This window comes from Pristiophorus japonicus, chromosome 16 (genome assembly GCF_044704955.1).
Source record: "Pristiophorus japonicus isolate sPriJap1 chromosome 16, sPriJap1.hap1, whole genome shotgun sequence".
Taxonomy (NCBI): domain Eukaryota; kingdom Metazoa; phylum Chordata; class Chondrichthyes; family Pristiophoridae; genus Pristiophorus; species Pristiophorus japonicus.
The window spans coordinates 3,681,874-3,742,821 of record NC_091992.1 but is presented as its reverse complement, the minus strand read 5'-3'; the positions used below and the strand labels follow the sequence as shown (position 1 = coordinate 3,742,821).

Sequence of the window (60,948 nt, the reverse complement as noted above, 5' to 3'; positions counted from 1 at the left end):
TGCTGTACCTGCCCGGGGATTGTTTGATGGGACAGCGTAGAGGGAGCTTTACTCTGTATCTAACCCCCTGTACCTGCCCTGGGAGTGTTTGATGGGACAGTGTAGAGGGAGCTTTACTCTGTATCTAACCCCGTGCTGTACCTGCCCTGGGAGTGTTTGATGGGACAGTGTAGAGGGACCTTTACTCTGTATCTAACCCTCTGTACCTGCCCTGGGAGTCTTTGATGGGGTTCGTGTAGAGGGAGCTTTACTCTGTATCTAACCCGTGCTGTACCTGCCCTGGGAGTTTGTGATGGGACAGTGTAGAGGGAGCTTTACTCTGTATCTTACCCTGTGCTGTACCTGCCCTGTGAGTGTTTGATGGGACAGCGTAGAGGGAGCTTTACTCTGTATCTAACCCCCTGTACCTGCCCTGGGAGTGTTTGATGGGGTTCGTGTAGAGGGAGCTTTACTCTGTATCTAACCCGTGCTGTACCTGCCCTGGGAGTGTTTGATGGGACAGTGTAGAGGGACCTTTACTCTGTATCTAACCCTCTGTACCTGCCCTGGGAGTCTTTGATGGGGTTCGTGTAGAGGGAGCTTTACTCTGTATCTAACCCCCTGTACCTGCCCTGGGAGTGTTTGATGGGACAGTGTAGAGGGAGCTTTACTCTGTATCTAACCCATGCTGTACCTGCCCTGGGAGTGTTTGATGGGACAGTGTAGCGGGAGCTTTACTCTGTATCAGTGAATATAAGCCTAATCGATCCAGTCTTTCTTCATATGTCAGTCCTGCTATCCCGGGAATCAGTCTGGTGAACCTTCACTGCACTCTCCCAATAGCAAGAATGTCCTTCCTCAGATTAGGAGACAAAACTGCACACAATACTCAAGGTGAGGCCTCACCAAGGCCCTGTACAACTGCAGTAAGACCTCCCTGCTCCTCTATTCAAATCCCCTCGCTATGAAGACCTGCATGCCATTTGCTTTCTTGACTGCATGCTGTACCTGCACACCTACCTTCAGTGACTGATGTACCATGGCACCCAGGTCTCATTGCACCTCCCGTTTTACTAATCTGTCACCATTCACATCATAATCTGCCTTCCTGTTTTTGCCACCAAAGTCGATATCGAGGGAGCTTTACTCTGTATCTAACTCATGCTGTACCTGCTCTGCAAGTGTTTGATGGGAACCAGTAGAGGGAGCTTTACTCTGTATCTAACCCCCTGTACCTGTCCTGGGAGTGTTAGATGGGACAGTGTAGAGGGCACTTTACTCTGTATCTAACCATTGCTGTACCTGCTCTGGGAGTGTTTGACGGGACAGTGTAGAGGGAGCTTTACTCTGTATCTAACCCCGTGCTGTACCTGCCCTGGGAGTGTTTGATGGGATTGTAGAGGGAGCTTTACTCTGTATTTAACCCCTTGCTGTACCTGCCCTGGGAGTGTTTGATGGGGACTGTTTAGAGGGAGCTTACTCTATATCTAACCCCATGCTGTACCTGCCCTGGGAGTGTTTGATGGGATTGTAGAGGGAGCTTTACTCTGTATTTAACCCCTTGCTGTACCTGCCCTGGGAGTGTTTGACGGGACAGTGTAGAGGGAGCTTTACTCTGTATCTAACCCCGTGCTGTACCTGCCCTGGAAGTGTTTGATGGGACAGTGTAGAGGGAGCTTTCCTCTATATCTAACCCGTGCTGCACCTGCTCTGGGAGTGTTTGATGGGACAGTGTAGAGGGAGCTTTACTCTGTATCTAACCCGTGCTGTACCTGCCCTGGGAGTGTTTGATGGGAGTGTAGAGGGAGCTTTACTCTGTATCTAACCCCCTGTACCTGCCCTGGGAGTGTTTGATGGGACAGTGTAGAGGGAGCTTTACTCTGTATCTAACCCCCTGTACCTGCCCTGGGAATGTTTGATGGGACAGTGTAGAGGGACCTTTACTCTGTATCTAACCCCGTGCTGTACCTGCCCTGGGAGTGTTTGATGGGACAGTGTAGAGGGACCTTTACTCTGTATCTAACCCTCTGTACCTGCCCTGGGAGTCTTTGATGGGGTTCGTGTAGAGGGAGCTTTACTCTGTATCTAACCCCCTGTACCTGCCCTGGGAGTGTTTGATGGGACAGTGTAGAGGGAGCTTTACTCTGTATCTAACCCATGCTGTACCTGCCCTGGGAGTGTTTGATGGGACAGTGTAGCGGGAGCTTTACTCTGTATCAGTGAATATAAGCCTAGTCGATCCAGTCTTTCTTCATATGTCAGTCCTGCTATCCCGGGAATCAGTCTGGTGAACCTTCACTGCACTCTCCCAATAGCAAGAATGTCCTTTCTCAGATTAGGAGACCAAAACTGCACACAATACTCAAGGTGAGGCCTCACCAAGGCCCTGTACAACTGCAGTAAGACCTCCCTGCTCCTCTATTCAAATCCCCTCGCTATGAAGACCTGCATGCCATTTGCTTTCTTGACTGCATGCTGTACCTGCACACCTACCTTCAGTGACTGATGTACCATGGCACCCAGGTCTCATTGCACCTCCCGTTTTACTAATCTGTCACCATTCACATCATAATCTGCCTTCCTGTTTTTGCCACCAAAGTCGATATCGAGGGAGCTTTACTCTGTATCTAACTCATGCTGTACCTGCTCTGCAAGTGTTTGATGGGAACCAGTAGAGGGAGCTTTACTCTGTATCTAACCCCCTGTACCTGTCCTGGGAGTGTTAGATGGGACAGTGTAGAGGGCACTTTACTCTGTATCTAACCATTGCTGTACCTGCCCTGGGAGTGTTTGACGGGACAGTGTAGAGGGAGCTTTACTCTGTATCTAACCCCGTGCTGTACCTGCCCTGGGAGTGTTTGATGGGATTGTAGAGGGAGCTTTACTCTGTATTTAACCCCTTGCTGTACCTGCCCTGGGAGTGTTTGATGGGGACTGTTTAGAGGGAGCTTACTCTATATCTAACCCCATGCTGTACCTGCCCTGGGAGTGTTTGATGGGATTGTAGAGGGAGCTTTACTCTGTATTTAACCCCTTGCTGTACCTGCCCTGGGAGTGTTTGACGGGACAGTGTAGAGGGAGCTTTACTCTGTATCTAACCCTGTGCTGTACCTGCCCTGGAAGTGTTTGATGGGACAGTGTAGAGGGAGCTTTCCTCTATATCTAACCCGTGCTGCACCTGCTCTGGGAGTGTTTGATGGGACAGTGTAGAGGGAGCTTTACTCTGTATCTAACCCGTGCTGTACCTGCCCTGGGAGTGTTTGATGGGACAGTGTAGAGGGACCTTTACTCTGTATCTAACCCTCTGTACCTGCCCTGGGAGTCTTTGATGGGGTTCGTGTAGAGGGAGCTTTACTCTGTATCTAACCCCCTGTACCTGCCCTGGGAGTGTTTGATGGGACAGTGTAGAGGGAGCTTTACTCTGTATCTAACCCATGCTGTACCTGCCCTGGGAGTGTTTGATGGGACAGTGTAGCGGGAGCTTTACTCTGTATCAGTGAATATAAGCCTAATCGATCCAGTCTTTCTTCATATGTCAGTCCTGCTATCCCGGGAATCAGTCTGGTGAACCTTCACTGCACTCTCCCAATAGCAAGAATGTCCTTCCTCAGATTAGGAGACAAAACTGCACACAATACTCAAGGTGAGGCCTCACCAAGGCCCTGTACAACTGCAGTAAGACCTCCCTGCTCCTCTATTCAAATCCCCTCGCTATGAAGACCTGCATGCCATTTGCTTTCTTGACTGCATGCTGTACCTGCACACCTACCTTCAGTGACTGATGTACCATGGCACCCAGGTCTCATTGCACCTCCCGTTTTACTAATCTGTCACCATTCACATCATAATCTGCCTTCCTGTTTTTGCCACCAAAGTCGATATCGAGGGAGCTTTACTCTGTATCTAACTCATGCTGTACCTGCTCTGCAAGTGTTTGATGGGAACCAGTAGAGGGAGCTTTACTCTGTATCTAACCCCCTGTACCTGTCCTGGGAGTGTTAGATGGGACAGTGTAGAGGGCACTTTACTCTGTATCTAACCATTGCTGTACCTGCTCTGGGAGTGTTTGACGGGACAGTGTAGAGGGAGCTTTACTCTGTATCTAACCCCGTGCTGTACCTGCCCTGGGAGTGTTTGATGGGATTGTAGAGGGAGCTTTACTCTGTATTTAACCCCTTGCTGTACCTGCCCTGGGAGTGTTTGATGGGGACTGTTTAGAGGGAGCTTACTCTATATCTAACCCCATGCTGTACCTGCCCTGGGAGTGTTTGATGGGATTGTAGAGGGAGCTTTACTCTGTATTTAACCCCTTGCTGTACCTGCCCTGGGAGTGTTTGACGGGACAGTGTAGAGGGAGCTTTACTCTGTATCTAACCCCGTGCTGTACCTGCCCTGGAAGTGTTTGATGGGACAGTGTAGAGGGAGCTTTCCTCTATATCTAACCCGTGCTGCACCTGCTCTGGGAGTGTTTGATGGGACAGTGTAGAGGGAGCTTTACTCTGTATCTAACCCGTGCTGTACCTGCCCTGGGAGTGTTTGATGGGAGTGTAGAGGGAGCTTTACTCTGTATCTAACCCCCTGTACCTGCCCTGGGAGTGTTTGATGGGACAGTGTAGAGGGAGCTTTACTCTGTATCTAACCCCCTGTACCTGCCCTGGGAATGTTTGATGGGACAGTGTAGAGGGACCTTTACTCTGTATCTAACCCCGTGCTGTACCTGCCCTGGGAGTGTTTGATGGGACAGTGTAGAGGGACCTTTACTCTGTATCTAACCCTCTGTACCTGCCCTGGGAGTCTTTGATGGGGTTCGTGTAGAGGGAGCTTTACTCTGTATCTAACCCCCTGTACCTGCCCTGGGAGTGTTTGATGGGACAGTGTAGAGGGAGCTTTACTCTGTATCTAACCCATGCTGTACCTGCCCTGGGAATGTTTGATGGGACAGTGTAGCGGGAGCTTTACTCTGTATCAGTGAATATAAGCCTAGTCGATCCAGTCTTTCTTCATATGTCAGTCCTGCTATCCCGGGAATCAGTCTGGTGAACCTTCACTGCACTCTCCCAATAGCAAGAATGTCCTTTCTCAGATTAGGAGACCAAAACTGCACACAATACTCAAGGTGAGGCCTCACCAAGGCCCTGTACAACTGCAGTAAGACCTCCCTGCTCCTCTATTCAAATCCCCTCGCTATGAAGACCTGCATGCCATTTGCTTTCTTGACTGCATGCTGTACCTGCACACCTACCTTCAGTGACTGATGTACCATGGCACCCAGGTCTCATTGCACCTCCCGTTTTACTAATCTGTCACCATTCACATCATAATCTGCCTTCCTGTTTTTGCCACCAAAGTCGATATCGAGGGAGCTTTACTCTGTATCTAACTCATGCTGTACCTGCTCTGCAAGTGTTTGATGGGAACCAGTAGAGGGAGCTTTACTCTGTATCTAACCCCCTGTACCTGTCCTGGGAGTGTTAGATGGGACAGTGTAGAGGGCACTTTACTCTGTATCTAACCATTGCTGTACCTGCCCTGGGAGTGTTTGACGGGACAGTGTAGAGGGAGCTTTACTCTGTATCTAACCCCGTGCTGTACCTGCCCTGGGAGTGTTTGATGGGATTGTAGAGGGAGCTTTACTCTGTATTTAACCCCTTGCTGTACCTGCCCTGGGAGTGTTTGATGGGGACTGTTTAGAGGGAGCTTACTCTATATCTAACCCCATGCTGTACCTGCCCTGGGAGTGTTTGATGGGATTGTAGAGGGAGCTTTACTCTGTATTTAACCCCTTGCTGTACCTGCCCTGGGAGTGTTTGACGGGACAGTGTAGAGGGAGCTTTACTCTGTATCTAACCCTGTGCTGTACCTGCCCTGGAAGTGTTTGATGGGACAGTGTAGAGGGAGCTTTCCTCTATATCTAACCCGTGCTGCACCTGCTCTGGGAGTGTTTGATGGGACAGTGTAGAGGGAGCTTTACTCTGTATCTAACCCGTGCTGTACCTGCCCTGGGAGTGTTTGATGGGAGTGTAGAGGGAGCTTTACTCTGTATCTAACCCCCTGTACCTGCCCTGGGAGTGTTTGATGGGACAGTGTAGAGGGAGCTTTACTCTGTATCTAACCCCCTGTACCTGCCCTGGGAATGTTTGATGGGACAGTGTAGAGGGACCTTTATTCTGTATCTAACCCTCTGTACCTGCCCTGGGAGTCTTTGATGGGGTTCGTGTAGAGGGAGCTTTACTCTGTATCTAACCCCCTGTACCTGCCCTGGGAGTGTTTGATGGGACAGTGTAGAGGGAGCTTTACTCTGTATCTAACCCATGCTGTACCTGCCCTGGGAGTGTTTGATGGGACAGTGTAGAGGGAGCTTTACTCTGTATCTAACCCCCTGTACCTGCCCTGGGAGTGTTTGATGGGACAGTGCAGAGGGAGCTTTACTCTATATCGGACACGTGCCTTATCTAGGCCCTGGGATTGTTTGATGGGGACTGTTTAGAGAGAGCCTTACTCTGTATCTAATCCGTGCTGTATCTACCCTTGCAATGTTTGATGGGACAGTGCAGAGGGAGCTTGACTCCATATCTAACCTCGTGCTGTACCTGCCCTGCGAGTGTTTGATGGGACAGTGTAGATAGAGCTTTACTCTGTTTCTAACCCATGTTGAACCTGCCCTGGGAGTGTTTGATCGGACAGTGTAGCGGGAACTTTACTCTATCAGTGAATATAAGCCTAGTCGATCCAGTCTTTCTTCATATGTCAGTCCTGCTATCCCGGGAATCAGTCTGGTGAACCTTCGCTGCACTCTCCCAATAGCAAGAATGTCCTTCCTCAGATTAGGAGACCAAAACTGCACACAATACTCAAGGTGAGGCCTCACCAAGGCCCTGTACAACTGCAGTAAGACCTCCCTGCTCCTCTATTCAAATCCCCCCGCTATGAAGACCTGCATGCCATTTGCTTTCTTGACTGCATGCTGTACCTGCACACCTACCTTCAGTGACTGATGTACCATGGCACCCAGGTCTCATTGCACCTCCCGTTTTACTAATCTGTCACCATTCACATAATAATCTGCCTTCCTGTTTTTGCCACCAAAGTGGATATCGAGGGAGCTTTACTCTGTATCTAACTCATGCTGTACCTGCTCTGCAAGTGTTTGATGGGAACCAGTAGAGGGAGCTTTACTCTGTATCTAACCCCCTGTACCTGTCCTGGGAGTGTTTGATGGGACAGTGTAGAGGGCGCTTTACTCTGTATCTAACCATTGCTGTACCTGCCCTGGGAGTGTTTGATGGGGACTGTTTAGAGGGAGCTTACTCTATATCTAACCCCATGCTGTACCTGCCCTGGGAGTGTTTGATGGGACAGTGTAGAGGAAGCTTTACTCTGTATCTAACCCCTTGCTGTACCTGCCCTGGGAGTGTTTGACGGGACAGTGTAGAGGGAGCTTTACTCTGTATCTAACCCCGTGCTGTACGTGCCCTGGAAGTATTTGATGGGACAGTGTAGAGGGAGCTTTCCTCTATATCTAACCCGTGCTGCACCTGCCCTGGGAGTGTTTGATGGGACAGTGTAGAGGGAGTTTTACTCTGTATCTAACCCCGTGCTGTACCTGCCCTGGGAGTGTTTGATGGGAGTGCAGAGGGAGCTTTACTCTGTATCTAACCCCCTTTACCTGCCCTGGGAGTGTTTGATGGGACAGTGCAGAGGGAGCTTTACTCTGTATCTAACCCCGTGCTGTACCTGCCCTGGAAGTGTTTGATGGGACAGTGTAGAGGGAGTTTTATTCTGTATCTAACCCCCTTTACCTGCCCTGGGAATGTTTGATGGGACAGTGTAGAGGGAGCTTTACTCTGTATCTAACCCCATGCTGTACCTGCCCTGGGAGTGTTTGACGGGACAGTGTAGAGGGAGCTTTACTCTGTATCTTACCCCTTGCTGTACCTGCCCTGGGAGTGTTTGATGGGACAGTGTAGAGGGACCTTTACTCTGTATCTAACCCTCTGTACCTGCCCTGGGAGTCTTTGATGGGGTTCGTGTCGAGGGAGCTTTACTCTATATCTGACACGTGCCTTATCTAGGCCCTGGGATTGTTTGATGGGACAGTGTTTAGGGAGCTTTACTCTGTATCCAACCCATGCTGTACCTGCCCTGGGATTGTTTGATGGGACAGTTTAGAGGGAGCTTTACTCCGTATCTAACCCCGTGCTGTACCTGCCCTGGGAGTGTTTGATGGGACAGTGTAGCCGGAGCTTTACTCCGTATCTAACCCCGTGCTGTACCTGCCCTGGGAGTGTTTGATGGGACAGTGTAGAGGGAGCTTTACTCTGTATCTAACCCCCTGTACCTGCCCTGGGAGTGTTTGATGGGACAGTGTAGAGGATGCTTTACTCTGTATCTAACCCATGCTGTACCTGCCCTGGGAGTGTTTGATGGGACAGTGCAGAGGGAGCTTTACTCTATATCTGACACGTGCCTTATCTGGGCCCTGGGATTGTTTGATGGTGACTGTTTAGAGAGAGCCTTACTCTGTATCTAATCCGTGCTGTATCTACCCTTGCAATGTTTGATGGGACAGTGCAGAGGGAGCTTTACTCCATATCTAACCCCGTGCTGTACCTGCCCTGGGAGTGTTTGATGGGACAGTGTAGATAGAGCTTTACTCTGTATCTAACCCATGTTGAACCTGCCCTGGGAGTGTTTGATCGGACAGTGTAGCGGGAACTTTACTCTATCAGTGAATATAAGCCTAGTCGATCCAGTCTTTCTTCATATGTCAGTCCTGCTATCCCGGGAATCAGTCTGGTGAACCTTCGCTGCACTCTCCCAATAGCAAGAATGTCCTTCCTCAGATTAGGAGACCAAAACTGCACACAATACTCAAGGTGAGGCCTCACCAAGGCCCTGTACAACTGCAGTAAGACCTCCCTGCTCCTCTATTCAAATCCCCTCGCTATGAAGACCTGCATGCCATTTGCTTTCTTGACTGCATGCTGTACCTGCATACCTACCTTCAGTGACTGATGTACCATGGCACCCAGGTCTCATTGCACCTCCCGTTTTACTAATCTGTCACCATTCACATCATAATCTGCCTTCCTGTTTTTGCCACCAAAGTGGATATAGAGGGAGCTTTACTCTGTATCTAATGCATGCTGTACCTGCTCTGCAAGTGTTTGATGGGAACCAGTAGAGGGAGCTTTACTCTATATCTGACCCGTGCTGTACCTGCCCTGGGAGTGTTTGATGAGAGTGTAGAGGGAGCCTTACTCTATATTTGATTAGTGCAGTACCTGCCCTGCAGGTGTTTGCTTGGACAGTGTAAAGGAGTTTAACTCAATCTCTAACTCCTGCTGTACCTGCTCTGGGAGATGGGGTTCATGTAGAGGGAGCTTTACTCTGTATCTAACCCCGTGCTGTACCTGCCCTGGGAGTGTTTGATGGGACAGTGTCGAGGGAGCTTTACTCTGTATCTAACCCGTGCTGTACCTGCCCTGGGAGTGTTTGATGGGACAGTGCAGAGGGAGCTTTACTCTGTATCTAACCCCCTGTACCTGCCCTGGGAGTGTTTGATGGGACAGTGTAGAGGGAGCTTTACTCTGTATCTAACCCCGTGCTGTACCTGCCCTGGGAGTGTTTGATGGGGACTGTGTAGACGGAGCATTACTCTGTATCTAACCCCCTGTACCTGCCCTGGGAGTGTTTGATGTGGACTGTGTAGACGGAGCATTACTCTGTATCTAACCCCGTGCTGGAGCTCCCCAGCGAGTGTTTGATGGGACCATGCATAGGGAGTTTTCCTCTGTATCTAACCTGTGCTGTACCTGCCCTGCGAGTGTTTGATGGGAACCAGTAGAGGGAGCTTTACTCTATATCTGTCCTGTGCTGTACTTGTCATGGGAGTATTTAATGGGGCAGTGTAGAGCGAGCCTTAGTCTGTATTTCACCAATGCTGTACCTACCCTGGGAGTGCTTTTTGGGAACCTGTAGAGGGAGCTTTATTCTGTATCTAACCCGGGTGTACCTGTCCTGGGAGTGTTTGATGGGACAGTGTAGAGGGAACTTTACTCTGTATCTAACCCCGTGCTGTACCTGCCCTGGGAGTGTTTGATGGGACAGTGTAGAGGGAGCTTTACTCTGTATCTAACCCCGTGCTGTACCTGCCCTGGGAGTGTTTGATGGGACAGTGTAGAGGGAGCTTTACCCTGTATCTAACCCGTGCTGTACCTGCCCTGGGAGTGTTTGATGGGACAGTGTAGGGGGAGCTTTACTCTGTATCTAACCCCGTGCTGTACCTGCCCTGGGAGTGTTTGATGGGACAGTGCAGAGGGAGCTTTACTCTGTATCTAACCCGTGCTATACCTGCCCTGGGAGTGTTTGATGGGACAGTGTAGAGGGAGCTTTACTCTGTATCTAACCCCCTGTACCTGCCCTGGGAGTGTTAGATGGGACAGTGTAGAGGGAGCTTTACTCTGTATCTAACCCCGTGCTGTACCTGCCCTGGGAGTGTTTGATGGGGACTGTGTAGACGGAGCATTACTCTGTATCTAACCCCGTGCTGGAGCTCCCCAGCGAGTGTTTGATGGGACCATGCATAGGGAGTTTTCCTCTGTATCTAACCTGTGCTGTACCTGCCCTGCGAGTGTTTGATGGGAACCAGTAGAGGGAGCTTTACTCTATATCTGTCCTGTGCTGTACTTGTCATGGGAGTATTTAATGGGGCAGTGTAGAGCGAGCCTTAGTCTGTATTTCACCCATGCTGTACCTACCCTGGGAGTGCTTTTTGGGAACCTGTAGAGGGAGCTTTATTCTGTATCTAACCCGGGTGTACCTGTCCTGGGAGTGTTTGATGGGACAGTGTAGAGGGAACTTTACTCTGTATCCAACCCATGCTGTACCTGCCCTGGGAGTGTTTGATGGGACAGTGTAGAGGGAGCTTTACTCTGTATCTAACCCCGTGCTGTACCTGCCCTGGGAGTGTTTGATGGGACAGTGTAGACGGAGCTTTACTCCGTATCTAACCCCGTGCTGTACCTGCCCTGGGAGTGTTTGATGGGGCAGTGTAGAGGGACCTTTACTCTGTATCTAACCCTCTGTACCTGCCCTGGGAGTGTTTGATGGGACAGTGTAGAGAGAGCTTTACTCTGTATCTAACCCTTGCTGTACCTGCCCTGGGAGTGTTTGATGGGACAGTGTAGAGGGAGCTTTACTCTGTATCTAACCCTCTGTACCTGCCCTGGGAGTGTTTGATGGCACAGTGCAGAGGGAGCTTTACTCTGTATCTAATCCCCTGTACCTGCCCTGGGAGTGTTTGATGGGACAGTGTAGAGGGAGCTTTACTCTGTATCTAACCCGTGCTGTACCTGCCCTGGGAGTGTTTGATGGGACCATGTAAAGGGAGCTTAACTCTATCTCTAACTCCTGCTGTACCTGCCCTGGGAGTGTTTGATGGGACAGTGTAGAGGGACCTTTACTCTGTATCTAACCCTCTGTACCTGCCCTGGGAGTCTTTGATAGGGTTCGTGTAGAGGGAGCTTTACTCTGTATCTAACCCATGCTGTACCTGCCCTGGGAGTGTTTGATGTGACCATGTAAAGGGAGCTTAACTCTATCTCTAACTCCTGCTGTACCTGCCCTGGGAGTGTTTGATGGGACAGTGTAGAGGGACCTTTACTCTGTATCTCACCCTCTGTACCTGCCCTGGGAGTCTTTGATGGGGTTCGTGTAGAGGGAGCTTTACTCTATATCTGACACGTGCCATATCTAGGCCCTGGGATTGTTTGATGGGACAGTGTATAGGGAGCTTTACTCTGTATCCAACCCATGCTGTACCTGCCCTGGGAGTGTTTGATGGCACAGTGTAGAGGGAGCTTTACTCTGTATCTAACCCCGTGCTGTACCTGCCCTGGGAGTGTTTGATGGGACAGTGTAGACGGAGCTTTACTCCGTATCTAACCCCGTGCTGTACCTGCCCTGGGAGTGTTTGATGGGACAGTGTAGAGGGAGCTTTACTCTGTATCTAACCCCGTGCTGTACCTGCTCTGGGAGTGTTTGATGGGACAGTGGAGAGGGAGCTTTACTCTGTAACTGACCCTCTGTACCTGCCCTGGGAGTGTTTGATGGGACAGTGTAGAGAGAGCTTTACTCTGTATCTAACCCCGTGCTGTACCTGCTCTGGGAGTGTTTGATGGGACAGTGGAGAGGGAGCTTTACTCTGTAACTGACCCTCTGTACCTGCCCTGGGAGTGTATGATGGGACAGTGTAGAGGGAGCTTTACTCTGTATCTAACCCTCTGTACCTGCCCTGGGAGTGTTTGATGGGACAGTGGAGAGGTAGCTTTACTCTGTATCTAACCCGTGCTGTACCTGCCCTGCGAGTGTTTGATGGGGCAGTGTAGAGGGAGCTTTACTCTGGATCTTAGCCTGTCCTGTCCCTGCCCTGGGAGTGTTTGATGGGACAGTGTAGAGGGAGCTTTACTCTGTATCTAACCCCGTGCTGTACCTGCCCTGGGAGTGTTTGATGGGGACTGTGTAGACGGAGCATTACTCTGTATCTAACCCCGTGCTGGAGCTCCCCTGCGAGTGTTTGATGGGACAGTGTAGAGGGAGCTTTACTCCGTATCTAACCCGGTGCTGTACCTGCCCTGGGAGTGTTTGATGGGACAGTATAGAGGGAGCTTTACTCTGTATCTAACCCCCTGTACCTGCCCTGGCAGTGTTTGATGGACAACGTAGAGGGAGCTTTACACTGTAACTAACCGGTACTGTACCTGCGCTGGTAATAAGCACAAAAAAGGACGAAATCTTGCTACTCGTGACATGCAGATGACGATTACAATAATTAGTGAGTCCAGAGATATTTTAACTGAATTTTCGTGTGATTGCAGTTCATTTACCTCAGGCCGACCTCATGAAGCATTGCTCCGTCTGTGAGAGGAGACAGGCTCACGAAAAGAGATCTTTTGATAAATTTGACAGGGACCGAGACAGAATCCTCTCGTTCAAGGTAATCATGAATATCCAACAGCCCCTTCGTACTGCCATTCTGCCCAAGTCCTCCAAAGACGTGTACTCTCAGGCCTGAACTCGTCTGACACGCCCTTCAAAAGGGGATTGCTGGGGTGGTGTGGAGTGAACAGTCTGGCAAAGCTCTCCCACGTTAACTACTTTCTTCCTTACTGGCACACCCAGTGCAGCACTGAGTGAGGGAGCGCCGCACTATCGGAGGGGCGCTACTGAGGGAATGCCCCACTGTCGGAGGGGCGGTACCGAGAGCGCCGTACCGAGGGAGCACCGCACAGCCGGAGGGGCGGTACCGAGAGCGCCGCACCGTCTGAGAGGCAGTGCCGCAGCGCCAGAGGGGCGGTAATGAGGGATTGCCGCAGAGTCAGTGGTGCTGTCTTTCAGATGAGAGGTCAACCGAGGTCCCTTCTGCTCTTTCACTGTAAAACATCCCCATGGTGCTGTTGGAGTGGAAGGGGAATTCTCCCTGGTCTGCTCAGCCAACATTTATCCCTGAATTAATATCACTAACAGATTATCAGGTCATTGTCACGTTGGGATCTTGCTGTGTGCAGATTGGCTGCCACATTTTCTACATTAGACTTAAAAAGTAATTTATGTACCTCTCTAATTCCTTGTCCCCCAGGCCCATAGACTTTGATCAGCCTTGGATCTGTGATGTCGTTGACAGACTTTGGCCTGAGCTCGTGTAGACCTACCTCTTTCTCCAGGATGATCTTCGGTTTGACTGAAAGGAGGTGGGACTTCATGGGGCAGCATGGTCCCGGTGGGCAGAAAATAGACTTCCATGCGTAGTAGTGTTGCTGTCTGTGCTTGGAGGCATTCCTGAAAGGGTTGACCACGTGACATCTGAATGCACGACGTAAGCTGATGGCGAGAAATTTATCGACCGAAGATTTCCAGAGCTTTTAGCCGTAGTGCCCGGGAGATTCCCGCCAAATTCCAGGATATTCCTGGGCAATCCTATTTGTCACGCAGCACTGAAAAGCCCTGTGGGAAAAGGAACATCGGAACAGGGGGCCATTTAGCCCCTGGAGCCTGCTCCACCATCCATTGAGATCAGGGATAACTGCATGTTCCCACAATACAACAAGTACTTCACTGGCTGTAAAGCACTTTGAGACGTCCAGTGGTTGTGAAAGGCACTATATATATGCCTGTCTTTTATATACCCGCACTTGGCCCATATCCCTTAATACATTCGATAAATAGAAAGCGACCAGTCTCTGATTTAAAATTAACAATTGACCCAGCATCGATTGCCGTTTGTGGAAGAGTTTTCCGAACTTCTACCGCCCTTTGTATAGAACTGTTTCCTAATTTCACTCCTGAAAGGTCTGGCTCTAATCTTTAGACTCTGCCCCTGGTCCTAGACTCCCCAACCAGCAGGAATCGGTTCTCTCTATCCACCCTATCCATTCCCCTTAATATCCTGAAAACTTCGATCAAAGCACCCCGTAGCCGTCTAAATTCCCAGGAATACAAACCCCCAATTACTTCAAAACAGCGACCAGTCAGTAGGCCTGCCGCTGGGTCTCAGGAATACACAAGGAATCGCCGGGAGGGACAATCTCCCTCCGACAATATTCACAAACAGTTGAACTCAGGCTAATTTTAACATGTTCAATCATTTATGGCCAGACTATGATTATTCCTGGGAAGTGTTTTTCATTCTCGGGATGTGCGCATCCCCAGCAAGGCCGACATTTATTACCCGTCCCCTGGGTAAGAAGGCGGTGACGGTGGGGTATGTACTTGGCCAGCTGCAGTCCGTGTGGTGAAGGTGGTCCCACAGTGCCGTTTGTAGCGGTTTGATGCACGACGTGTGTCGCTCGGCCACGTCACAGGGCCGGTAAAAGTCAACCACATCGGTGTGGGTCTGGAGTCACATATAGGCAAGGGCGTTACTGAAGCAGTTGGGTCTTTACGACAATCCGATACCTTTATGTTCACTTTTAGAAGGTTGAAAGTGGAGACTCTGAGGATGGATTTATCACCTGAGGCACTGTGAACAATTCAGTGACTCCTCCAGTGAGCGCAGGGCACACACAGGGTGGGGGCGGTCAGGGTGAGCTCCCCCCCCCACCCCCCACCCACCTCCCTACACTCCCATAGTGGGCATGGTGCAGGAGAGGAAACAGACTCTGCTCAGTAAGGAGTGTTGGGATGGGTAAGAGTGGGGACTGTTGAATGGTTGCTATCTCTCAGACCGCTGCTTGCTGCTATTTGTCGTACATTAGGCATGAGCTGAAAACATACTCATTTTATTGAAAAAAGATTTGGATTTTTGCAGTGCCTTTCACAACCTCATGGCGTCACAAAGCGCTTTTCAGCCAATAAAGTACTTTTGAAGTGTAGTCACTGTTGTAATACAGTGAACGCAGCAGCCAATTCTCACACAGCAAGATCCCACAAACAACAATGTTAATGACCAGGTAATTTGCTTCTGGCGTTGCTTTTGGGATAAATATTGGCTAAATATTGGCTAGGACACCAGGGAGAGCTCCCCTGCTCTTCAAATTGTGCAGTGGGATATTTTACGTCCAACTCAGGGTGGACAGAGCCTCGGTTTACTGGCTCATCCGAAAGACAGCATCTTTCACAGTTGAGCACACCCTCAGTACGGCCCCTCCGACAGTGCGGCGCTCCCTCAGTGCTGCCCCTCCGACAGTGCGGCGCTCCCTCAGTACTGCCCCTCCGACAGTGCGGCACTCCCTCAGTACTGCCCCTCCGACAGTGCGGCACTCCCTCAGCACTGCCCCTCCCACAGTCCAGCGCTCCCTCAGTACTGCCCCTCCGACAGTGCGACGCTCCCTCAGTACTGCCCCTCCGACAGTGCGACGCTCCCTCAGTACTGCCCCTCCGACAGTGCGGCGCTCCCTCAGTACTGCCCCTCCGACAGTGCGGCACTCCCTCAGTACTGCCCCTCCGACAGTGCGGCGCTCCCTCAGTACTGCCCCTCCGACAGTGCGGCGCTCCCTCAGTACAGCCCCTCCGACAGTGCGGCGCTCCCTCAGTACTGCCCCTCCGACAGTGCGGCGCTCCCTCAGTACTGCCCCTCCGACAGTGCGGCACTCCCTCAGTACTGCCCCTCCGACAGTGCGGCACTCCCTCAGTACTGCCCCTCCGACAGTGCAGCGCTCCCTCAGTATTGCCCCTCCGACAGTGCGGCACTCCCTCAGTACTGCCCCTCCGACAGTGCAACGCTCTCTCAGTACTGCCCCTCCGACAGTGCGGCGCTCCCTCAGTGCTGCCCCTCCGACAGTGCGGCGCTCCCTCAGTACTGCCCCTCCGACAGTGCAACACTCCCTCAGTACCACCCCTCCGACAGTGCGGTGCTCCCTCAGTACTGCCCCTCCGACAGTGCGGCACTCCCTCAGTGCTGCGCTTCCTCAGTACTGGCCCTCCAACAGTGCGGCGCTCCCTCAGTGCTGCCCCTCCGACAGTGCGGCGCTCCCTCAGTGCTGCACTGGGTGTGTCAGCATAAATTACGTTTTCAAGTCTCTGGATTGGGGCTTGAACCCACAACTTTCATGACCTAGAGGCGAGAGAGCTACCCACTGAGCCACAGCTGACTCATTCATTCCTAGGAAATGACGAAAGCGCTGATGGACGTGTACTCCAACACCATCACCTCCCAGCACATCTGGCAAGTGACAGGCATCCTACTGGCTGAAGAACGCTCCCAATTCACATCTGCACTCTTCTTCCCGCTCTGTGCTATCTCCTACAACCTGTTTGAGTGAGTAAATGTTTGTTTTCTTCCAAAGTGTCTAATTTACACAGCCGGTGGTCATCCTCGGGCACAGCCGGTTCGTGCTTCACCGAGCCAGGGTAGGGACTGCTACAACTGGCCTTAATGTCTCTACTATAGGGACATGTAGTTCCAGGGAGGGGAAAACATAAAAAGGCCAACTCGGGATCCCCTCTTCATCACTCCCGTAGAACTCCGAGCACATTCTACTTGAGCAGAGTGACCTGTTTGTGTAATTAATACCCCATCAAGGGGTCGAGCCCAAGGAACCCGCACCTCAGCGGGAGCTGCTCCAGTAGGTGCTCTATCCAGGGAATCAGTGCCCATGAAGTTCGTAGCCCAGTGAGATAGTGCCTGCAAGATCCACACTCCAGTAAATGTGTGGGACCCGTACCCCAGTGAGAGTCAGTGTGTGTGTGGGACCCGTACCCCAGTGAGAGTCAGTGTGTGTGGGACCCGTACCCCAGTGAGAGTCAGTGTGTGTGGGACTGTACCCCAGTGAGAGTCAGTGTGTGTGGGACTGTACCCCAGTGAGAGTCAGTGTGTGGGACCCGTACCCCAGTGAGAGTCAGTGTGTGTGGGACCCGTACCCCAGTGAGAGTCAGTGTGTGTGGGACTGTACCCCAGTGAGAGTCGGTGTGTGTGGGACCCGTACCCCAGTGAGAGTCAGTGTGTGTGGGACTGTACCCCAGTGAGAGTCGGTGTGTGTGGGACCCGTACCCCAGTGAGAGTCAGTGTGTGTGTGGGACCCGTACCCAATGCGAGAGTTGAAGATATTTTCTCTCTCCAATAAAGTACTTTTAATGTTGTTTATCAGCTCCTTTAAAAAGACCTGGATGGATATCTGATTAAGAATGGAATTGAAGGATAGCTCCTTCCCCATGCAATGTGTGCAGGGATGGTACTGAGCTATACAGTCCCTGTGGGAAGCCCCAGCCGCCCCCCCACTTCTTTACTGAGTTTGTTGCTCAGCCGGGGAAGCAATGGAGGAGGTTCAATTAGCCTCACTGCCCAGGGAAAAAACGGTAAACTGCCGGTGTTTCTGCTGCCAATCCTGTGTCCTTTACAGGGAAGGTTAATCGTGTAGACTCCCTTCATGGTTCAGGAATCAGGCGGGAGGGCACGGCACGTGCTGTGGACTCAATGGTTCAACGCTTTCAGGAGAGGATAAATATGGTGAAGGGAGGATGACAATTAAAGCCAACCTGACACACGCAGTGTCACTAGAGCTAGGTAGGGCTTTACAATCGAGCTGGTAAAATGCAGAACAAAATGACGTCCATCAACTGCATCTAAATGGCCAATGTGGTGAAACATTTTCTTGTGTTGCCCAGGACAGAGGGGCGGACCAGCACTGGGAGAGGCACAAAATAGTGGCTTGAAATGGAAGTTGCAAGGCTGCTGAGTGAGTGCTGAAATGATGAAACTGATCTTTAGTGACTCCCAGTGTAGGGCATTACCAGCTCTGGTGTCCATGGCTGTGGGGTGGGGGGGAACGTTCCTCAGCCACTTCTTCATCCTAGTATTAAAACCAAAGCGCATCACACTCTCGTTCCCAGGCAAACTCTTCACCTCCCTGCTTCCTAAAGCACATGGCTTTTTACAGCCAGAGCTCAGCAGCAACTAACCACACCATCCTTCATCTCATATTCTTCCCAAGCTTTGATGGCGCTCAGTGCGATGGGCTGAAGCCTGAGCACGGTTGTATTCCGTACCAGGCCAGGCAGCTTCCACAGCTGCCTTAGTTTGCCAATAGCAGCAAAGTATAATCTGTAAAGTCTATTGTATGCTGCTAATCTTTATTAATGGAAAGTGTTTTTATATATAAAGACTATGCTTATGCTAATTGACACCATGCCATTGTGTTACTGATTTCATTGGCTAGGTGCAAGATGTAGAATCATAGAATGGTTACAGCACAGGAGGCTATTTGGCCCATTGAGCATATGCTGACTTTCTCCAAGTGTGCTTCAGCTAGTCCACTCCCCCACCCTTTCCCTATAGCTCTTCAGGTACTTAGCTAATTCCCTTTTGAAAACCACAAATGAATCTGCCTCAACCAATCTTTCAGGCAGTGCATTCCAGATCCTAACCACTCACTGTAAGAGGGGCAGGAGATCTAGACAATGTTCTAACAAGCTCTGCACAGCAGCTCCACTTTCTCCTGGGTTGGAAGGTGGGTGAGGCAGGCAGGCCACACTGTTTGTTTATGACCCAATGGTGGGGCTTCCCCTTGAACCACTGCAGTTATAATTACTCCCACCACATTGCTGCTCCTTGCAGTGGCAGAGGTCTCAGGGAGGTGCTGTTGAAGTGACCTTGGCAAGTAGCTGCTATATGCTGCAGCCACAGTGCACTGGTGATGGAGAGTGCAAAATGACAGAGAACCAATCAAGTGAACTGTTCTGGCCTGGATAGTGCCCAGCTTCTTGTGTTCCAGCTGCACCCATCTAATGGAAGGGGCACTCACGCCTTGTAGATGTGGAAGAGTCAGGTATCCGAGAATAGCCAGCCTTTGCCCTGCTGTCACAGCCAGTGGTGAGCAGATGCTCCAGAAGTTACTGAGCAGAAGTTAACCCCTAAAATGGAGAAATTACCATACTCCTCTCCAGCAATACATCTGGACCCCATTCACATTCACTGATGCCTCATTCCAAATTCCTTCCAACTTATTTGTACCTTCTTCCCAAGATTAGAATCCTTCACAATAGGGGAACAGTTTGCTGGATCAATTCTCCATTCCTGGGTAATCTGAATCAATTAGGTCACCTCAAAGTATCTTTTCCCCCAAAAAGACCAAAACCCCAACAATCTGATACGCTTCAGCAGCACCTCCCAAACCCACAACCTCTCCCACCTAGAAGGATAAGGGCAGCAGGCGTATGGGAACACCACCACCTCCAAGTCACACACCATCTGACTTTAAAAATATTTTGTCGACACTGGGTCAAAATCCTAGAACTCCCTCTCTAACAGCACCTTCACCACATGGACTGCAGCAGTTCACCAGCACCTTCTCAAGGGCAATTGGGAATGGCCAATAAATGCTAGCAATACCCATATCCCAGGAACTACCAAAACTTACCTACCCCAATACCCTATTAAGGACAATGTCATCCCTTCTGGGAGGGAGGGGCCAAATTTAAATACAAATTAAACTTTGGCCTATAGCAGCAGAGGCAGAGTGGAAATGCACATGAGCAAGAATTCAACTAAAGACAGTACTGGGTTGGTTTAGAATAATTTAAAGTTTTCTTCAAACTTTCTATAACAGCAAAGTGAAGTACACCCTCAGAACTGTACAGCATTCCTAGTGGGTTTAACTCAACACCACTGCAAATGTCTTGCCTCCATTTAAACCATTTTTTAACAAAGTACAGCCTCACACTAACTGTTGGATCCCATTCCTGGTCTGAATATTCTGTTTAAAATAAGGGGGGGGATGGCAGGGGAGAAAATGCAGTTCATGTTATATAAACTGCCACCTATTGGCCCAAAAACTTAGTCCTCAATCTTACTGCTGTGATGATCCTTATTTTGGTATCTAAACTTATTTACATACACATGTACAGTAATCAGTGCACAGGAACTTGGAGGATATGCTGTTTAATTACAGATGTGTTATACAAGGTATTACAGTGGATCACCAGTGGCATTGCTCGTGGAGCTGCAAAGGTTGGGCCACGCCTGCACTATGCTGGAGGAAGCCAGGGCCCCAGAAAGAATTAAAACCATAGGAAAGGTGGAGGGTGTGGCCATATTAGAGAGAGAAATATGAATGGGAAGGGATAGAGGTAAAAAAAAAGTTAAAAAATGAACAGGAAGGAAATAATAGTAAGTGGTTGACGGTCTAAAGAACTGGGGAAAGAGTAAGTAAACAGAGTAGTTGGATAGCTGAAAGCTGGAAAAGGCACAATGGACTGAACAAGCTCCTTCTGAGCTGTAAATGTATATGGCTATAGGACCAGGAAGGGGGAATTCACAGCTGTGTTCAAAGACAGTGCAGCAACAAAGTGCTTAAAGTTGTTGGGAAATCAGAGCAAATCAGCATGCCTTACAGAAACACAACGTTCATCAATAGGAGCCTCAAGATCAAGCTCTTTTCACTGCCCAAAAAGTTCCCATTTATACTTTACCTCCCTAATCTAGGACATTCATGTGGAACCTCGCCAAGCTCCCTTAAAACTCAAGCACATCTCAACTGCACTCCCCTGGTCTGCCATATCACAAATATCCTCAAACCAGCAGCTTAAATGGGACCTCTTACCTGAATCCATGCCGGCTGACCCTTTCAATCCCTTAAATGTCTAAGTTGTTTGATATTTAATTTACTGGTCTAGAGTTCCCAGACTCAGATCAACCATTAAAATAACAGGGCCACTTACCAATTCTGCAGCAGATCTCCCAAACTGTGACACCTTCCATTTCCCATCTTACAAAAAAAATGCAGGTCATTGTAAGAGTACTTAACCGTTCTCAGATCTGTGTTTGTGGACACTGTTCCCTCCTCTGCTCTGAATAATTCCTCATTATGTGAAGTACTTTGGAGACTTTCAAAGAAATGAAATCAGATGATCTATAATTGAACTCTTCCTGAAAATCAATATCCAACTTAGGTTTTGCTCCCTCACTTCCTGAATATATTTCTGCTGCTCATTTCCCTTTAAGTGGCCCAGTACCGCAGATTATTTATTTACTACATATATTTGACCTCATTAGCCAAAAGGTTCTCAGATGTCTTATAACACTTGGTTTGCTTTCAACCTACTTTTCTTCATCGCTATGATTTACCAGAATACTCAGCTAACATGACCCTAGCCATGGTGATTCCCTTCACCTGTAAAACTATATCCATGCATTTCACTGACCATAGCATTTGCAAGTTTAGAAAACTTTGTTCAGTCTGGGTCGAGCGCACTTGCATTACTTTCCTAATGTTGCACTCCTGCCTACCCATCAGGAACAGGTTCCTTATTCCCAGAAATCCATGATAAGCAACAGGTCACCAACCACCAACTGATCTGCTCCCCTTTGAAGACAATTTGTTCAACTATTAGCCACAGCTCTTTAACTGCTGCACTCTCAGTATCACTGCATGGGCAGTCCTTCTCGTTCCTGTACAAGTCATTACTTAACTGTGGGGGAAAACAAGCCCCCTTCATAATTCAACATGTGTGTGATATGACCATTGCAAATTGGCAGCCACATGCAGCATCTGAGATCCCTAAACACAAGACCTGGAGAGGGACAATTGCAGCAGTTTTAGGGAGTTACAATGTAGACAGCAAGTCACATTGAAAGACACTGCCCAAGCTTCTATAGGACCCCATTGGTGTCCGGTTGCTATGATCTCGTATCTCTCACACGCAGCAGGGGTCAGTGGATACAAGAGTGGAGTCTGGCTGCAGTGCCGAGGCTAAGGAAAAGAAACCAACTCCAAATCACTATCGAATAGCAGCTGCTGTAGAGTCTGGACATTTGTAGAATTGCCACCACTGAATACACTCAAGAATCATTTGAGCAAAGTAGCAAAGGGCCGCTGGTACCTATGGAACAGAAAGCAGCATTGGTGAATGGCTCCAAGGATGGAAAATGATCGCTTCATCACAAAATGCAACCTTGTACAACAGCCAGGATGTTATTATGGGGAGATTGGGCTGCATGGGATTCTATAAAATCAGGGCAATATCCAAAACTACAGTCACGATAAAGTATTAGTTTAGCAGGAGAATAATTTGCTGCAGGCCAGTTTAATTATCTAATAGCACCACAGCTCTCTAACTCTTCTCACTCCCCACAATCTTGCCTCAAATTCTGGCACCAAAAGACTTGACAACTCCACATGCAGGATCCTGAACAGCAACATACGCTCCCCCCTTCAATGAATCTGTCTATTCACTGTGCTCTCTCTCTCGCTCAATGTCTGCAAAACAAACCGTCGGTAGTCACAGACAGGAACAGCAGCAAAACAGATCTTAATTTAGGTTCTTTTATTTAAGTTTAATATTAATCCATGCTGTGTTTCAGTAAGAAGGATACAGATCTGTATCGGTGGCTCCAGTCAGATATATCCAGTAGTACAAATTAGCTTCAAGTTACACATACTGAACAAAGAGAGAAAGAGAAGGGGAAGGGGAAAGGAGGAGTGGGTAAGAAAAAAAAAAACTTGTTTGAACAAAGCATGCAGGCTTCAACAGCAGCTCAAACACGACCTGCTCTGCCAGGATGGACAAAAAATAACAGCAAAGGACTATCCATGGATTGCAACTGTCATCTGCTATCTTCAGGGTTAGCACGCTGAAGGAAAACACCGTGCACATCAGGCTCAAAGACTTTCAGAGCTAGCTATTGAATTGCTCACAAAGAACACAGTTTTATTTGTTTAGCCACACTGGTCGATGCATGAACATTTTGGGGGGGGGGAAAAGAGAATAAAGCAAACCAACAGCATGCAGTCACCAAGAAGGTTAAGACAGTTTGTAAATGCATAACACGTTTAAAGGGCCGAGGGTTTTGCAGCACACAAAGGAGCTGGGCTCAGTTGTCAATCATTGCGATTCATGACTGACCACCAATTCCAATACACTGCTCAGATCTCGATTGGTAAAAAGGTGGAGGCGTGAATTATTCACAAAGCTGTATTAAGTAGAATTGAACAGTTTATTCAAAAGGATTTCCAAAGAATTGTGGTATCTAGTCAAAGAAAGCAGGTCCCAGTTAAACATCCATAGAGAGCCAGCATTGCCTTTAGATTTTTTTTGAAACAAGTAAAAAATAAAAATAAAAAAAACAAAAATAATCCTCGGAACCCAAATGGGCACATAACTAATTCTGAGGTCCAGTACCAACATCAAATTTACTGGTTCTCAGCTTGGACTAGGACTGTGGGAAGGGACAGGAGAGGGGCAGACAGGGTCTTCTCATTCGCCATGTCTTCTCACTGATTGTCGTCATCAACATCTTGAACCACATCTTTACTCGGTTCTTCACCTGCGCAGAAAGGAACGAGGCGAGAGAAAAGATCATCAATTTACACACCAGCAGCACACCTACGGCAGCCTCCACAGCAGCAATTCTCACATACATGCAGCTTTCTAAAGATTAGCTGTCGCATTCCAGCCACGGGCAATCTGCCCCAATCCATCCTGCACATATGGCCTCACGGTCCTTCAATTGAGAAACCAGCCAGATCCCAACTCTGTTCAGCTGACAAGCAAGCTTTCATCTTAAAAAGATGATCAGACAAAGCCTCCCCCTCCCCACAACAAAACCCAAAAGGAGGAAGCGAGAACATCTGCATGCAGGGCCTGGTCACGGAATAGCAGGGGTACTTCTATATATGCTGCAGAAACAAGCATTTGACATGGAGCCTTTTCTCAATTGGAAGAGCGTGTCGAGGCAGAACTGAAAAAGGCCCGATCACAGTTATATTACACTGGAAGCATAAATTTGATTAAAAAACTACAACCAATGGAAGGCTTTGCAGAATACGTATTCAGCAACACCACAGGAAAGCATAAAGGAGACGACAAAGGAACCCATCAGTTATAAATCCCTAGTACCTTGCCCCAGTTCAGACCAGTAACTGACCGTGGGGTTGGAGCATTTGGTGAATGCAACACGTAAGTATTGAGAGAAAAGCAAATGCAAGATACAATCATGTGACTATAGAGGCCTCTAAATATCATAAATGCCCAACACTCCCATGTGTTACTTTAACGTGGGCTTACTTTAGATTGGATTAATGTCCGTCAAAATAGCACAGGAAGGATTTTCATATAAAGACAATGTATTTGTATACTGGTGTCTCAAGGCCAAAGTAGGATACGGTTATCCTCAGAGAGGTCACTCACTACCTTTGGGAAACAGTCATCGGTATACTGATTCACAAGTTCCATTCCCGATTATTCCAGCTAAAGATGTACATATGGTGACAACAGAATTCGCAGTTCCCCAAACTGTTCACAACCCAATGGCACGACCTGGATGCCAGTCAACCTCCCATTCTGTAATTTTATCCGGGGTGGGGGGTGGGGCCACCATCAGAATGACCACCTAGGAAGAATTTATTTGACGGCGGATGTTGAGTAGCTTACTCAAAGCTAGCTGTTTAACCTCCGTTTAAATACTGTTGGCATGCCTGACTCTGGAGTAAAAACAGGTGATTGGATCAAAATCGATAAAGGCAATCTCCCTGCAGGAGTGGGAAATATTACTTGCAGTAAGAATTCAATTTGCAAAGCAGCACCATGTTTTCACCAATTAACCAATAATGAAAGGCTGTGGTTGCTAGAATTATTTGGCTATTAAGCATTATCTCTAGGTCAGTTGGAGATTGCACAAATCTGTAGTATGCACTGATGCCAGTTCAAGCTGCAGGAAGTCCTGAGGTCGATAAATCTGTTGCCCGATTCCACTCTCGCCAAAAAATACAGCACTTGAATGTAGATCAGAATTGTGAAATTTTGTTGCTTGGGTGAAAGGAAACGGATTTCTGTATTACATGAGCTATTTCTCTGGTTTCACTCCAGTGCTGCTGAACTGCATAGCTATAATGCAAATAGATTTTGCAGTATTTTATAAAACATACCTTTAGCCAAAAAGGAAAATAGCTTAAAATAGTCAAGAGGTATTAGAAAGATTAGACCAACAGCAAGCACTGCATCTTTAAAAGTAGAGGCATTATGTATAGCAACAAACTGCAGCACCTCTTGCATATCCATCGATGCCCAAATCAAGTGCCAATCAGTATCAATTGTGGACAGTGCACAGATCAGAGCTCCTTCAAATTTGCATTGGAAAGACTGGGGGAAGTGATTCAAGGGAAGACCAAGTACTCCACCATCAGAATCTACAAGCTTGGGTACAGCTGATATTACAGGTCTGCGCAGCCATGTAGCACTGGGACTGGAAGGTACACAGTGTTAGTACCATCTCAACTCTGGGACCTGGGCTTAAATCTAATCCAACACAATGGAAGAACTAGGTCTTGCACTTGAAAGTCAGTGTTGCCTCACCGATGATAAGTGCACAGCACAAGACTCTCCACAATCTCAGGTTAACCAGACATAGAGGATGGCTGGTATAGGTAGCAAATGTCAAATTGGTTCAAGAGTGCTGTAAAGTTGGTGAGTTAGGGCACGTAGTTGATGCTCCATGCTGCACCACACTGAGTTACTCACACAGGAAATGGAAACTAAGTGTAGGGTTTTAATTGCCAACCATGACGAAGGATGGTGAAGAGGGTGTCTGACTAACTGCTCCCATTTATGGTTCCAGTACACACCTGAATGAGAGCAATGCACATCTCTAGGGCTGGAGTGCCATTAATGCAAATATCATTTGCAATGAAGAATTATTGATTTTATTAGGGTTCTTTAGACCATTCGTTTAATTACACTGGCGGTAACCTTTTGGGAGGGATGGGATGATTGCAGTAATAGTCCTGGTGGGATTGGACCGACCGCAGATATTTCGCCCAATCTCACAAATCACTGGTCTGTACAAAATCGGCTAAACAAAACAAATTTGTATAGACACTACAGCTTTAATAACAGCAAGCACACCAAGTCCAGGCAAGGAACGAGCGGGTTAAATATAAAAAACTGCTTATCTTGAGCATGCCCAGATTCAGGACAAAAGTACCTTCCCTACAACAAAGTGAAAGTACAGGGGCTGCCCATGACGTAGAGCTACAGATATTGCAGACTGATCATGACCAGCAGGGACCACACACTACAGCAGAAACACACGAGTGGCTGAAGCCATATCAGACAGAAGTCAGAGCATACCCACAGCTGGGAATAAAGCTCCTCCAAGTACATCCGATTCGGAGAGCGTGGCTGGGGCAGGCCCAGCTGTGAGAAGAACACGTAGGTTAATGCAAGGATGGGACAGATGTCACAATACCATCAGACAGCTATGAAAAACACAAATCCAATTTTAAGATTGCAATTTCCCTCCCCTTACTGGCCCAGAAGGTTTCTCTGGAGTTAAGAGTGCTGCTGTTTGTGAAGTCATTCTCTCCCAAATCTATGTACCACCTCTAGCCGAGGGCAAGCAAACACTTGCCCTCTCCTTGCTGTGGATGTGCCATTTTGAAGTAGCTGCTCGGATTGTTGTAACCTACAAGGCTATAGACAGAGCTGGAAAGTGGGATTAGGCCGGATAGCTCTTTGTTCGCCGGCAGACACAATGGGCCAAATGGCCTCCTTCCGTGCTGTAAATTTCTATAATTCTAGGATGGAGGGCACAACACAGGGAGATATCTGATCTTCATTTGCCAACTCCAAACAGTTTGCCCAGATGCAGTACAGTGTGAGAGACCAGAGCCAGTGTACCCAGAGGCCAAGGCTCAACTCCCCCAATATAGCAGAGCTAATTATAATTTCATGCCGTTGGAAGTTTACAGCAAGAATCACAAAATGGGTCAGAATCAGCAACAGCTGTAACAATTTACTGATGGAAGGCCAGAATCCACAACAATGCATCATTAAAAACTAGTAAAATGGTATTGTGACATCTTGAAGAGGTGACAACTGCTTGGCATTGTGAATGACTTACAAAGTACAGATTACAGGGGGAATGAATGGCTCATATCCTTTAGGAATCTATTCAGGAAGGAGAAAGGCATGGAAGAAAAAAAACAGGAAGAGTGAATGCACAATCACAGAGGGAAATGTAATAGTATATAATGAAGGGCACATAAATAATAGCAAGAGATTCTCCAATGCAATGGAGAGATTAATTATTATACTGAGAGCGCCTGGTTATTTCACACCAATTAGTGGCACCTCAGCTCAGAAAGTGATCAATCACCCAGCAACCAACACTGGAGAAATCGCCGCGTGCAAACTGTATATTATTCAATGCCATTAAAGCTACACCCAGTGTTCTATCTCCGACAGGCCAGGCTGTCGCAATATTAGACCCATGGAGGGAGAGTGTGAGTAGAGGACATGATGGAAACTACCAGCAATGCCTGGTGTATCAGGGCAGGAACAGCACACTACATATCAAGACACAGATCTACACATCATCTTGGGAGTGAAATCACAGAACCGAGTTGAATTTAAAATCACAGATCAAAGACTGAGAGGAATAGTTTGGTCCCATAATCGATGTGCAGTGAAAGCTATTGTAACTGGATTTATCCCACAGGAGGCAGAGATGAACTGCGATTTGTTGCTTTACCGTTCCTCTTTTTAGGGGCTTTTTAAATGTTTTAGTCTAGACAGTATGCAGCATGGGGCGTTACAGAATAGTGGCTGCAAGATACAGCATCCTTACTGCAACCTATTCCGGTAAAGACATCTGACCCAGCTGTAGATGCTGGGCAGAAATCGTGAAGCGATGCAGGGGCCTCCAGCATCTGCTGGTGCCATCCAGCAGATGAAACAAAGCACATTGTCAACTTCATGTTGGTCAGCCAATGGGTGTTCCCCTGCTGGCCTGGACCCACAATATCCTGATACAGGGCACCCGAGTGGTGTAACATGGCTTCAGGCACACATCACCGTGAGACCACCTCCTGGAGAGGAAGTCTTGTGCACCTCCCAAACAGCCAGTCAAAGCAACCTCTGTCAGGATATGGTGCATGGCTGTGGGAAGGAGAGAAGCTGGAGTCTTTCCTTAAAAACAGTTTACGTGGGCCCCAGACCCAAGACTAGTAGAAATTTTAACCCTTGGAAACATTAAATTCGTTGAGTTGAGCCACATTTTGTCAAGTTCAGCTGGCTGTGGGTCCTTTGCACAGATTCGAGAACAATTTCTTGCAAGTGAGCTGGGATAATCAGTTGAAAAGTTGTTTGGTGAGGGAGCAGGCCAACGCAGAGTTAAAGCTTACCTTAGAAGAGCCCCAATAGCTCATCTCCCCCATCCCCTCTGAATACACCATCATCATCATCGGCAGTCCCTCGGAATCGAGGAAGACTTGCTTCCGCTCTTAACATGAGTTCTTAGGTGGCTGTACAGTCCAATACGAGAACCACAGTCCCTGTCACAGGGGGGACAGATAGTCGTTGAGGGAAGGGGGGTGGGGGATGGGGACTGGTTTGCCGCACGCTCTTTCCACTGTCTACACACCCACGTAACGCTACAGGGGAAGACCATTACTTTGTCCTCCATTATTTTGGCTGCAGTAGTTTGCTGAATGCAGACAATTGAGCACAAGGGATCTATGCAATATTTGTACTGAAGGTATCCTACAGGCTACTGGGGCATGGATTTAAACACCTCAAATCTACACAACCTGCCCATCCCAACTCTTTGGTTTCAGTGAGGTGAGGAATATTGAGGCAAAACAAATTAGGACATCCACTGCATTCATTTACATGAAATGGTAAGGATTCCCACAAACTGACAGCTTTAGCTGGTTACGTACCATCTCCCTGCATGTCTGAAGTCCATAGTGTCAAGTTGTCACGTAACAACTGCATAATGAGTGTAGAGTCCTTGTAACTTTCTTCACTCAAGGTGTCCAGTTCTGCAATTGCATCATCAAATGCTGCCTTTGCCAATCTGTGGGTGAAAGGGAATTTTATTTTGTTGCATCAGCCAACTTAATGTAAGATTTGACAGCCCAGATTGGCATTTAGCATCTCTATCACCGAACAGCTGACATTCAGTCTGCTTTCAACAGAATGGTTCACTGGGTAAAAGAAACAGCCATTGGGCACCAGCAAACCCCCACAAATAGCAAGATGAATATCCAGCTCATCTGTTTTGGTGGCACTGAGCGAGGAGGAACATTGGCCAGGACTCCAGACGTCCTTTGAAAATATCCCATGGGATCTTGAACGCCCACCTGAACCATAGGAATAGGGAGACAGGACCTCAGTTTAACACCTCATTCGTAGCACAGCCTCTAACACTGCAGCAATGCCTCAGTGCTCCACTGGAGTATCAGCCGAGATTAGGGCTTGAACTAACTCAGGACTGAATTGTGCGGAACTGAACCCAGCTGACACACTTCCCTCCACAGCTGAAACATTGGCTGATGCACTGTCCAGGCTCACACGAGGCCATTCAGATAAGGTACCAGAGGGCTCCTGGGATATGTGGAATTGCATCTCTAATGTGGGTCACCAACTTTAGCAGAGGAGGCTACAACCGCAAGTCTAAATTCCTGCTTCTCACTCATACAAAAAAACCCGGTATTGTTCCAGTTGGCGTAGCCTGTACTTACCTGCAGGCACGGTCAGGGGAGTTGAGGATTTCATAGTAGAATACGGAGAAATTCAAAGCAAGGCCTAAGCGGATGGGGTGCGTCGGCGGAAGTTCTGTCATTGCAATATCACTCGCCGCCTTGTATGCAACCAGGCTGTTCTCTGCTGCCTCCTTCCTGTCGTTCCCTGTCGCAAACTCTGCCAGATACCTGTGATAATCACCTTTCCTGTAATCAGGACAAAGGACAGTCAGTAATCCATGGCCAGGTCACTAACACATGGCTTCTTCATTGCAATCTAGTTTTAAAACTGAAAACAGCAAGGACCAGCAACACACATCATTCGCTTCTGAATGCTGGTGCAACTTAAAATATAAAACAAGGATTCAGCTAATGAGCCACCCATTCCCCATCTTACACTCGACTCACCCCTGCACACCCCCCAAAAAGAGAACAAAATATCAAGAAACCTGCTGGAAAAAGATTGAATACCGTAAAGAAGATACATTTATATAGTACTAGCATTATCTTTCTTCCCCGCCTTCGACTCTGAACTGGGGTATAGTGTGACTGGGGTTAGCAGGAAATAAAGTCACAGTTGAATCTGATCTTTTATTACCCAGGAATCCACACGTAGGCACTTTGTACCAGGGGGCACTCGGCTAACTGCAGTACCCCAAATGCTGCTCTGACTGAGGGCAGCGACATCAGCACAGACCAGGAATCCAACCCGAGACCTATAGGTCAATATGGCTCAGTACCACACTCAGTGGCTTTACCTGCTAGGCCATTCTGGGAGCATCCACTATTGTTCTCTTCGTCAACTCCTCTTCTTTAACTGGCAGAGAAAAAGCCGGAGTCTTTGTCCATAACCCCTGCTATAGTACAATAGCACTTCCACCCACAGGGGAACAACAGTGCCCAGTGAACTGTTCCCTAGTACGAGTTAGACATCACCCTACCCCAACATGGAACCTTTTATGGAATCAGATCCCAGCAGTGACATGTACCCATACCCTGAAATGCCCAGTACGTACATTTTATAGTAGAAAACCTTTGACTCTCCGGAGTTGGCAGCAGGAATGAGGTGTTTATCCAGTACATCCAGAATGTCATTACAAATTGATTTCAGCTCATTCTCGACCTGAAATGACAGCATTTAAAATCACAAATCTGAGAGCAATCAACAGACCAAAGTTGTAACTTCAGACTTATCAGCATGGGCACTCTCCAATGGCAGTATAAATTAGTCACTGACATGAATTCAAATGAGAACACTCTTCACCCAGATACAAGAGCAGCCAAAAGTGTACATGTGTGAGTATTGACCCGAATACTGCACCTGTTAATATATTTATGTATAGAAAGCTGGAGAGACCATCAACGTGAGCCATGGAACTCTGACCCAACAATTCAGCAGGGACACAGTAGCGACAGAAAGCGTGTTCAGTTTACTTTTGCTCACATGCAGCCACCAGCTGAGAACAGGCTGATGAACAGTTCAGAATTCTTTACCAGCACTACTCTAATCCACTTTTAGGGGTCATAACAAGCATCCCGGAGCAGTTCCCTCAGATTTCCCCCTCGTCCCCATCCAACGTGGGCAAACATCTGGGCTATCCAGGCTGTCATGACTGAGATCAAAACTCACCATCTGCCTCTTTTGGACTGGAGACAAAAATATATTGAACAGCTTGGTATTAGTAATAAAACTTATTTTAAAAGTACTCCTAGGAATAAGGAAGTTGATCCCAGCAGCATAAAAACATTTCCTGGGCCAATTGTTGCACAGAATGCCTGATACACCATGTGTCACATTCCTATGTACAAGATGTTGAACTGACTACTTCAATGACATTACCAGGCAAAGTTTCAAGTCTTGAGTTTTGATTGATGAAAAAGTCCTTGAAGCCAGCTTTTAATCACAATTTTGCAATTTTGTTTCCACCTCCCAGGAGAGTAGCGCAATCCTAGAAAAACTTTGATTCAAACAACTGTTTGATTTGAACACAAGCTGAAAACTCAAAACGAGCTGGACCCAGAGCCTCCCATTCGCTAAAAGCTAAGATTCAGTACTTCCAACTGCAGTTTTACCAACACAAGCCACTGGAGTTCAGAAGTGTACCATGATGGGTTTATTATAGCCAGTTCATTGCCCTTGTGTTCAATTCAAAGCACACTTACAGAACTGCTTCAGATTTCAAATGTAAGGCTTGGCGCTTTTCTGAAATAAAAGATACTTCAGAAACAATTTTCAATTTTGGTACAGTATAACCCCTGGGACAAACCGTTCACCAGTTACCAGTGTAGATTTGAACTCCCACACAGAATGCAGGGGAGAGGAGCCAGACTTTGGTTGGGAGTTGCCACGGGAGGGCCAATCGATTCTTGTTGGGAAACTGCAGGGGCTGCAGACTTTCCCTGTGAGGCCTTTCTCCCGTAGTAACATGAGTTAGTGCTGGTTATCCAGCAGGTTTCAGTAGTTGGAGTGAGCACAGCAGTTTCTCCAGCCAGGCTGGCCATTAAATCGTCCCAGTGCCTTGTGAGCAATGGGTGCAGATTGGAATGGATTAACGGAGTGCCTGCCTGATTCAGCTCGATGCCCCAACCGCCCACCGGTAAAATCACCGCAGGTTATCAGAGCGGGAAAAGAGCCGCTCAATTGTAACTTCTGTTCTGCCTGATTTTGAAGAGGGGGAATTAAACACCCCCGCCGCCCCCCCAGCCCCATTCCACGAGACGGGCCTCAAACTGGGATTAGATTGATCCAAATACTTTAGATATTTTCACATTTACTGGACAGGGAATTAGAACAAAATTCCCAAGCTGCATTCCTGAAGGGAAACAAACGCTGACAAGTGAACGGAATTTCCAAAATGGAAGTCTGCGGATAATCCAATTATTTTTCCCTTCCCCCGTTCCAAATGGACTTTCACTGATGTCATGAATTGAATCTCAGCCGAGCTCCTCAAATACCATTCTAATTAGATCAGAAAGTAGAACAGATCACAGAAGGAATACATTCCATTGAAAATTTTAACTTCAGATTGTGAGCAGCAGCTTACTATAATGACATTCTTGGTCAGGATGTGCCAGTCCCACACCAGGTAGTGCATGCATCTATCAACCCATCGCACAGTCTCCATTTTCAGCTTTGCTAGACAGCATTCAAACCACATGCAAAACAGTTAGGGGTCACAGCTCCACCTCTCAGGATCTCAGTCGTTTTGTTATCCTAGTCATCGGGTTTGGATTTGGATTGGGTTCACAAGCCGAAGAAAATTTTTGCTGGCCAAATTTACAGCAACCAGCAAAACTGTGTCCATAAGAACAAGTCAAAGTATTCGATTTGTAAGCAAGATGCCAGTGAAAGGGAATGGAACAAGCTATTGAGGCAAATCGGCCCAAATAGCATGAATTGCAGCTTTTTCACAGCCACTTCAAATTATCACCTTTTAAAAGATTGCAACATCGCATTTTTTATGCAATCTTCGAAAGAGCATCACACTCTCTGGACAGGTTGAAAGTCAGGCGCTGCAGAGTTTAGTCCTCCAGTCTATTCTGCCACCTGGTGTTCTATAAAGGCACATTAATACATGGGAAATTGGAAACAATCGACGTAAAATAGCAAGTCTTTCGAAAATTTTCACAGCAACATTTTATGAGGTAGAATGGAAAACTCCAACAGAACTACGCTCTGTATTTTTGTCCAAGTAAAAATGTGCAGGGATTAGTATAGACCAAAACTTCATACAGTACTGCCATTTAACCACACAAAGGACTCGCTGCATTGTGGAGCGATCTTAATGGAAATGCAGTTGGGAGCAAGAGATGAGCAGTGTGTTTGCAACGATTCACTCGCCAGGCAGTACAGGCGACAAGTGCCGTCGCACCGACGCCAGCTCTCAGCATTATCTACTCATTGCAATCCAATTCATTTCCTCAAAGAACAATTTAAACTGAAGCCTGTATATTAAAAACACCCAAACTATCCACAAGTCGCTGGTGTTAAATGAATTAATCATTGGCAGTCTGTACTACAACCGTACTATTCCAGTCAGCAGCTAGTTTCCAGCATTTTGACTGACTCAAATTCCTTACACACCAAGATACCAGGCAGTAGAGATGGTGCAGAGTAGATGCAACCAGTTTCACTGTCGAATGAGAAAAGGGCTCCGACAATGCAAGCCATTCAGTGGCACGGAGACACACCCAGAATCAGTACGGGCTCCATGGCTGTAAAAAGGTCCATACTGACCTCGGAAGGGAGAAAATTTAGAGGTTTAAAAATAGGGGAGCTACTATTCAACTGAACACATGGCAACTTAAACTTGGTGAATGAAATGCTTAAGTGTTCCAAATGGGAGGGGCTGGGAATGGATAAAATAAATTACAAATCACCAATACTTGTCAGAAATTAGAAAACTGTTATTCTTTCGTGGACTCCTTTGCGTTGTAGAAACAGCACTGCTTCATCCAAGAACACAGATTTCCAGACATATTAATGGCATATTTTGCCATTAGAAGCCTCAGCTTTTCCATGTAATGTTCATGTGAATGGGTTAATTTCTCATCGTTTTTACAAATAACTGATAAGATAGGTCCGACAACAAAGTTGGTTAAACTGGTCGTGCAAGCTGACTCCCACAGTCCCAGTGCTTCGGGAAAACACAATAGAACAATTTTAAGCTGACACAAACATTAAGAGCACCAATTCAATCTCTAGATTCAGGGAATACCTGATAAATAAATTGAGATTCAGTGCTCCATTTAGAGCTTTAGCTGAACTCCTCAAAGATGTTACTGCCTTGTCATTCACTCACAAGGACACATTACTGTGGTATATGTTCCAGTAATCTGCCCAAACCATAGCACTATTGCAGCCCAGACTTCAGATTCTATATATTTGGTTATCACACTCTAATATAACCACTTCCATAAGACGAGTAGAACATAATTCAAGGGCAAAGGCTCGACTGTTGCTCTCTTTCTTTCTTCTCAACCTTATGGACGCCAGCAAAACTGCCGTTAATGCCACCTCCAGTTACCTTGACAATTGAATTATCCTAGTGCAGCAAGAGTAAGGGACAGGAGCAATCTTCCCTGTAATTCTGAGCTGTGCAGCCCATTCAAAATACCGTGCATGCCCATTTTTTCTATTGAAAAGCCAGCTTAGCAGGATCCTTGCAGTGCTGCACAACTGCGCAGCTTGCAGGGAACATTGGACACTAGTCCCGTGTAGGTCAGATCAGGCAGGCTCCCTCCCTCGAACACCTTACCTGGCAGAGTATGGTTTTTTGCCTCTGCACTTTCTCCAATGCATGTTTTTTTGGTACGGTGAAAGCAACATTTTTTAAATTACCACCTTAAATGCACTGCCAATCTGATTGGAGGCTCAAATCACCCTGTTGCCAAGAAACATGACTGAATTATTCCCTGGAAACTGACTGCTATACATTATATCTACAATTTGCAAGGGACAGTAAGCCATTTGGCCTTACCGTTTGTCTGTATTCACGGATCATTTTTAGTTTGTCCTCTCCACCTTTATTTTCCTCCTTCTGCTCAATACTGCTGATTATCCTCCAGGACGCTCTCCGTGCTCCAATCACATTTTTGTAGGCCACAGACAGTAAATTCCTTTCCTCAACCGTCAACTCCACGTCCATTCCAGCTACCTTCTTCATTGATTCCACCATTTCTGTGTCACAGGAAAGAAATATAAATCAGAATAGTAACTAGTGATGGTCAATGCATTAAGGGTCAATATACAGGGCTTACATTATTTTGGGAGGGAATGGGAAGAGTTAACAGAACCGAAGCGTGAATGGTATTCGAGCCCCAGCTTCTGACGTCCTGTCAGAGTAACAAAGCAGGTTTAGATTAATGCTCCACACCCCCGAATCCATGTTCATAGCAACTCCGAAACTCAAGGTGCCAATCAATTCATTAGTTGTCTGTCAGCTCAAATTTCATTTATTTTTTGATACCATTTTAATAACCCACGCAGTCTACAGTACAGCTGCTACCCCATTTTAAATACTAAAAATGTAATCCAGCCTCTACTTTTTTGTTGCATTTAACTGAACTACTATCCAGCACCAATTAGAAACTTTTCCATTAACTTGCATGAGAAGCAGGAAATGTTCAAGTTGCATTGGCATAAACTTCAAAAAAATACGAGGGGTGGAAGCAAGATGGACAAAGGAAAATTTGCCACATATTCTACTAAACCAAATGCTTGCAAAATCAGTTTGTAGCTGGCTTTCGGCCAGTTTGAGTTTGATTGCTTCCCGTAGTACAGAATTCTCAATAGCGTAACCTGTGCAATTTAAGCAGCATGTCCAATCTTCGCCTGCAGTTTATTAGTTGCAGACCGGACAGGCATTTGCACAATTGGAAACCCATGAAAAGCTGCTGAGTGCACCACACCCATGTTGGTCAAGTGCCTGTAGCTACTTTGCTTCAGCACACAGAACAGCTCCACTATTAAACTTTGAACAAGCTCCTGCTTCAGAGACTGAGTTTACACCTTCCACCCGTTCCTCCCCAAATCTCCACCCCAGACTAATTACACAGTAATATTCCCACATGCCAGGATCTTCCGTGGCAAATGCAGCTGGATGGGCTAGTCCTCCCATTTAAAACACAGCACTAGACTAACCCTGCTGCAAACAGCTCTAAAAAATCCATTAAGTGCAGTTTGAGAACTGCAGCAAACATAATATAATACACAAAAGTGTAGTTAGCCATGTCATTGAGCAAATATACTCTCACTCCCAAAATACACCCTCAACTCCCCACAACCACCTGGCTCCCCAGTTTTTAAGCATTGAGCAGGAGCATTCTTGGAAGATGCCCGGAATGTGCAATCCATCTGCCCCAGGGCTGCATACAGCCAAAATATGCTGAAAAGCACTTCAAAAGTTGTAATTAGAGCCACTGATTTAGTGACAATGTCAAATGGCATGGATCATCATCAATGGTTTGGGGATCACATTGTGTCGCTTTATAATTGGATCTATTGGTTTATAACTAGCAAGTAGCATTCCTTATTACATGGAATTCTGAGATTTTAGAATAGAATTTCATGTCTATCTGTGAAAGCCATAAATCAGTGGCTGCAGTGTTACCCATCTTTATTGATGATATTTTGGGACAGAAGTGAAAAGTCAGAATGAAACTGGTTTTGAATAGGCAGTAGCCCTTCTGCAAGCGTGAGATGGATTTACTACGCTGAATCTGTCATGAAGCCCGGACTCTCAGCCCACTCATACAGATCAGAAACATACTTTTGCCTTGTACGGTCTTCCCATCAACGCCAGCAAAAGCCCTCAGCAGAATGTCCCACTGCAGTCAAATGTACCCCACAGTATAAATAAAAGGGCAGCAGGCACATGGGACCACCGCCTGCAAGTTCCCCTCCAGGTCACACACCATCCTGACTTGGAAATATATCGTTCGTTCATTGTCGCTGGGTCAAAATCCTGGAACTCCTTATCCAACAGCACTGTGGGAGCATCTTCACCACACGGACTGTAGCAGTTCAAGGTGGTGGCTCACTACCACCTTCTCCAGGGGGCAATTAATACTGGCCTTGACAGTGATTCCCACATCCCAAGAACAAATTTAAAAATATTTTAAAAGCATGAGAGAAGTTGGAGCAAGTTATACCTTCTAGTACCAATGTATATAGAGCCAAATTAGAGGCAACTCTTGAGCTATGCATTTGTGTCAAAGGCAAATTGGAACTAGGCTGAGTGAGCTCCCTGCAATGATATTTTACAATAGCCAGTGAAAAATACTCAAGGATGGCTGGATTCAAACTCAGTGCCAAAACTGGAGACTTTTTGGCCTGGCTGATCTATATCCTTGCATCCAATTACCAACCTGACCAAGTGCAGCTCCTGCAATGTTCTGATTTTATATTGCATGAAGACCCATGCTAGTAGCAGCAGCTCCGATTGCAAAGGCCTCAAGCAATAACCAATGTACACACCATCTTAGCCACTCCATGCGCCATCCACAAGTAAACATCGGTGAAGACAGCCGTTCAAGTTAACAAGATTATAACCAAGGACAGCAGAAAGGTGACTAACAAAGGGCTGTTACTGGGCCCAAGTCTGATCTAACAATGACCTAGTACACTATTGGTAGTGTTAAGTGTGAGTAAATGCCTCTTTCAGGATAAACCTACATCGGTAGCAGAAATCAGATAAGGAAAACAAAGCAAGCACTGCACAGACCAGGTAGCAAGTCATAATTTTGCTTTTCTGATACTAGTGACAATCAGTGCAATGCTCCACATTCCCTACCCTCACTCAAAAAAATGTGGACATGCAAATACAGGTTGAACCTCCTTTATCCAGAACTCCCTTATCCGGAACCACCCCTCGTCCAGAACCATTCCCAGCCACCAGGTGGCGCATGCGTAGAACTCCAACATGATCAAATTGAAGTCCTTCCTTGCTGCCGACTCCCACAATCACTTGCCTGACCCCGCGATCCACTGCCCATCTCTCTCCCCCTTCCCCACCCACACAATCTCCCTGCCACACTCCCAGCCCAGATATCCCCTTGCTCAGTACCAATGAGGGACCCAATATTCCAGTTCCAGAGCTGCATCTTGAAGGGTGGAAGATGCCTGTGCCTCATCCCTTTTTGGCGTGTGGAAGCAAGTCATCCTCGTTTCGAGGGACTGCCTATGATGATGATGACCTGAACCATCCAATTTAACGTGACCTACCCATGTCCGGCAAAATCCCTTATCTGACACAGGCCAGGTCCCAAGGTTGCCGGATAAGGGAGGTTTAACCTGTTTGAAAACGAAGTCTCCAATTTTTCCTCTGCTGATGGTAGACATGTGCTGAAGTATGACCACAGCCCCAGTAGCCATCGAGTATCCCATCCAAATGGGCAATCTTCATGTAGGAACTTTGACATTAGTGTCAGCAAGCTATTCAATTGTGGAAGAGGACATCACAGGCCACTTAACAGCTAACTATATCCATTCATTTTCTAGCATGGGATCATGCAATCAAAATGTTACACTACAAAACAAAGTCCATTCAGTTCATCGCACCTGTTCCAGCTCAGCTATCTACTTAGTCCCACTCTGCAGTGTGTGTGTGTTATATACATACACACACATTTTTCTTGTCTTATTTCTAACATTACCTATTGGGCAAGTATTTTAGATGGGACATGACTAGTTACAACTGCTAGAAGACATGAAGCCTCAAAAGGTTTGGGTACAAGTTACAGGGGGAAAGATATTGCTCACTTCAATAAATCCCACCTCAAATTTAATGCTCAAGACCAAGTATATAATACAAGTCAGGGAGAAAGCGACTTGACCCAAAGTCGACAGGGGTGAGAGGCAACACTTGCAAATTCATGCAACAGGCTTTAATTACCACTTGGTGTCACCCACACACTCAGAAATATTTTAAGAGTTTAGTATTTACAAAGTATGAATCCAGTACTGTATCAGAACCTAAGGTGGCTGTGTGTAACTAAATATCTAGAATATGTGGTTAAAAATAACTTTGCATTTGAGCCAGAGATGCTAACTGCAGTTCTGTTGGGTTCATATACAGGACGGATAAACAAAGAGCTAGCTTGCTTCCAAACACACGAGACCAAACTATCACCGACAGACGACGGGTAGAGATTCCTTGGGCCACCAACATACTTTAGCCAAAGCAGAGTGAGAAAATATTGAACATTACTCAGTAGATTACTCGCTTCCGGTAGGGGTGGGTGCCCCTTCCTAGAAAGCACAGAAGATATTCACGAATCCTATCAGTTGTGGGAGCCCATAAAACCCTCCCACTGTATAGGACTTATTCCATCGGCTGGTATAAAGATGGCCACAGCAGGAGCATTCCTGTCATGGCTTGTCAAGACTGTTAATCAGCCTGTGAATCCTTAAACTACTTCACACAGTTCTCCAAGGGAAGAGTGTGAAGATACAAAACAACTCTGCTGGCCACTTGTATTGCTCATTTTGAATGCATCCTTAAAAAAAAATATTGGAGGCAATACTAATCATTATGAACTAATCATAACCTTGTTGTACATGGGAGTGCGCTGTCCACACTGTTCACATTCATATTGGTGCACGAGACAAACTGTCTGTTCCCACATCACCATAACATGTTTAAAACAGGACTTTTTTGAAGAGGGAACCGCTGCCTAAAATGTACATACAGGTAACGAGGTTATGGAGAAATTCAGTGGGTGATATTTTTCTTATAGTGCAGCAAACCTACAAGGTTGCATCTGATCAAAGGCAAAAAGGTGTGTCAACTCGTAGATAAAGATTGTGCAGTCACAGAAAGAGACCAATAATCAACTAGAACACTCAAATATAGCTACAACCGAGTTTATTTGCGCATTCTATAGAAACAAATGTCACGAGATGTGAATAGCCGATTTGCAACCAACCACTCAATGCTGTTTGTGGAAGCCCTGCCCTATGACTAAGTGCGAACAGGCAGAATTAAAGTAATCCAGCAGTCCAGGATACTTCCTCATTTTACTGCACTGTAATCCCCAAATTGGCCAGACAATAATTCTATTGCTAAAGCAGCACTATTTCCTGCCCTAACACTCTGTAGCAGGATACAATGCAGCCTTCATTTTAATACTCCACTTCCTACACTGTGAACCCCAAACTGATACAAGCCTAGTTGTGTGGAGATACAAATCAATGAAAGGAGGCAGTTTAGGGCATCAAGCACATGAAATTTTAGTTTAAAAAAAGTTCCCCTTCCCGTGTCTGCCAATCAACCCTCTCTCCAATGCCCCTCAGACATGCCACTACAGGTACTGGCTGGCCTCCTGCACCATACTCAAGTGCTTATTATCTGTGTACAAGCCAAAATACTGAGTATTGTCAAGATATTCTACCCGACATCACAGCAAAGCCCAAAATGCAGTACTCATTCAATTTGGTCATTGGTCTCATGCCTTTAAGGAAGATTTGTAACCTTAAAAAACACCCCAGCTATAAGATTTGATCCAGGGGCATCACCGTGTAACTGAAGGCCACTGAGCCGTGTGATAACAGCTGAAATTTGCATTCCTAAAGCCATTAAGTGGGAAGAAAAATGACAACCTCCTCACTCGATATCCACGCCCACATACTTAGCACCGGGAAGCACGGAGTAGCAATCAGGAGCCTGCTGAATCTTCTTTCCTAGCCTAAAGCTAGAAGCAGCCACTCCTTGACAACACAGCCAGTCATCCAGAGAAATGCAATTCCAAACCTGTTTACCACTCCCTGGAACAGCAAAACTGCAATACCACATTCAGAAACCACCCTGTAAACTCTCCGTTTCAACAAGCTGCCCCAATAGTCCTCACAGAAAGCCAACTGCAAATTCAGTTTGGCTTTGAACTCCGAGAAGAGAAAATACAAAAGAATACATTGTGGAGTGCCAAGGAAACAGCATGTTGATTTTGGGCTGCGTCAGTATAGGTGTAACCAGAAGCCACAAACCTGAACCTCTAGAAATTTCACCCCACATTGCAAGTAAAAAGAAATCATATCCTGCAACAAATCTGTCAAAGGACCAACTTCAGTTAAAACATGGTCATATCACCATACAGCATTGAAGGGAATTCCGGCACAAAGACTTGCAACATGAGAGTTACAGCCAAGATAATTCTATGCAGACACAATTTCTCTAATTTATCAAGGGTTTGGTGATTTTCTTCAATGTTTGAATTCAGTATCTAGTGAATTTAAAATAAACATTTTTGAACTCTTGAAAATAATCATTCTAACTTATCTGTAATAAAATGAATTAGAAAAATTAGTCTGAACATGAATCTCATCCCACTTAAATCCAACTCCCCTCTTAAATACTAGCATGCTTCTTCTGCACCCAGATCCAGGAGTTTGTTAAAATCCTTCGAACATACCAGCCCGTTTCTGCATCAGGTGAACTGCAGATTACCGTGTGCTCTGGCAAAATGGGTGATCAGGCTACAGGTGATGACAGCAGTAGTTCGCTCAACCCATCCACATTCAGGCCGCAGACAAGTCTATTTCCTTGTATGTGTGTATATATTTTTATACATTATATAGACACACACTTGGTAATGAGCAGAATGGCAAAATTAGGGATTCTATCACAAAAATACATCTTCAGTTTGCTGCAGGGACAAGTTATGTTCCTTACAGTAATAGCACCCTTCCTGTGTTCTCCTTTTCGCACAATTCACAACATCCCTAGTCCCAACTTGGAAACCTAACTTTTGAAAGACCCTAAAGAGCGAACAGTTCACACACCCTTCCCCCAAAACCAGCATGAAGTGCAGGTTGACACCGCACTAGTATTTCTTGCAACACTGCACTGCTGAGCTAAGGAAGGAAGTGACCGTTAAACATAAGTATTTGATTCCCAGGCGCGCACTTACCTCGAGGCAAATGCAAACTGCCGGGGAAAGGCTCAACTTCCCCACGGACAAGCCGAGGATGACGGCAGCCATTTTTGGCAAGATTAACTTTACATTCTCTGCAAATTTCAAACCTTACACTGGACCCTCATTTGACTAACATGGTGAAAACTTGTCACTTTTGACTTGTCTATTGCAAATTGTTTCCCCATTTCCACAAAGGGGAAAGTGTACACTTTCAAAAGGAAGTCCACACTGTATGCATTTCTTTATTCTATTTCCTTTCTCATCCCTTTAAAGACAGCGAGTCCTTGGGTTAACTCAAACCCAGGAACATCTTTACCTACATGGAAACATTCAGTAAGCCAGTAGGAGTCCCCTGTGGGCAGTTTCTAAAACTGGACATATGATATTGAGCAAGTCCTCCACATAAAAGCCAATGTCATTTTTGTTGTGGCAAATGGGGATATGCTGGTGCCTGCAGAGTTCACTCAAGTCTCTTGCTGCCTGCCTGCGCAAACTATGAGGATTTACATCATGCTCCAATGTAAATTCTAATTTATTACAAAAATTATAACTGAGCTGCACTCAAAGCTGGTCACACCAAAAAGGAGAAACGGTATGCTTTTGCTCAACTGTGCCAGTTTCTGACACAGATTAGCAAGAAAACATCTCCACTGCCGTCCGACTGTTTGGTACCATGACTAACCAAACTAGTACCAACTGGTCATGAAGCTAGTATGCTCTGGCAGACTGAAGTAGTGACATTTGGCCTTCTGCAGGAGATTGCTGCCATTATTGCAGTGGGGGTTAAGCCTGATAATCAGACAGATTTTACACTTGAGTCAGAACTTCAATGTGCTGCACACAGGCCCAAACTTATCCAGATAGAGTTAAATTAATGTTTTCTGCTCAGTCGAGAGGCAAGGCGACTGAAGATACCAGGAAAATATAAATGTAACTCCTAAAAGGCTGGAATTCTGTTAATAACTGGTTATCAATCGATGCAGCCAAACCCACACTTTTATTTAATGTATTGCTACTTTACATATTTCCCCTCCCCTGGGGACTTTAGCTATTCAAATGCTATTCCCAGCAATTAATGAGCCTGGAATTGGCACAGCTGTTAATTCAGTCTTTTCACCCCCAAGAAACAGCATGTGAAGGATTACCAGAGTAAGCAGCAAAACTATCTCCCAAATGTAAGAAAGGAATAGTCACCATTACATCTGCATTAATGGTTATCAAAACTAAAACAAGATTATAATAAGAGACTAGTAGAAATGGAGGATGCAGAATGATTTCAGACAGGCTACTCAATTGGGCAGATAAAATTCAACAATTAGCATTTGCATACTGATCAAAAGAATGGTTGCAAGTATATCACAAATGGGATTGAATTGACAAACTAAGGCGGCAGCGATGGTTTATTCAGCATGTTCAACTTTTGGAGGTGTAGGTGGGTAAAAGCAATACAGGAATCATTTAAGTCCATTAATACACATTTAAAAGTCCTTGCACATAGCTGTGTTACAGGAAGTACATGTGCACTAACAGCTCACTATAAAACACACCCTCTGACTCAGAACAATGCCACAAAGAATGAAGTACAGTACAAATATCTGCCTGCCCAACAGTTACTAGTACTGAACAGAGTCCGGAGTGGTTCACATCAGCAGTTACATGCGCAGTAACTCCTCTTTTCCAAATAATGTGCACTGCCCTGGAGAGCAATAGCAAATAGAACTCTTACTCGAATATGCTTAATAGCTCTTCTGATAGCCCAGCAGCATGTGTACACCGCACGGTGTAGCACTAGGCCACACAAACTAGAAAGCTTAATAGAGTTAGTTGATCCCAATGAAGGCAATATTGAGGGCTCTACAAATGCTCAGAGGCTGGGGAGGGAAACAGAATTGCTGTGCCTAATTGCTATCCAGTCACTCTTGCTGGAAAATGCACCCATTAATCACAGGCCAAATTCAGTGGTACAAAGCTTCACATGCTCTGCTGTGAAGCTCTAACGTTGCATAGTCTGCGATTATTTTAGCCTTACACATGCAGTGGCCACTAGGATAAGGCTGTTGGAAAATGTATAACTGCTTAAAAGCAACAACCACCACCTCAAGAGCAGCTGAAAAATACCAAAACAAATGGAATACCTCTCAATCTTCAATTAGAAACAATTACTCTCCCGAATCTAGCTCAGACGCAACTTTCAAGATCCCATCTTCCTTTCAGTGAACTCCAGTTACACAACCTTGCGAAACAAAGCTGTACTTCTAATAATTGCCTGATGCTCAGTGTAAGAACATTATACAATAGCTACATACTGTGGTAGTCACACTATATTAAACCGGTCACAAACTGAAAGTGCAATTCTTCTTGACTTCAAACATATATTTTGTCTATTGGTCTATCACTACCATGATGTCTTCTGTAAAGATTGATCTTTGGAAGGACGGAGCGGATCACAAGAGACGAGTTTCAAAGCTTTCAAATGAACATTACCTCCTTAAAATGTCAAAAAATAAATAAATACAAACATTGCAGGATATGCAGGCAAAACATTAACTGGGTCTTTTTAGAGATACTTTAAAAAAAATCTTGGGACGTGAGCGTTACTGGCAAGGCAGACATTTATTGCCCATCCCTAATTGCCCTCGAGAAGGTGGTGGTGAGCCGCCTTCTTGATCCACTTAAGTCCGTATGAAGATACTTCCACAGTTGTGTGAGGCAGGGAGTTCCAGGATTTTGATCAAATGACGATGAAGAAACTGACTGACTTGCTGTATATTTCCTTAAATGTGTTTATTCCACACCCCCATGAAATATTCCTAACAATCTGGGTTAATGCTCCAAACAAAGTGCTATTTTTCATGAGGATTTTAGATTTTAACAAATGATGGATTAAGATTCAAGAATTAAAAATATCAAAAGTAGTCATATCAATTTTCACTAGCGGGTAATAAAATTAATATATTTAGGCCACAAGTTAATAGGTTTTACAGAAATTTGTCTGCCATTTTGTTTACAAGCCTTCAAGATCAGGACACAATTACATCGTTACCAGCTGCTGAGTTTCACAACACAATTCTTACAACTGTTTTATGAGAGTATTTTTGGTTTTAAGTTTCCGTTCCCCCAACCCCCTCATAAAATTTTCGCTCCCTGCGACCATCCAGATATCCTGGTAAGCACATTGTCTGTTCTCAGACAAACATCTGTGGCCAGGCACCAGGAACTGCAAAGACATAACCCTCCCCTTTAATGGTGCCAATAATCTGCCACAACATTGGCTCTTGTGAAGGGGTATCCAACAGTATTATGCTAAAGTTGTACATCATGAGCAGACAATACTTCCCTAATGTTGACTGCTGGGTATTTTCAGTTTTTATGGATACCTCTAGAAATCTCAGATCGATTATGCTTTATTGAAGTCTTAAAGAACAAATGGCCACAAAATGAGACGCGAACAGAAAAGCATCCCATGGAAAAAAAATAGGTCCCGGGGGTTGGATTAATCCTGGAGAGAATATTTTGAGCACTACTGCAATATTGGCGTGAGCATTTTGGTGATGGATTAAAAGTAACGCACAGCTTTGAAGTGTACTGGCTTAAATGTGATTTGTGCCATTAAAAAGCCCAGTAACACTGACTGAAATAACTTACCTGCAAGACCATTGCAGCTGGGTTCAGCTGACTGTCGTTGGTTAAGTGTATAACCACGAGTTATTTGCATACAATTACAAGTAAATGTGTCGTGGCTGCTGAATGACAAACATCCAGATGTATTGGCACTGGCTTTTACAGCTAGAAATGGGTGTTTTTCATTATATCTGGATAATCCACTTACTGTGCAAGACTAAATTTACAATTACAGCCAAGCACCGTTGCAACCAAGAGCCACAGCACTGTGCATCTTTTATACAGACCCGACAAACGCACAACACATTTCATTCACTGAACTGGTTTTGAATGTGCAAGATTTTACCACGCAAATATTCTTTTCTATAGATGATGGCATCAAAAACTTAAGAGCACAGCAAGGATTTTTAAAGAAACGTTGGGACTGGCTGGAATAGAAAGGCTCTTCCCCTCTGGGAACTGGGTTTGAATCGAGCTCAGACTGAACCATTAGGGTTGTTTCTGTTGGTTGCAATGGTTGTTGACATTGTAAGAATGCTCATCTGGAAAATGCATTTCCCAGATAGTAGGGGTTCCAAGGCTTGTATTAGAGAAAACTTTTGACTACAGCAACATAAGTTTCTTAATCATTTGATGTTTGAATTCAGAAACTGGAAGAGCATCAACATTAAAAGTACAGAAACATGTTAAACTGATTCAAAATGTATTTGTGTACATCAAGGATTTGGATCATAGTGGAGCCACAGAAAAGCTTATGACAAGATAACATTTTTAGTAACTTGGCAGATTTATATATTAAATAGCAAAATTGAAAAGCAAATTAGACCCACGTTTTATCACTCCCTGATGAACAGTCCAGCTTGTGTGATTCTACCACTCAAAGTGATGTACCCCACTCATTTCAAATGCAAAGACCTGCTTAGCACCAGATATATTTATAAAGGTTAATGCTTAAAAGCTCAATTCCACAGTGCCCAAGAACATTTCAATTAGGCCATTAATGGATTTCCTTAAGCAGTCTAATTGCTCTTTGTGCGTATGTTTTTCATTAGTTAGATCACTGCAATATTCATAATCTGCACATTTGTAAAAGCGAGTCACGAATTGAAGCAGAATCACTCGAGTTTGGATTGAACATTAAAATAAATTCACATTTTAAAATATCAGTTGTATATAGGATCCAAGTGTAAATGTAATATGACTGATTCATTTTGTAAAGTTTCAAAACAAGGGAGCATGGCAGCACATTGAATGATGCATGGAAACCGAGAAGAGTGAGTAGATCATTACTAAGGCAAAAAAAAACATCTAATTGCAACATCTGATATATTTTAAAGGGAGCCTTAGATCTTGCACTCCCTTTTACAATCATAGCTCCAAGCACTTGCACGCTTTCAGATTATATGCGGTTGAAATTTTCAGGAAATGCCTTTCACCAAATGAACAGAAAGTTTAGCCACTTCTGTAAAGGTACCCATTTCCACATCCCTAATCCCTGCCTCGGGATCTAATTTCCAAAAACACTGCCTCTTCCTACCAGCTCCACGTTAATCCACAAGCCCACTTTACCAAGAGTTTAGAAACTGCCGTAACTAAATAATTTGAACTCCCAGGGATAGAATGGCTGAGATTAACTGAAAGGGAGCAGGCTTCCTGGAGCAAGTGGCCGCCTCTCAGCGGTAAACGGTTTCACCAAAATGTACTTGATGTCCTGCCCTCACACTTTCACCCACCCCACCCCATGTAATTTTCTGGAAGTACAGCTTTTACTTCTGGCCAGGCTCACATTACGAGTTTTTCAAGTCGAAAAACAATTTGAACAGTCATTAGCAACTGCTAGAGGAAAAGAAACTGCTTGAAGTTTGATGCACAAAATGTTAGAATACATGTGATATTGTAGTACAAGTTACATAGTAGAAACTATTTAATGGGGTATTCAGGGCCAAAAAGGGCTTGGTTTATGATCTTGGGGAAAATTCAAAATAGCCATAAGAATAATCTACTATTTTAATTATGCATCAATACTGACAATTAATGGCTGAAATTTCAAATGGACTTGTCTACTTAATCCTAATTATACACACATTAGGTGATAGAATTAAATGTTTGCATCAGTGCTAGGATACAGATATATACCGGATACCGACACAGAAAGCTCCTGATCTCAGGTTAAGGAGACTCTTGATATTGGGTTGGAAGCAATGATTGCAAGTTAGCTATTTTTGCACCTGTCGTAGTCAGTTAGACTGGGATTAGTCAAGGCCTGAAGGAGTGCAGCATGCTGTGGTAGCTACAGGTACAAAGGCTAAAAATTTAGTATACATCGATTATCATTGCAAATATTAATATGCCAACTCAGCCAAAAACTACTACTCTCCCCCACTCCCCAAACCAGAAGCATTTAATAAAATGCCATGCCTTTCAGAGTAATGTTGAGGCAAGATCATTCAAACTAGAACAATTCCAAAATCAAAAGTTGGTGGAACTTCATTTTTAGACTAAAAACTTACAGAAATTACAATCATGGATTAGTAACTATATAAAATACAAGAACACTGTTACACAATAACATTACACAATGGTCTTGGTGCAGCACCACCATGCATCCAACACTTCATTTACAGGAAGACCTGTAACTTTGAAAATTACTCAAATACACCACAAAAATAACTGCCTACAACTGTAGGTGGGAGAATTTTAAAAGAGCAGAATCTCTATTGGCAAATATACTCAAGTATCCAATTTGTCTGCAACAGCTTCTGAAGAGTGCATTTTAACCCGAAATGTTGGCCTCAATTCTAATCATCTCCCTGCTCCAAGTGGGACATTGAAACCGCATTCTTCCCTTTTCTAACAATCTGGTCCGGAGAGGTCATACCCAAGTCTCTCCTTCCTGAATGATTAGCTTCAATAAGGCAACTGCTCTCAAAGCTGAATAGTTTCCAAACCAACTACAGTGTCCTTTCTTTTTCATAAGCTGGTAAAAAGCAGAGATTAGCCTAGATAAAAGGCTTCCTAAATGGTCAAATCAGCATGCAACAGGAGCACACAGACCGAGTTTATTTGCGCTTTGCTCAGTTAGCCAATTTCAGCCCCTGGGTGAAGGGGCTCTATAATTAGCCTCAGTTTCCCTGGGCTAGGAAGGGTTGCAGTGAGAGAGACAGACAATGAGGTGGGAGAAAAGTCAGCCAGGATCCCGATAGTCATTCAGCGATTTCTGATGGAAAGAGCAAAGCCAGGCTCAGTTGTGATGCCTGCAATCAAAAATCCAGTCAAATTGGCAACTGTGAGACCATCCTTCAGTGGGAGGCACTCTTGGGGGCAAGGGTGAAACTGGCATAAAAGGAATAGACAACCTTTTATAAAAATGTTTTTAAAAATTATAAACTGCAATGATGCAGCCAATAAACAGCATTCTACATTAGAACAAAGTTAGGCAACAGATGCAACGAAATACTCACCTGCCATCTGGTAGATCCGCTCGGACTGCCTGGGGTAATGCCACTACCAGCTCGCAGACTTAAAAAGTCCCACAAGGAGACATCCTGGGATGGTTAGTCTCACACAGCCTCTCTCCCTCTCACTATTAGCCACACAAACTTCACTTCTATCCTAATACCCCTTTGTTCCTCATTTTCCTCTTCCACTCTACCCCACTGTTCGAAGGCTTGCTCCCATTGGAGGTAGTGTGATCAAAGCATGGCTCACAGTACGACCAGCTAACGGTGAGGGGCCTGAAAGCACTGTTCACGCTTTGGGAAATGGACTCATCAGGCGAAAATCATAGCTGCACTAATTGTTCACCAAGTAGCTATTTGGACACTGATGATGTAACAGACACGGCACAATTATCTGCCAGAACCCTTTCATGTTACAACATGAACAGAGCATCTTACTTATACAGAAGTCGACTCACTGCCTTGTATTTAATTTGGATGATGCAACAATTATCACTCCAGACCAGATACTTGCGTGTTACTGAGGTGAACTGCTGCAATCTCTCCGATTGCAGACCAAGTTATCACTGGGTGAAACACAGAACAACTTATCAGATTCATTTAGTTCCGTCAGTAAAATTCATCTTCGGGTTACGATATAAAAGTGAGCACCAACTACCCCACTTCAATAGGTCATCTTAGAACCCCTCCAGATTCTTTCCTACAGGCCAGGCAGAACAAATCCTCCCTGACTGTCCTGTGCAGAACCACTTTGCCCAAACGTGCCCTCTTTCTCCCTTTTTTTTTTAAACCCTCTCCTCACAGAAATAAAAAAGGTTTTCAACAGAATCAGTGAGGGTTGCTCATCCCCATATACCTAAATGAGCCCACAAATTGCTTGCTTAGTCTCTGGGGGAAACCAAATGTCCAATTAGCATCTTAACCACCTTTCATCAGAGTCCTTGTAAGCAATGTCAGGAGGACGAGCACAAGTTTATATATTGGGCAAAAAGATGTCAAAGTTCAGTGTGTAGAAAGGCAAGGGGGTACATTTTAGGAGGAAGAATGAACTGAGAGCATATATATTAATTGACAAAACCTAGAAGCTCAGACATGTGTAAAGGTGGGAGCAGAGGTTGATATGTTGTTAAATATAAAGCACTAGGATCCTAACTTCTATAAAGAGGAGCGCATGGTAAAGAGATAATACTAATCTTATACAAACTGGGTGCAGTTAGAATTGCGGCCAGTTTTGGGTGTCTTACTTTAGGAAGGATATTAATGCCATGAGAGGGTGCCAAAGATTCACTACAATACTCCAACATTTATAAGAGATTAGAGAAACTAGGACTCATTCAGTAGAGAATAAAGCAGTAAATATGAAGCAGAGGTTAGGAGGAAGAATTATTAAGTTTTGATAAGGGCAGGGAAAGCTATTTGCAATGGTTGGCAACTATAGGGTATAAATTTACCACCAGAACAGAAGGGAGGGATTAAAAATGTTTTTTACATTTAAAATCTCAACTGTTAGGCTGTAGAATGTCCAACCAAAAAAACAGTGGTGGAAGCAGAATCTAATAGATAAAAGGGAAGTTGATAAATACTTGAAAGAAAAATTTAACAGTATGGGGGAAGGGCATGACCAGATAAGATTGCACAATTCTGATTCTGGGACTCTACACGCCTGTCACCCGAATGGTAGTTATTGGCTCTCTTCACCTTCCCCCCCCCCACCCCCCCCACCCCCAAAATCAAGCTGTCTCTTCAGATCACTATTCTCCAACGCTGACCTCCCTCCATTGTTCCGCCACGATGACGTTTTATCCCGACCAGGTCGGGCAGATCTCCTCCTCTCTGGACACCAAGGCCTCTGATCATATCCTTCCGATTGTCCTCTAGATGTGCCCCAAAACTTAGCCCTGTTCTATACAATCTTTGATCTTGCTTTCATTTATCAATTTGTTTTGATGACTTATTCCACAAGGGCCCCAATCTCTCCATCATCAAATGCTATCATGCTTCTGATTTACCTCTACATTCATCAACTTTCTTCAGATTGCATCTCAGCGTTCACAGCCTCCAATCTGCTGTTAAATCACTGCATCTAAATCTCAATAGCCTTAAATAAGCAGTGTAAATCCATTCTTTGAATTCTCCAAAGATAGTCTCTTCATGCCTCTTGCCAATTTAACCAAGAGCTTGCACCTCTTACCTTTGATGAGTCTATCCCTCCCTCCTTCACTATTTATTGCTTCATTATCTCCTGACCTCAAGCAACTCCTTCTTTCGCAGGATTCAAAACGGAGAAACTTCTTACCTAAGCACAGGCTCTCCTCCCTTGTACAATCTTCAAACATTTAAAATCTTAAGAGTCACCTAATCACCATTTCCTGATTTAGCTCATTCCTTTTCAACCTTCATATCCTGCACTCAACTTGACACTTACCTTGACATTTCTCAATAAATCATGGCTTGCTGGAACATACCCTATTAAAAGACAAGGTCAGATCGGAGCGCCTCTGGTGCCAAACTATTGTCTATATCATACTTCTAATAATCTGAAGAGTTTTGACACTAGATTCCTCGTATCAACTTGAAACTGGTAGAGTTTGGTATCAGATATCTAGTCAGAAGTGAATCAATGACTAGATTTTCACATGAGATTAACAGGTACAGGGTACTGAAGCTGGAGTTTTATAAAATCAGGATGGAAATGACCCCAACTCCATGGTGATTTGGAAGTTTAGCAAGGCACAGCACTAACTTTTTACACAATAAAACCACAGCGGTAAATGGGTAATAGCTGCTTAGCTATTGAAGTGGAAAACTCCGCCATACTCAAACTATTTCAGCTAAGAAAATATTTTAAATAAATGGCTTAAATCAATTGCAAGTGCCACTGTTAAAATTAAGGCCCAAGAATTATTCCTATTGAAGCCTCCTAAACTACACAAGAAACCCTTCCAATTGAAGAGTTTGCAGTTTTATTTAAGGAATCAAAAGTATAAACCTCATGGATACTACAGATTAGTTCTTCATCTGCATTATACCAATTTTCCATTAAAACGGCAGCTTTTTAGCCCCTGACGACACACTTGGTAAAGGCATCAGCTTGTCCAGTCAGAAGGTTTACACCTCACTGCAGACTTGGGCACCTGCTCTGGGCAAACGCTCCAATGCAGTATGGCACAGTAGGAGATGCCATCATTTGGATGACACCTTAAACTAAAGCTCCACCTGCTTGTTCAGGTGGATATGGCACAATTAAAAGCAGGGAGTTCTCCCAGTGTCTCCTCCCACATTTGTCCCTCAACCACCAAGATCAAAAACAGATTAACTGGGCATTCATTTATTTGCTGGTTGTGGGACATTGTTGCATTAAATTGTCTGCCCCACTTACTGACATTGAGAGAGACTGGACTTGAAAAGGCAAATTATTGGTTGTAAAGCTCTTCAGGATGTTTGGAGGATGTACTATGCTATAAACTTCATTCATTCTTAACCACAAAAGCAAAAGGTGCCACCTACAATTCCCAGTCTGTACATAATTAGCGGAGCATAGTTATGGCAGAAGTTGGGGTGTGACAATTGCACTCTCGGCGATGTAGATTCCCGATTCTGATCATCGTTTAATGTCCCTGCTGGAAAGTGCAGCATGTAGACTTAAATGAGACAGGATTAGGCCATGTGACCAGTGTACCAAGAGGGTTTGGCTGTGAGGATATAGAAAAATTGGAATCAAGTTTTAAAAACTCTACAGTTCATAGAATCACAGAAATTTACAGCACAGGAGGCAGCCATTCGGCCCATCGTGTCCGCGCCGGTCGACAAAGAGCTACCCAGCCGAATCCCACTTTCCAGCTCTTGGACCGGAGCCTTTGTTGTGTTTTAAGGAAGGCATGGAACCTCAAGTCAAATGTTGCAAAGAAACCTGTACTCCTGAGCACCAACTGAGTCAATGACTGGAATGAAAATGCAGAAGTCCCACCCACATGACTGGTTGGCAGCAACTGAGGACATCTTAGTCACACATCTAGTGGCATGTTTCAATCTGATGAGCCGTCACGACCTGCCAACTCCTAGTAACAGTCACACCTGCTAAATAGCCTGGGGTGTTGGGCGGGTAAAGGGTGTGGAACATGACCAGAACAAAAACAGAGAAAATTAGTCAGCAGATAGGACTGAAACTGCAGAAAAGACAGAATAGAAACAAGTCTATGCAAATATATTAAGATCTAGACTGACTAGTCCAAAGATCAGAAGCATCCAAGAAATTCTTCCACAACAAACAATTTAGCCTTCCACTCCATGTTCTCTTCTCACAATGGAGTATGTGGTTGAACCAGCAGTTGGCCACTGATATTTTCAACATTAAAACATTTTCAAAAACAGGGTGACAAATGCCCTAGTCACAGCTTTATTGCTACAATAGGTTTAAAAAAAACACATGGAAGACTTGTTTACAAATCAGTTTTATTTGTTGCAAAAAGTGGGTTTACCACACAATTGTTCTAGTTCTCTCCTCCCCATCATTTCATGTAGGTTATTCAACCTAAATCTACAACAGCAAAGTACTGGTGACATCTATGGATTTGTCGTCTCGGGAACAGAAATTTCAGGCCCGCTCAGCATCTCAGCAGAGTGGAAGTGCTAAAATGCCACCAGGTTAGATAGTTTTAACACGCATATGGGTCCTGATGGAAAAAGCTAGCATTCCTTCTGTTAAAAGACCTTAGTTAAATCACATTTATAGCATAAGATTTCCTTCAGCCATTGAATATTCAATGAGATCATGTCTGAAGCACTGCAATCTTATTATCTGCTCAGCATAATGCACCAGGATGGGAAGGATTTAACTGTTCAGGTATCCCGATTCCTTCAGAAGGCACATCTTCGAAGAATCTTAAACCGATCCCATTTCTGGCCATTGTACCACACGCTGCCTGGGAAAGAGTGGCCTGGTAGATGCAGCTGTACTCTGCTTATGCCGCCCACGTAACAGAATAATGGTAGCACTGGCAAAGATTACAGTGCAATTCTACCATCAATGCACAATTAAGAAACAAAATATGTGCAAGAAAATAATTTTAAAGAAACCAACTGAAACAGCTAAAATTTGGGAGAAGAACACTCCAAATCCCACAGCTCAGTGTGAATACTTGAAACCAGCCCCCCCTCAATGCGCTGCTGCCAGTCTCAGTCTAAGATTTTTAAATGTACAACTACAGACCAGCACCTAGAGAGTCTCTCTCAAAACGGAGTTACAAGACAGGTTCCTGCTACAATTAAAAAATGTGATCCCATTCACAGCAGATTTTGGAATATTACAATATTCCATGGCAATTATCGCAATAAAGTTGAAAACCGGTCACATCACAAGTGCAGTAAATCACAGTAATCTGCTAAAACCTCCCTATCTGGTAACTGCAAACAGGAATAACCCTCACCAGCCTCTCCCTCCCTACCCCCTCCCCCCCCCAAAATGGCCATGTACCATAGAGGCACTAAAATGAATATACTGCAACAGTAGCATGATATTGCTCGATTGAAAACCAACGGTATATTAATAAATAATTTGACTGTCTAGCTTCAGGGAACTGATTTTAAAAATATGACTGTAATTGTGCTTTTTCTCACAATTAACAGAATTCATTAACAGATAACTGTTTAGGGTTCAGCTTTTTTTGGGTGGGGAAAGAGATACTGAAGAACAGCATCAATAAAATAACGTGATCACGGATGTTCCAGACTCAAACAACTTGAAATTGTTTTAATATTGAAGGATTACATTTTCTTGTCACAACTCTACCCCCAAAGCTGTACATATCCAAGAATGCAACTGCATTTAATAATAGGTTAGGGATCACCCAAAAAAAAGCAAACAGCCCACCACAACCTTCATCGGATAAAAATCCATCTGACACATGAGCCAAAGGCGACAGGGGGGAAAAAATCCTTCAAAATATGAGAAGCAAAATGAACATCTTGCTGGGTTGGAGAGGAGGGATTCCGCGCCTCCACCCTGCTTCATTGCTCAGCATGTGTGCGCTAAGGGTGACCTGCAACTTCCGCCTCAGCAGAATGAAAGGAAACAAAAATCACCTTCAATCCCATTGTGCAGATAACCCCCCCAAAAAAAACACGAAATTATGATTACAATATCTTTGTACCTTTGTGTTTCCAGCTGGAAATTTGATTTGGTACAGATATATCATATATGAAATCAAATATTAAGGCTTGGCCCATTCACAGTCTCAGGAGACAAAAAAACCCCCATTAACTTCGTTTTAAAAAGAATACAATTTAAACCTGAGAGAGAGGGGGGGGGACACACACAACCCCCCCTTACATCAACCCCCCACTCCCCCTGGGTCCAGGGACAACCCGGTGCCATTCTGCCGGGGGAGGGGGGGGGGGTAAAGGAATCAAGTCTGACCGCATTGTGAAGCGGTGGCTGGAGAGAAATTACATTTTATTTTATTTTTAAAAAAAAGGGGAGGGGGGGAAAGAAAATTACCCTTGAAGGGAGAAGTGTAAAGCAAAAGGGAGAAAGCAGCGGATGCGCCTCTCCCTCTCTCCCATGGTGTAAAAGGGAGGGGTCGTGTGAAGAAAGGCGGCGGCCGGGATTTGCCTCACAGTCGGGGAGAGTGGGGAGAGCCCCCCCCGCCCTCCCGCCACACATTTACCCCTCTCACTCCCCGCCACCCCACACACCCCCACCGGCAGAGACAGGGCGAGGGGCCCGGGAAAGAGGTGCGGGCAGCGAGCGGCCACCGGGCCGGCCCGGGCGCCATTTTGTGAAGCCAGAGGAGTCGGTGGGAAAGGGAAGGGAAGGGAAGAGGGGGGGGGGGGAATGTGTGGAAATAAAACCTTCGCTTTCCGCCATTCCTCCCTCATCTCAACCCGGGGGAAGTGGGTTAACAAACTTCAAACATTACCACACACACACACACGCACGCACGCATCACTTACCATCGTAGCGCTCAGCCTGCTCGGCCAGCTTGGCTTGGTAGACGAGGTCCTCGCGGTCCTCCATCTTGTCGGGCGGGGGAGCCGAGGCGCTCGGGGGGATGTTGTGTGTGTGTTGTGTGTGAGAGAGAGAGAGAGGGGGGGGGGGTGCAGCGAGCGTGCGCCGATTGGGCTTTTCTCTCCGGGTAAAAGGGGAGGGAGGGGGGGGGAAGAAGGAAGGGGAGGTTTGTGGAGAAACCGCTGAAAGGTAAAGATCTAAATGGGTTATTTTTTTTTTTTAAACTGGCTCTGAGAGGCCGGTGAGAGGGACGGAGGCGAGAGAGCGATGGAGAAGCCGCCGACTCACCCGCCGCCGAGCAGCTGCCAAAATGGCGGACAGTCAGAGCGTAGTGCCGGCTCCGGCCTCCGCCCCCTCCGGGCTCCGGCGGTGAGCAGGTTTTTCATGGGGCGCACTATTTCTTTTTTTTTGTTGTTGTTGTTGCTTTCCCTCCGTCTGGCTCCATGGCCGCGCGCACGCGCAGCAGAGGCGGCGGCGGAAGGATATCAAGCGCCAAACCCCCCCCCACACACACACACACCACCACCAACCACAAAGTGCCGGGCACCGCGCCCTCAGCCCCAAGCCGAGCGCTCCGCGCGGTGCGGCGGCTCCAGCGGAGCGCAGACACAAAGAGAGGCGAAGGCCACTGTGTCCCGCCACGCCTGCGAAGTAGCGCCAGCCACTTCCCCAACAATAAGGCGAGCGTGGGCGTAAGGTGCACAGGATGCACACCTACATGTCCAATATTGCACGCTTAGCAAAGCATCATTCGTAGATGCATGCATTCATTTTATACATATATATATATATATATATATAAATCTGATTCATGCAGTCCACCTAATAGAAAGACATTTTCTTATTAACCCATTTGGTCCACAATTACTATTTCTTTAGCTTTCAATGAACATTCTTTCTGCACTGCCCAGTGTGGGACTGACCCACAGAGACCCACATCACAGACCTGATCCGGCGAATGTCACAACGAGGCGTCCACGTAATTCAGGCCGACACTCCCAGAGCAGTACTGAGGGAGCGCCGCACTGTCGGAGGGGCAGTACCGAGGGAGTGCCGCACTGTCGGAGCGGTAGTACTGAGGGAGCACCGCACTGTAGGAGCGGTAGTACTGAGGGAGCGCCGCACTGTCGGAGGGGCAGTACCGAGGGAGCGCTGCACTGTCGGAGGGGGAAGTGCTGAGGGAGCGCCGCACTGTCGGAGGGGCAGTACTGAGGGAGCACCGCACTGTAGGAGCGGTAGTACTGAGGGAACGCCGCACTGTCGGAGCGGTAGTACTGAGGGAGCGGCGCACTGTCGGAGGGGCAGTACTGAGGGAGCGCGGCACTGTCGGAGGGGCAGTACCGAGGGAGCGCTGCACTGTCGGAGGGGGAAGTGCTGAGGGAGCGCTGCACTGTCGGAGGGGCAGTACTGAGGGAGTGCCGCACTGTCGGAGCGGTAGTACTGAGGGAGCACCGCACTGTAGGAGCGGTAGTACTGAGGGAGCGCCGCACTGTCAGAGGTGCCGTCTTTCGGATGAGACGTTAAACCGAGCCTCCAACCACCTTCTCAGATGGCATAAAAGATCCCATTTCGAAGAAGATGAGGGGAGTTCCCCTGGTGACATGGCCAATATTTATCCCTCCACCAACATCATAACAGAAAATCTGGTCATTATCACATTGCTGTTTTTGGGAGCTTGCTGTGCGCAAATTGACTGCTGTATTTCCCACATTACAACAGTGACTACACTTTAAAAGTACTTCATTAACTGTGAAGCGCTTTGGGACAACCTGAGGCTGTGAAAGGCGCTATAGAAATGTAATTCTTTCGATAACGTTCTTCAGCATCCCTGGGTGGGGCAGAGGGGGATTATCCCGGCTTCCCGGCTCGGGTCACTATCCAGTAAGCCCTGCTGGAAGGGCACATGTACAGACATTAGATGGCCATCAGATCGAGGTCTGTTGTCCAACACTCGCCCACTCCTCACTGACTGAGCTCACACACAAAGAACGGCCACGTATGTAGGTTATTAACGGGCACCGCCCCCTGCAGAATGTACCCCACCATCAGTCAGTGCCTTCAGAAGACGAGAGCACGTTGAGGGAAAAAGAAAGGATATAAATGCATGTGATTGGGGGTGTAAGATCCATGGCAACAAAGAGGCTGCAGCATCACCAAGCAGTTGGCTGTTCTCAAGAAGGAGGCCAGTGAGAGGAAGGTGTTCAATAGATGATGTCACACTGAACTTACAACACAGAAACAGGCCATTCGGCTAAGCTGCTCCACACTCATAGTAAAACGTTGCAAGGCGCTTCACAGGAGTTTTAATAAAACAAAATTTGGCACTGAGCCACATAAGGAGATATTAGGACAGATGGTCAAAGAGGGAGGTTTTAAGGAGCGTCTTAAAGGAGAAGAGAAAGAGGCAGAGAGGTTTAGGGAGGGAGTTCCAGAGCTTGGGGCTCAGACAGCTGAAGGCACGGCCACCAATGGTGGAGCGATTATAATCAGGGATGCTCAAGAGGGCAGAATTGAAGGAACGTCAATGTCTCGGGGGGTTGTAGGGCTGGAGGAGATTACGGAGATAGGGAGGGGCGATACCATGGAGTTGAAAACAAGGATGAGATTTTTAAAATCAAGGCGATGCTTAACCAGGAGCCAATGTAGGTCAGCGAGCACAGGGGTGATGGGTGAGCGGGACTTGGTGCGAGTTAGGACACAGACAACCGATTTTGGATGACCTCAAGTTTACGTCGGGTAAAATGTGGGAGGCCGGCTAGGAGTGCGTTGGAGTAGTCAGGTCTAGAGGTAACACAGGCCTGGATGAGGGCTTCAGCAGCAGATGAGACGGTTCACGAGGTTGATACCGGAGATGAGCGCGTTGACTTATGAAGATAGGTTGAGCAGGTTGGGCCTATACACATTGGAGTTCAGAAGAATGAGAGGTGATCTTATCGAAACATTCAAGATAATGAGGGGGCTCGACAAGGTGGATGCAGAGAGGATATTTCCACTCATAGGGGAAACTAAAACTAAGGGACATAGTCTCAGAATAAGGGGCCGTCCATTTAAAACTGAGATGAAGAGAAATTTCTTCTCTGAAGGTTGTAAATCTTTGGAATTCTCTGCCCCAGAGAGCTGTGGAGGCTGGGTCATTGAATATATTTAAGGCGGAGATAGACAGATTTTTAAGCGATAAGGGAGTAAAGGGTTATGGGGAGCGGGCAGGGAAGTGGAGCTGAGTCCATGATCAGATCAGGCATGATCTTATTGAATGGCGGAGCAGGCTTGAGGGGCCACGTGGCCTACTCCTGCTCCTATTTCTTATGTTCTCATGTTCTTATGAGCTGAGGCAGAGGTGGAGACGGATGATGTTACGGAGGTGGAAATAGGCAGGTCTTAGTGATGGGGAGGACATGAGACCCCCCCTCCTCGACTTCATCTCACCCTATCATTTCTCCCTCATGTGTTTATCCAAATTCCTCATAAATGCATCTCTGCTATTCGCCTCAACCCCTCCTTGTGGCAGCGAGTTCCACATTTTACACTCTTGTGAGAGTGTAGGAACCCATTGATAACCGTCAGACTGCACGGTGCGTGTTGTGCAGGTCAGTGGTAGGGGAAGGGTTACTGAACAAAACACAGGGAGGCAGTGGGGCGAACCTCTGCAGGGACTACAAGGGCGAGTGTCGCAGCAGCGATGTCACTGGACTAATAATTCAGGGAGTGGGCATTCAAATCCCACATTGGCAGTTTGAGAATTTGAATTCAGTTTAACACTAAAATAAATAAATAAACTGGTGTTAGTAAAAGTGATGCTGCCGCATTGTTGTAAAAAAACCCAACTGGTTCACTAACTCGGAAAGGAAAGCTGCCATCCTTACCCAGGCTGGGCTTATAGGTGACTCCAGTCCCACGCCCACGCGGTTGACTCTCGAGTGTCCTAGCAAATCACTCCATTTGTATCAAACTCGCTGCCAGCGGTTCAAGGCGGCGGCTCACCCCACCTTCTCAGGGCAACTTGGGATGGGCAATAAATGCCGGCCTTGCCACCGACACCCACATCCCGAGATTGAATTTAAAAATCGTGGCTGTGCATCAGCTGGAGGGAGGAATCAGGCGAGACTTGGAAGGACTGGGTCAGGCAGGGTTCACTTGATAACCTGGCTGGATGCCATCTTGGTTAGTTTGTGGCTTTTGGTTCAATTTTTCGCTTTATTTTTAATCAGCTTTAATTTTACAACAACTGCCACACACAGCCAGGCACACAGGCCCAGCCACAGAAACAAGTTTCATTTACAGAGCGCCTTCCATGATAATCGCGTGTACTTCACAGCCAATGAAGTGTCGCTCCTCACTCTCGCCTCTGTCAGAAGTATGTAGATTGAAGCCACTCCCCAATGGCCTGAGTCCATAATCTCGGCTTATTTTTTTTTAGTTATTACTTTATTTATTAATTCTCGGGATGTGAGCGTCGCAGGCAAGCCCAGCATTTATTGCCCGTCCCTAATTGCCCTGTGAGAAGGTGGTGGTGAGC

General features: G+C 46.0%; 1 protein-coding gene across 2 annotated transcripts; it reads right to left on the bottom strand.

Annotated features, from left to right (window-relative positions):
- Positions 1 to 22,722: 22,722 nt before the first annotated feature.
- ywhae1 (tyrosine 3-monooxygenase/tryptophan 5-monooxygenase activation protein, epsilon polypeptide 1) lies at positions 22,723 to 56,773 on the bottom strand. Of its 2 annotated transcripts, XM_070856896.1 has the most exons (7): positions 56,378 to 56,773; positions 35,414 to 35,613; positions 30,950 to 31,056; positions 29,934 to 30,140; positions 29,130 to 29,266; positions 27,311 to 27,357; positions 22,723 to 23,737 (listed from the first exon to the last, which is right to left on the bottom strand). In XM_070856896.1, the coding sequence occupies exons 1-6, from the start codon at positions 56,439 to 56,441 to the stop codon at positions 27,350 to 27,352; spliced, it is 723 nt and encodes a 240-aa protein (XP_070712997.1). In that variant the 5' UTR covers positions 56,442 to 56,773; the 3' UTR covers positions 22,723 to 23,737; positions 27,311 to 27,349. The 2 variants fall into 2 exon arrangements, with proteins under 2 accessions (XP_070712997.1, XP_070712996.1); XM_070856895.1 differs by lacking the exon at positions 27,311 to 27,357.
- Positions 56,774 to 60,948: the final 4,175 nt, after the last annotated feature.

Excerpts from the sequence above, each read along its gene's own strand:
- ywhae1 (XM_070856895.1), bottom strand. The coding sequence starts at position 56,441 with ATGGAGGACCGCGAGGACCTCGTCTACCAAGCCAAGCTGGCCGAGCAG. Across the intron at positions 30,141-30,949 it reads AAGGTTTTCTACTATAAAAT|GAAAGGTGATTATCACAGGT; the intron begins GTACGTACTGGG and ends TCCTGATTACAG. Across the intron at positions 23,738-29,129 it reads TTCAGACATGCAGGGAGATG|GTGAAGAACCGAGTAAAGAT; the intron begins GTACGTAACCAG and ends CTTTCTGCGCAG.